The 67651-nt window shown below is 48.4% G+C and overlaps 1 protein-coding gene across 2 annotated transcripts; it reads left to right on the top strand.

The window, feature by feature from the left end:
- The first annotated feature begins 15770 nt into the window (after nucleotides 1-15770).
- On the top strand, nucleotides 15771-45881 carry dut (deoxyuridine triphosphatase). 2 transcript variants are annotated; one of them, XM_085972118.1, is made up of 7 exons: nucleotides 15771-15937; nucleotides 25056-25191; nucleotides 27487-27578; nucleotides 35662-35706; nucleotides 43840-43914; nucleotides 45323-45393; nucleotides 45503-45881. In XM_085972118.1, the coding sequence occupies exons 1-7, from the start codon at nucleotides 15787-15789 to the stop codon at nucleotides 45557-45559; spliced, it is 627 nt and encodes a 208-aa protein (XP_085828244.1). In that variant the 5' UTR covers nucleotides 15771-15786; the 3' UTR covers nucleotides 45560-45881. The 2 variants fall into 2 exon arrangements, with proteins under 2 accessions (XP_085828244.1, XP_085828243.1); XM_085972117.1 differs by lacking the exon at nucleotides 15771-15937 and having other exon boundaries at nucleotides 24929-25191.
- The last annotated feature ends 21770 nt before the right edge of the window (nucleotides 45882-67651 follow it).

Here is a 67651-nt window from a genome sequence, read left to right as displayed (position 1 = left end):
ACTAGATTTGGCTAATTTATATGCCCTTGTTTTCAGTCGAATACTATCCTTTATTACTTTACTAAGTCACGGATGGCTGTCTTTTCTTTTACTCCCCTTTTTCCTCAGTGGAATATATTTATCTTGAAAGATGTGCAATATCTCCTTGAATGTAGACCACTGCTCTTGTACCGTCTTACACTTTAATCTGTTTTCCCAGTCCACTTTAGGCAATTCTACTCTCATACCTTCGTAGTCTCCTTTATTTAAGCTTAGTATGCTGGTTTGAGATCCAACTCTCTCACCCTCAAACTGAATTTGGAATTCCACCATATTATGGTCACTCATTCCAAGGGGATCCTTTACCAGGACATTTTTTATTAATCCTGTCTCATTACACAGGACCAGATCTAAGATTGCCTGCCCCCTGGTTGGTTCAGTTACATACTGCTCAAGGAACCCGTCCCTAATGCACTCTATGAACTCTTCCTCAATGCTGCCATGCCCAATTTGATTAGTCCAGTCAATATGAAAGTTAAAATCCCCCATGATTATAGCTGTTCCCTTATTACAAGCCCCAACTATTTCCTGATTTATACTCCGACCAACAGAGTTGCAACTATTAGGAGGCCTATAGACTACGCCCACTAGTGACTTTTTCCCCTTATTATTCCTTATCTCCACCCAAACTGTTTCACTGTCCTGATCCTTTGACCCAATATCATTTCTGACTATTGCAGTGATTCCATCCTTGATTAACATAGCAACCCCACCTCCCTTTCCTTCCTGTCTGTCCTTCCTAATTGTCAAATACCCTTGTATGTTTAGTTCCCATTCATGATTATCTTGCAGCCATGTTTCCGTAATGGCCACCAGATCATACCCATGTGTAGTTATTTGCACCGTCAACTCATCAATTTTGTTACGAATGCTGCGTGAATTCAGATAAAGAACTTTCAAATATGTTTTCTGACAATTTATTCCTGCTTTTACCCCTTTTACTACTTTACCTTTATCATTATACATTCTGTCCCTTCCTGACATGCTCTGGTTTTTAATTCCCCCACTGCTACCTTGCTCGATTGCCTTCTCCGCTGTCATTTTTATTTTTCGCTCTCTTAAAACCTCCCCCCCACTAATTAGTTTAAAGCCCTCTCTACAGCCCTAGTTATTCGATTCACCAGGATTCTAGTCCCAGCACTGGCCAAGTGAAGTCCGTCCCAACGGAACAGCTCTCTCCCGTCCCAGTACTGATGCCAGTGTCCCAGGAAGCAAAACCCATTTCTCCCACACCAGTCTTTGAGCCACGCATTTAACTCTCTAATTTTATTTACCCTAGCCAAATTTGCATGTGGCTCAGGTAGTAATCCAGAGATTATTACCCTTGTAGTTCTGCTTTTTAATTTGGCCCCTAGCTGCTCAAACTCCTTCAGCAGAACCTCCTTCCTTGTCCTATCTATGTCGTTGGTACCAACATGGACCACGACAACTGGATCCTCCCCCTCCCACTCCAAACCTGGTAACCAATACAGACAGAACAGACTCCACACCAGACCTTCACCTGAACTGGTTAAGCAGCAGACAACATCAGCAACATTGATAACACCAGCTACCACAAGCAGTACAATGCCAGAAACAAGCGCCACAAATCAAACAACCACGAGCATGCACACTCCAACTCCAAGTGCGACAGCAACAACAACAAGAGCGGAACACACCAAAACACCGCAGAGAGGAGTGGTCACTGTTGTGTATGTACCTTTAGGAGAAGAACTGATTCTGTACTGCAGTACCGGCAGTGACCACCCCTGTATATAAAGCCATAGCAGGCTTCTGTATTTCAGTCTTAAGTTACCCTCTGTTCAGTAAATACCTGTTATTATTGTTCTCCTGCAGTCCGTGTATTATTTATATACTCGGACACTACATTGGCGACGAACAGGTTCGAACTCACCTGCAGTACTGCATCACCTCACGGGGATCTTTCCCTGAGAAGAAGCTTTTGGAGGTCGAAGTCAGAACAACAGGCGTCGACCGCGGGCAACCGCCCAAGGATCCATCGGAGTTCGGAGAGTTGCAGGAGAGGCTGTGGAGAGCTGGGCTTGGCTCCCCAGTCAAGGTGTTCCAGCAAATCGTGCTGGTAGCAGGTAGTGCGCTGACCCTTCTGGACTGCGGCGGGCTCGAGCTCGATTGAGCGGCTCTGCAAAGGAGCCGTGCAGCGTCGTCGGGAGGAAAAGAGAGAGAGAGAGGGTGGAGCGCACAGGGCGCGGTCGGTGCTCAAGAACCGGGCAGCGTAGAGAAAATAAAACAAGGGGAAGGAAAAGTGAGACACGCCGAAGCCGCGGGTTGCCGCCATTACCCTGCAGAACGCTAGGAGCAGCGTGGCAGCAAGGGGAAGAAGGAAAAGCGCGAGAGGCGCCATTTTATTCCATTGGGGAAGAAGGAAAAGCGCGGGAGGCGCCATTTTAATCCATTGGTGAAGAAGAAAAAGCATGGGAGGTGCCATTTTAAATCACCCAAGATACCGAAAAGTGGCAGTATCACTGCTTTCGACAACGAGGTAGAAGACTGGACCACGTATGTGGAAAGAATTGAAGTGTACTGCAAGGCAAATGAGGTGGCCGATGGAAAGAAGGCGTCGGTATTATTAAATTTGATGGGCGCGAGAACGTACGACCTATTGCAGAATTTAATTACCCCAGCTAAACCAATGGAGAAAAGTTTTGAAGAGATTGTTAAAACCTTACAGGAACACCTAAACCCTATGCCGCTGCTGATAGCAGAAAGATTCAAGTTCCATAAAAGAAACCAGCACAAAGATGAGAGCAATGCTGACTATCTTACGGAACTACGCAAGTTATCGAAGCACTGCCAGTTTGGAGCAGGACTGGCAGACACCTTACGGGATAAGTTTGTCTGCGGGCTCCAGAGTGAAGGAACCCAGAAATGACTACTTTCGGAAAAGGACCTGACGCTAGAACAGGCTTTCAGCGTGGCAGTATCCTATGAAGCAGCAGCACGGGGAGCTGCGGAAATACAACAGAAACCACAAGAATACAGCACTAACGAAATGGCGTATGGGGCAGAAAAGTGCTATCGCTGCGGCAGAACAACCTATGATCAGAAGGACTGCTGGTTTAAGGACAAAGTATGCAGGCAATGTGGGAAAATGGGACACATAGCAAGAGTCTGCAGGTCGGGAAAGAAAACCAACACTACAAGAACTACTAAGGAAAAGTACAAGAAAGTAAAGAAATTGACAGACAGTAGTTCGGAAGATCAGGAGAGTGATAAGGACTCCGGGAGCAGGAGACTAAGTTGTCTAAAGTTACACAACGTGATCGCAAAGGAGGATCACCGAACCATTTGGGTCACCCTCATGATAGCAGGGTCCCCAGTAAAGATGGAATTGGACACAGGATCAGCCCTAACTGTCATGAATCGACAAGACTATGAGCGGCTATTCCCACACATACCCTTGAAGGACACGTCCATTGTATTGAAGACATACACGGGGCAAAAGGTCTACCCCAGAGGAAAAATAAGGGTGCCAGTTGAATACAACAGCAAGGAAACACAGAAACTGTATCTATATATACTACAAGATGGAGGACCACCATTATTGGGACGTGAATGGATCCAAAAAGTACAATTGGATTGGCATTCCATTCAGGCGCTAACTGTGACTGATAAAAAGGATGATGACGTCACACCTGGACGACTGTCAAAGATTCTAACTGACGCGAAAGAGGTATTCCAACAAGGACTTGGGACTCTAAAAGGAGTAACGGCAACGATAAAAATCGAAGATAACGCAAACCCAACATTTTTTAAGGCCAGACCGGTACCTTACGCGATCCGCCCAGCTGTTGAAGCAGAGCTGGAGAGTCTGGAGCGTTCAGGTGTGCTGTCCAAGGTGGACTGGAGCGAGTGGGCCACACCCATCGTTCCTGTAATGAAGAAATCATTGAGCAGCATGCCTGGGGAACCGAAGAAGGTTCGCATCTGTGGGGACTTCAAGGTAACTGTGAACCCAGTCCTGCACACTGCACACAGTACAATATCCACTTCCATGGATAGAAGATATCTGTGACGTGCCTGAACGACTATCGACCTGTCGCACTCACACCCATCATAATGAAGTGTTTCGAGAGACTGGTCCTGGCTCACATCAAAGCCAGTGTTCCCGCCTCTCTTGACCAACACCAGTTTGCCTATCGTGCAAACAGATCAACGGAGGATGCAATCACAACTGCTCTACACTCTGCACTGAATCACTTAGATGGTAAAGAGACCTACATCAGAATGCTGTTCATAGACTACAGCTCAGCATTCAACACTATCATCCCCAACAAGCTGGCCACCAAACTCCACACTCTTGGCCTGAACACTTCCCTCTGCAACTGGACCCTGGACTTCCTAACAAACAGACCCCAGTCTGTCAAATTAGGTAACCACACCTCCCCCCCCGACCCTGAACACGGGGGCCCCACAAGGATGTGTGCTGAGCCCCCTCCTCTACTCCCTCTTCACCCACGACTGTGTGGCTGTTCATGGTTCCAACACCATCATCAAGTTTGCGGATGATACCACGGTAGTAGGCCAGATCACCAACAACGATGAGTCAGCCTACAGGGAGGAGGTCCAGCATCTCGTGAAGTGGTGCGCCAATAACAACCTGGCCCTTAACCTCAAGAAAACCAAAGAAATCATTGTGGACTTCAGGAAGTCTAAAGGCAGAAGTCACACCCCCATCCACATCAATGGGGCTGTGGTGGAAAGGGTGGACAGCTTTAAGTTCCTCGGAGTCCACATCACGGAAGACCTCTCCTGGTCCCTCAATACCTCCTCTCTGGTGAAGAAGGCCCAGCAGCGCCTATATTTCCTAAGGAGGCTGAAGGGATGTAACCTGTCACCCCTGATCCTCTCTAACTTTTGCCGCTGCACAATAGAGAGCTGTGGTAAACCACTTTTATCGTTCACTATCGTTACACTATAGTTATCACTGTTATATCGTTACTCTATGGTTATCACTGTTCACACTGTTGTATCACTATACGAGGTCGCCTCTTGTCACGCTGCTATACCTGGGCTGACCACTGCTGACTCCGCCCATGACTCCACCTACCTGCCCAGGTATAAAGGTAGTCGACTGGCTGGCATTCCTCCTTGTTGTATCCGATCACCCACGAGGGTGGGCTCTGTTATTTAGCCAATAAAAACCTATAGTTACTTTCTTAACTCGTCGCTTTTCATTGGATGAATTGATAGGTATATCAAGAGCATCCTGACGAACTGTATCACAGTATGGTATGGCAGCTGTAGCTACTATGACCGGAAAGCCCTGCAGCGGGTAGTCAAAACTGCCCAACGCATTACCGGCACCCGGCTACTGACCATAGAGCATATATACCAGAAACGCTGTTTACGGAGGTCACGGTCCATCATCAAAGACCCTACCCACCCCAGCCACAGTCTGTTCGCCCTCCTGCCATCTGGGAGACGCTACAGATGCATTCGCACCCGTATGACCAGATTTAGGAACAGCTTCTTTCCCAGGGCTGTCATCCTACTGAACTCCACAAATAAACTCTAAAGCCTGCACATCTGCCAATGCACTTTATTATGGTTATGTTTATGTTAATGTATTACAAGCCAAATGTATGTTGAATGTTTAAATGTCTTAATCTAAATGTACACTCTCGGGAGCCGCAAGCCTACATTTCGTTGTACTGCACTTGTGCACAAACAATGACAATAAAGTTGATTATGATTATGATATTTTCGCCTCACCATCTGGAGGGAAACGCTTTACAAAGATTGATCTGGCCCAAGCGTATCTACAAATGGAGGTGGAAGAAGCATCGAGGAAATACCTCACGATAAACACTCACAAAGGCCTTTACCAGTACAATCGACTGGTATTCGGGGTAGCATCAGCCCTGGCTATTTGGCAGAGGGCGATGGAACAAGTCCTGCAAGGGATCCCGGGGACCCAGTGTTATTTGGACGACATCCTGTTTACGGGCGAAAATGACAGTGAACACCTTGCCAACCTAGAGCAGGTGCTCATGACATTACAGGAATATGGGCTACGAGCCAACCGCCCCAAATGCGAGTTCTGCAGGAGACAAATCTCGTATTGTGGCCACATGATTGATGAGGAAGGGTTGCATAAGTCGCCGGACAAGATTGAGGCTGTAGTCAAGGCTCCAGCACCGGAAAATGTGTCGCAACTGAGGTCGTTCCTCGGGTTGGTGAACTACTACCTTAAGTTCTTGCCGAATTTATCTACAATTCTGCACCCACTGAATGCCCTGCTGCAAACTGGAGTAACATGGAAATGGAGTGATGAGTGTAAGCGTGCCTTTCAGAAATGTAAATGCCTAATCACTTCAAAAGAGGTATTGGCCCACTACAATCCAACACTACCGATTCGGATGCGTCTCCCTATGGCATCGGAGCGGTGCTGTCACACAAATTCCTTGACGGTTCAGAGAGGCCAATAGCCTTTGCGTCGCGCTCGTTAACCTCAGCCGAGCGTAACTACGCCCAGATTGACAGGGAGGCCCTCAGCCTGGTGTGGGGGGTGAAGAAGTTCAATCACTATCTGCACGGGCAGAAATTCACCCTACTGACTGATCATCAGCCCCTGGTCTCCATTTTTAACCCAAAGAAGGGCGTTCCGGTGATGACGGCGCAACGGCTGCAAAGATGGTCACTTTTTCTAGGGGCACATCAGTACGACATAGAGTACAAGGGTACGAAACAGCATGGAAACGCTGATGGGCTGTCGCACCTACCGTTGCCTATGGTAGAGGAAGCACCTGCAGTGGACCCTGTTGAGATATTCCATGCGACCACAGTCGAATGTCTACCTGTTACAAACTCAAGTATAGAGAAGGAAACCCGAAATGACCCGACACTCTCTCGGGTCTATGATTTGACGGTGAAGGGATGGCCAGCACATGGCGACTCACCGTTGCCAGCATTCTCGCCAAGGAGATAACAGCTGTCAGTGTGCCGGGGGACCTTGATGTGTGGATCCCGAGTGGTAATTCCACCCAAGTTGAGAAATAGAGTGCTCAATGAGCTTCATGAGGGTCATCTGGGAGGGGTAAAAATGAAGAGCCTAGCCAGGGCGTTTGTGTGGTGGCCGGGAATCGATAAAGAAATCGAGGATATGACCAAGAGATGCACAGGATGCCAGAAGGTCCAAAACGCTCCACCACAGGCCCTGCTACATCCATGGGAGTGGCCCTCATCTCCATGGCAACGGGTACACATTGATTTTGCTGGTCCATTTATGGACTCAATGTTCCTAATCGCTGTGGATGCCCATTCGAAATGGCCAGAGGTCATCAAAATGTCCTCCACCACCACGGAGAAAACTATTGCAGTCCTACGGACCATCTTCGCAAGGAATGGCTTGCCAGAACAGATTTGCTCCGACAATGGGCCACAGTTTGTGTCAGAGGATTTCCGGAGGTTTCTGAGGAATAATGGGGTGAAGCATTACACATCTGCCCCATATCACCCAGCCACAAATGGATTGGCTGAGAGGTTTGTTCAGACCTTTAAAAAGGCAATAAAGGCAATGCATAATGACGACATACCACTACAACACAAGGTGGATAATTTCTTGTTTGCTTACCGGAATGCGACACGTGCAGTCACCAACCAAGTTCCAGCCATAATGTTCTTCAACCGAAGGCTAAGATGTCGCCTGGATTTGCTCAAACCAAACATAAGACGAGATGTTGAGGATAAGCAATTCCAGCACATCAATGAGAAGCCAACCAGGAGCTTCAAGATAGGGCAATCAGTCTTGGCCCGCGACTACCGAACAGAAAAATGGCAGCCAGGAACGATATGCACACAGCAGGGACCACTAATGTACACAGTGGACGTTGGAGAGAGCATCGTGAGACGCCATGCTGACCAGATTCTAGAGTCACAGGAACAAGCCAAACCCATACCACGAGCATGTGCACCTGGTAATCAACCCGAAGTACAGATTGCGTCTACCTCAGAAGCAGTGGTATTGGAAGCTGACGAACCAACCAATGACAATGAGCCAGAATCAACTCCGCCGCAAGAACAGGATACTCGAGAAAGGCGCTATCCAGTCAGGATCAGGAAGCCTCCTCAAAGACTGAACTTATAAATGATTATTTCAGTTGATGTATATAGTACAGAGAAAATTGTAATTGTAATTAGTTATTATTTAGTTGTTAAATGAATGTTATGTACTGTTTATCTAAAAGGGGAGGAATTGTTGTGTATGTACCTTTAAGAGAAGAACTGATTCTATACTGCAGTACTGGCAGTGACCACCCCTGTATATAAAGCCATAGCAGGCTTCTGTATTTCAGTCTTAAGTTCCCCTCTGTTCAGTACCTCATTCACAGCATTGCTGGCTGTGCAGCAGCAAGCAGAAGGAGAAGGAGCAGCCAGACTAGGAGAGTGGACTAAAGTGGTGGTCCCCTGACCAGGAAGAGGAGGAGAATGCTGGACCACCACCACCACCAACATCATAACATCAACTGAGGTGCCTGGAGAGAGAGGACAGAGGAGGAGAAGGAGAAAGGAGGCCAGCAACAACACCAACCAGGGGAGAGGCCTTTCCCATTACTGCCTCCCCAAATTGGCCTCCATTCCAGGAGAGAAACAATCAACAACCACCAACTGTTTGGAAGGAGGGAAGAACAACATCATCTTTCAGGTGGGTGTTATTTGGTGCACTCTCCCAAAGACTTTGTATTTTAGGTGGGGGGAGAAAAGAAGAAAAAAGGGCCGGATCATCAAGGGGTGTGTGTGTGTGTCTCTTGTAAAACACTAGGCCACACACACCACTAATTAAGCACCCCTTCCTATTGCCTGACCTGGGATAGCTGGAGCTGCCTAGGTGAACAGCCCAATTAATACATCGTTAAGACCTGGCGTGGGACTGAACCTGGGGAATCTCCAGCTTTCCCAGGTGAAGACATCTTCTCCCCCTGCTAGAAGACCACCTTCAAAGACTTTAATTTTTCATCGGAGAGTGCACCCCTGCCGACACCCACCCACCCACCATCCTGAGTGGTGACCCTGCCTTTGCGGCCTCCCTCCTTCCCACCCACCCTCTCTCCTTCCCACCCCCCCTCTCTCTCTCTCTTTGTCTTTCTCTGCCTCTCTCTCTGAGGCACCTCATTTCATCTTTATTTATTAATTGCCTATTGAGCAGAGGGGAGAAGGCCCCTCTCCCAATTTCAATCAATAAGGGGAGAGGTGTGCCTTCAATTTAAACAGCTCCCGCTGCTCAATTGAGGACCAAAAAATATCTGAGGCCACAATTAACACCTTCAGGCCTGTGACTTGGGGTGAGTGTAGCCCTTTTTAGAAAACACCCCAGAATGGCGACTGCATCTTCGCCGGTGGCGGGGCCAGCCAGGACTTATGTGGGAGTGGCAGCCACAGCCACAGCTGCTCCCGCTGCTTCTGCTGCCCCGTCACCTTTTAAACTCATGACAAAAAAGCTTGGGGTGAAGAGCTACACTCACCCCACTATGACCATTGAAGCCTGCGTTAAAGCCATGGCTGGGATTGTCGGCCCCTCAGCCATTGTCGCGGCCTCAAAAATGTATGGGAAGGCTGTGTTCTTCCTGGGGTCGGAGCGGGCGGTGTCCCTGGCCGTCGCCAAGGGGCTCACCGTGGACGGGACCTTCCTGCCGGTGGATCCTCTCGAGGCCACCGCGCAGAGAATTGTCATCTCTAACGTCCCGCCCTATGTTCCTGGTGAGCTCCTCCTCCCACATTTGCGCTAACTTGGGGAGGTGAGGTCGGGGATCACGCCCATCCCGCTCGGCTTCCGGGAGGCCAGCCTTCGCCACGTCTTCTCCTTCCGGCGCCAGCTGTTTATCCAGCTGGCGTGGGAGGAGGACACCGACGGGGCGTTCGTCGTCCTCCACGAGGGGACCGCCTATCGCGTCTTTTGGACGTCGGACGGTGTGCGGTGCCACACCTGCAAGGAGGTGGGGCACATCAGGAAAAACTGCCCCGCCTCCAAGGCCGCCGGATCATCTCGTGCGGCCAAGGCTGGCGCCGCCGCCGCTCCTCCCCCCGGATCTGCCCGCGCGTCGGAAACATCTGATGCATGGTTGACGTCGGGGGCCGATGCCACCAAGGCCTCCGGCGGGGGGGAGGGAGCGCGTCCGGCTGGAAAGAAGGCGCGGAAAAAATCAAAAAACCTTAGGGCGGGTCCCTCCGTGGAGGGCCAGCCCTTGCCCCTTGAGCCCCTTACACCCGCGCTCCTCGCGGAGTTAATCAGGGCAGACGTGAGTGGGAGGGGCCTCGTGCCCGAGCCTGTGGTCGCAACCGCCGTTGCGGAAACGCCAATACCTGCGGCCGGGCTCGGGCCTGAGGAACCCGACAAACCTGCTCCGCCGGAGGGAGCTGAGGAGGAGGCCTCTGCAGACATGGAGGTCTCCCTCGCTCCCTTGGTGCTAAAAAGAAGGCGCGACCCCCTGGAAGAGGAGGAGGACCGGGAGGAGGAAGGTCCCTCCGAGCAGGGGGAGTCGTCACCCGCCGCGGGTACTGCGCCCCCCCGCCCCCGCTGTCGTCATCACCAGCGATCGGCAGGGGTCGCCTGTCCCTCGGGAGGCTGAGGCAGATGTGTCTGTCCGGCGCGTGCCCCCCGGGGATGGGGACGAGACCCTGCCCATGGGGGGGGGTCGCGGAACAACCCGCGGCAGAAATTGACATTTTATCGGTGCCGTTACCCCTCGCCAGGTCGGGCGGCCTAGGGTCGGGCGAGTTCGAGGAAAATGAGCTCGCCCAATGCGACCCGGACATCTCCCAGGGGCTGCTCGACCTGGTAGAGGTTTTAATTCAAAACACCCCATCCGCTGGGTCGGAGGTTGGTGGCGGGGAGGAGGATGGCCCCCTGGCTGCGTCCCTGGCGCCGGACGTACTGGAGGAGCTGGGAATTGTTCTCTCCCCGGTTTCTCCGGTCGTTCCGGCGTCTGGGGCGGAGGGGAGCTCTGAACCACCGCTGTCTTCTGGCCCAGCGCCCCTAGAGGAGCCCAGGGAGGAATCCTCTGCCGCCGATCCTGGGGGTGGGATCCGGGCGGCGGCGGGGTCGGCTGGTGCAGCCGAGCCGTTCGCTGCGCACTGCGCGACGGACGGGTCGGCCGCTGGTGGCGACCCCCCGGAGGAGGACGGGGACTCGGTGATGGGCGCGGAGGACGAGTTGGACTCCATCGCCGACGAGGCGATGGATGACCTCGTGCCCTTCGCCGAGTCTCCCCTCATTCCCGTAAGGGAACTCCGGGACTTTATGGCCACGTGCCTGGGTCGGCACAATAAGGTCCGGCTGGCCCTCGACAGGTGGTCGGAGCTGGCACTGCTCATCGTGTCCGTCCGCGCCGCCGTTAAAATCATGGGCGCGGACGAGGGCGTGAACCCGCTCGAGCTGCGTCGGCTCAGAACGTTCCTCACTGGGCTGCTGAGGAAGTGCCGGCTGACCAGCGGCTGCGCTCCCTCCCCCCGTTAGGGGTAGGTAGAGGTTGCACTATGCTTCTGACATGAAGATAACCATAGCCAGCCTCAACATCAACGGCAGCAGGGAGGCGCGCCGCAGATTCAACAACTTCTCGGTCCTTCGGGACGGGAAGTATGTGGTGTGCTTCCTGCAAGAAACCCACACCGTTCCGGGAGACGAAGCCACGTGGCTCCTGGAGTGGCAAGGAGGGGTCAGCATGAGTCACCTCTCCAACAATTCCAGCGGGGTGGCTATCTTGCTGGCCCCGCATTTTCAGCCGGAGATCTTGGGGGTCAAGGAGCACGTGCCGGGCCGCTTGCTCCAGGTCACTGTTCGCCTGGGGGGCGTGCCGCTCCATCTAGTGAACGTGTACGCCCCTCAGGCCGGTGCGCAGCAGGTGCGCTTCTTCGAAGAAGTGTCCGCTCTTTTGGGCTCCGTCGACGTGGGCGAGTGCGTCATCCTCGGGGGGGATTTTAACTGCACCCTTGAGGCGAGGAACCATTCGGGTCCCCTGCGAGGCCCGGCGGCGATGGAGAAGTTGAGGGACCTGGTCGGGTCCTTCGACTTGGTGGACGTCTGGCGAAATCTCCACCCCGACTCCAGCGCCTTCACTAGCGTAAGGTCTGGGGGAGGAAGGTCCAGAATCGACCGCCTTTACATTTCCCGGGCGTACGTCTCCTGCGTTCCGGTGGCTTCCATGCGGCCGGTGCCGTGCATGGACCACCACCTGGTGTGGGCGGAGCTCGCTCCGCTGCGCGCGCGGGGGGGGGTCTGCGTACTGGCATTTTAACAACCTGCTGCTGGAGGACGCGCGGTTCCGGGATTCGTTTCGTCGGTTCTGGGCCGACTGGAGAAGGAAGCGGGGGGGCTTCCCCTCCTTGAGGCTATGGTGGGACGTGGGCAAGGCTCACGTCCGTCTCTTCTGTCAGGAGTACGCGAAGGGGTCGACCAAGAGGCGGGAGGCCCGGGTCGGGCGGTTGGAGAAGGAGGTGCTCGACCTGGAGTCCCGTCTCGGTCAGGTCATCGAGGACCCGGCCCTGCGGAAGGTGTACGAAGAGAAGAAGGGCGCGCTGAAGGACCTGCAGCTCGTCGGGTCCCGAGGCGCGTACGTGAGGTCGCGGATCCAGCTCCTGCGGGACCTGGACCGTGGCTCCCCCTTCTTCTACGCGCTGGAAAAAAGACGGGGGGCCCGTAAGCAGCTCTTGGGGCTGCTGGCCAACGACGGATCTCTGGTCTCGGATCCGGAGGGAATCAGCGCGGAGACCCGCGCCTATTACGGGGCTCTGTTCTCTCCGGATCCGTCCAGCGAGGATGCACGCAGAGTTTTGTGGGAGGACCTGCTGAAGGTCAGCCCGGAGGGCGCCGAAAAATTGGACGCTCCGCTAAGCCTGGCGGAGCTGACCGGCGCCCTCCGCCAGCTCTCGAGGGGAAAGTCCCCGGGGCTGGATGGGCTGACCGTGGAGTTCCACAGGGCATTCTGGGACGTCTTGGGGGGCGACTACGCGCGGGTCCTGGGGGAAAGTTTGGCGACCGGGGAGATGCCCCTCTCTTGGCGCAGGGCGGTCATTGTCCTGCTGCCTAAGAAGGGCGATCTCTGCCTCCTTAAGAACTGGCGCCCGGTCTCCCTCCTCAGCACGGACTATAAAATCTTTGCCAGGGCCATGTCTGCTTGCCTTGGCACCGTGCTGGCCCACATGATCCACCCCGACCAGTCCTACACGGTCCCGGGCCGGACCATCCACGATAACATCCATCTGGTCCAGGACCTGGTCCACCACTCCCAGAGGGCTGGTCTGTCGGTCGCCTTCCTTTCCCTGGATCAGGAGAAGGCGTTCGACAGGGTGGATCACGAGTATCTCTTCGGGACTCTGCGCGCATTCGGGTTCGGGACGCATTTCGTCGCCCGGATCCGACTTCTGTACGCCGCTGCGGAGTGTCTGATTAAAGTTAACGGGTCCTTGACGGCGCCCCTTCGCTTCGGGAGGGGGGTGTGTCAGGGATGCCCCATGTCCGGTCAGTTATACACCGTTTGCGTGGAGCCATTCCTGCGCCTCTTGCGGAAGAGGTTGACGGGACTGGCTCTGCAAGGGCCGGGCGTGGAGGTGGTCCTCTCGGCTTATGCCGATGACGTGCTCCTCACGGTCACGGATCCCGCTGACTTGCGGAGGATGCGGGAATGCCAGCAGATTTACTCGGACACATCCTCCGCCAAGATCAACTGGGAGAAATGTTCCGGACTCCTGGTGGGTCAGTGGCGGGTGGATTCCCTGCCGGAGGAGTTCAGGCCTTTCGCCTGGAGCACCACGCACCTCCTCTATTTGGGAGTCTACCTTAGCCCTGCCGAGGACGCCTGGCCGGCGAACTGGCAAGAGCTGGAGGCCAAAGTCACCGCTTGCCTAGGACGCTGGACAGGACTGCTCCGAGTGTTGTCCTACAGGGGTCGAGCGCTGGTCATAAACCAGCTGGTGGCCGCCATGTTGTGGTACCGGTTGGTCACTTTGATCCCTCCCCCTGCGTTTGTCGCCAAGATGCAGAAGAAGCTCATCGACTTCTCCTGGGACAAAAGGAAGCACTGGGTCTCTGCCGCGGTTCTGTGTCTCCCGCTTAGGGAGGGCGGTCAGGCGCTGGTGTGCCTTCGCACCCAGGCTGCGACTTTCCGTCTTCAGACGCTGCAGAGATACCTGTACGTCGAGAATCCTCCGGAATGGTGTGCGCTGGCGACGTTTTTCTTCCGCCAGCTGCACGGCCTCAATTACGACATGCAGCTCCTGCTTGTGAAAGTGGGCGGCAGGCGTGCCGGCCTGCGGGAGCTGCCTGTCTTCTACCAGGAACTACTATGGGTTTGGAACTACGTCGCTTCCAGGCGGAGCTCTCCCCCGTCAGGAGCGGCGGCTCTCCTTCGGGAGCCGCTGCTCAGGAATCCGCACCTCCACGACCGCGGGTTCGGGCGGCTGGCGGAGGGCAGGGCTGTGCCTGGCAAGGTGACCAGAGTCGGGGACCTGCTCGATGGCGGAGGAGCGGGCGTGGCGCCTGTCCTGGGCCAACGTCCGGCTCGCGGTCGAAGCCATCGAATCGGTGAAAGCGGCACTGGGCCCCGACTCCACTAGGTGTATCGAGGCGGCTCAAGCACGTGGGGTGATCCCGTCCGAGCTTACCCCCGTTCGGACGGAATTCCTCATCAGCGCCCGGCCCCGAAACTCCCCTCGGGAACTGGCGCCTCACAACTTGAGCCGTCTCAAGGAAATACCCTCCGTGCCTTTTCATTCCGCGCGGAGGGGTTTCCTGTACGGGCTGCTCCTGCACACTCTCCACTTTGCCATCTTTGTCTACCGTCCGGACACGCCTTGGCGTGGCGTCTTGCCGACTGGCGGTGGCGGAGGTCCCCAATGGAGGGCTCTCTATGCGGGAGTCCTCCCTTGTTCCATCGGGGACTTGGCCTGGAGGGTGTTGCACGGAGCGGTCCCGTGCAATAAGGTTTTAAGACACAACATGGTTACCCGAAAAAGGGTTGTTTAAAGGCAAGTAATGTCACGCTGACAGCATACGGGGGGAGTGAGATTAAACAACTCGGAATAACCTTTGTCAAAGGGACACATAAAAGAAAGAACACCATGTTGTGTCTCCTTGTGTTCTTATTACTATGTAATACAGACACTTTTAACTCATTTAGTTTACGACTTTCACTCAGTTGTATTCTTGCTTTTATGATGTTGCTGCCGCATGGTGCGGAGTGATACAAGATGTCCGACCTTACACTGCGCACTGCCTTTCACAGTGTGCCACATAGCAATATAAATACACTAACCAAAGTAGTTCCATATAACGATGTAATAATATAACGATGTAACACTACTGCATTTTGCATATTAATTAATTTTACATATTTATGAACTTTATATACTACTGCATTTTGCATATTAATAATCTTTGCATATTAATGAACTAAGAATATTACTGAACTTCACATATTAATGAACTATGTATACTACTGCATTTTGCATGTTAATGATCTTTGCATATTAATTAACTATATTACTGAACTTCACATATTAATGAACTTTGTATACTACTGCAGTTTGCATATTAATGAACTTTGCATATTCATGAACTTTGTATATGACTGAACTTCGCATATTAATGAACTGTATACTAATGGACAGCGCGAGAAACAGGAGGAAAAGAGTCAGAGGTGTGTTTAACATCTCAGTTATTGTAGCCAGTGGGCTTCTAGAGAGGCCGGCTCCACATTGAAAGGCGTTTCTGATCATCTGGTAGGGAGTCCCACCATGCACCAGGCTTGGTGCTGCACCATGGCTCTGTTTAAAGGGCCGCTCCGTTGCTGGGTTGGTGTCTCCGGTGACTTTGCGGGAGCCGCCGTGTTTGGAAAGGCGCTGTGCAGTTCCGTGATGAAGCGGGCTGGAAATTGCTCCGGGAAAGGTACATCTCCGGCCGGGTAAACACCAACACGGAACCGGTGCAGGGAGACTGGCAAACTAGGCCAGGAGAGGAGGTCGCTGCTGCTCTTCCCCCCCGATTCCCATTCGCTTCTTTAGCGGCGGGGGCGGGATTGTAGCAAAGCGGCGAGTGTTTGTGTTACATTGTGTCGGGGCTTGCAGCCGCTCGTGTCGTTCAGCAAAAGACTCTGAACTAGCTTGTTTCAATATAGATCCCCATAGCTCCTAATTTGGACATTTGTAGAATTGTAATAACGATATATTCTAATTCTGGTGCATTTTATTTTTCTTTAAATCCTCATTATCAATCACTAGGCTCTTGTGGATTCTGACTTCCATTGCACAGTAACAATATTTCATTTATTTTGGTTCTGAATAGTTTATTTTTTACAAACTGCAAAATATTTACATTTCTTTAGCGTGACGGTAGGTCTCTGTACTGAAAGAAAGACAAGTGAATAGCTTCGATTTTCCAATTGACTCTAGCTCCATTATTAAACATTCACGCACTCTCAGTCTGCCTGAAATGTTTGCGGCCAGGATGTTTCACGTATAGACGGAGTGTGCCATGTTTCAGCCCCTCTTCCACTATCTGAAGAGACTACTACTCAATTTCTGGCTGCACTTCAGTCCATTGTTGCTGGACTAGTAATCCAGAGAGGCCTGGAGACATGAGGTTAAAATCCCACCAGGGCATCTAATTAAATAAATCTGGAATAGAAAGCTAGTATGGTGACCAAGAAACTGTTGTAAATTGCCCTTAAAAACCCATCTGGTTCACTAATGTCCTTTAGGGAAGGAAATCTGCTGTTCTTACCCGGTCTGGCCTATGTGACTCCAGACCCACAGCAAAGTGGTTAATTCTTATGAAATGGCCTAGCAAGCCACTACTAAGTTGTATCATAATCGCTGTGTGACTGCAGCAGTTTGCCACCACCTCAAGGAAATAAATGCTGGCCTTGCCAGCGATGCCCACCTCCCGTGAATGAATTTAAAAAAAAGTCAGAAGACCTCCATGTGGGCCTGGCCAAGGTGCCCATCCACGGGTCCAGGCTGTGTGTGGACGAGGGGGTTGTTCAGCCTGATTGCCTGCCTCTCTTCTGTGGCTCTGTCTGCGCCTGGGTGTCCCTGGAGAGAGGGAGCAGGCGGTGTCCGCTTGAGGGACCGGAGAGCATTGCGGACATTTTACTTTTAATTTGATTAAATTGTTTTAAATTAATGATTTGCAGTTTATTGTCTGTGCTCCTTTTTAAAAAGTTTTGCTAACTTTTGTAGTTTTCTTTTGACTGCGCCTGTCTTTCCAATTGTCATTTTATAAAAATAAAATTATTTAAGTAGTGTCCGGGAATGAGAAATGTTAGCCCTGTGCATTCTCGTAACTCGATGGTGTTAGCGCTGTGCGTTGTCTGAAATCAGTAGTGTTAGCCATTATTTTAAGGATGGATCGATGGGCAACGTGTCCTTTAGTGTACAGACAACGCAGGAAATTGGGAGGTGTAATTGGACACCAGTCACTCAGCATTCTGCCTGAATTGTGTAATTTGATCAGTTAGTGGCAGGTAGGCTGGAGGCAGTCGGGTGGGTGATATGGCAGATGCAGTATAATGTGGATAAATGTGAGGTTATCCACTTTGGTGGCAAAAACAGGAAGACAGATTATTATCTGAACGGCAATAGATTGGGAAAAGGGGAAGTGCAACGAGACCTGGGTGTCCTTGTGCACCAGTCGCTGAAGGTAAGCATGCAGGTGCAGCAGGCGGTTAAGAAGGCAAATGGTATGTTGGTCTTCGTAGCAAGAGGATTCGAGTACAGGAACAAGGATGTCTTGCTGCAGTTGTACAGGGCCTTGGTGAGACCACACCTTGAGTATTGTGTGCAGTTTTGGTCGCCTTATCTGAGGAAGGATGTTCTTGCCATGGAGGGAGTGCAGCAAAGATTCACCAGACTGATACCTGGGATGGCAGGAATGACGTATAAGAGATTGGGTCGATTGGGCTTATACTCGCTGGAGTTTAGAAGAATGAGAGGGGATCTCATTGAAACTTATAAAATTCTAACAGGACTGGACAGACTAGATGCAGGAAGGATGTTCCCGATGGCGGGGGAGTCCAGAACCAGGGGTCACAGTCTAAGGATAAGGGGTAAGCCATTTAGGACTGAGATGAGGAGGAATTTCTTCACCCAGAGAGTGGTGAACCTGTGGAATTCTCTACCACAGAAGGCAGTTGAGGCCAATTCATTAAATATATTCAAGAAGGAGTTGGATATATTTCTTAAGGCTAAAGGGATCAAGGGATATGGGGAGAAGGCAGGGACAAGGTACTGAGTTTGGATGATCAGCCATGATCTCATTGAATGGCGGAGCAGGCTCGAGGGGCCGAGTGGCCTACTCCTCCTATCTTCTATGATTCTATGGCCTTTAAGATCTGATTGACTGACTAAGCTGAGATACCAGTGTCAAGTGGCACTGCTGGTATAACCTTTCTACCTATAGTTCAGACAATGCACAGTGCTAACACCCAACAACAACTTGCATTTATATAGCGCTGTTAATGTAGTAAAATGTCTCAAGGCACTTCACAGGAGAGTTATCAAACAAAATTTGACACCGAGCCCCATAAGGAGATACTAAGTCTGGTGACCCAAAGCTTGGTGAAAGAGGTAGGTTTTAAGGAGCAGAGAGAGGCGGAAAGATTTAGGGAGGGATTTCCAGATCTTGGGGCCTATGAAGCTGAAGACGGGGCTGTCAGTGGTGGAGCTATTAAAAGCGGGGATGCGCAACAGGCCAGAAATGGAAGAGTGCAGAGATCTTGTGGGGCTGGAGGAGGTTGCAGAGCTAGGGAGGGGGGATGCCATGGAGGGATTTGAAAACAAGGATGAGAATTTTAAAATTGACGCGTTGCAGGACCGTTTGGACAACGCACAGTGCTAACACTCCCCGCATTCCCACAACCCACAGCACTAACAAAATCTATAATAGATTTTAAAAGGAGAGTAGATAAAGATTTGAAAAAGGAAAAAATAGGAATTCCGGCTTTCAAGCGGGCTAATTTTGTAAAGTTGGCAGAGGACTAGAATCTGGTCGATCGGGACAGCCCTACTAGACTGGTATATTACTAGCACACAAGACAAATGGAATACCTTTAAAAACCATCCTAATGCAAAATATTCATGCCATTGGAGTCAAAAGAAGGACACCTGGTAAAATAAAGCCAAAGTGGCTAACTGGACTTGTGCAAGGACAAATCAAACATGAGTAAAAATACTTTTACAGACTTGGAGTTAGTCATCAGAGAACTGAGATAGGTATTACGCCCAGCTAAAGGCAACAAAAGCTACTATTAGAGTAGCTAAAAGGACACTGAAGAAGATGGCAGTGACTAACTACGGTAGCATTAATAAAATCTTTTTAAGCTAGGCTAGGAGTCGGAGAACAATTAATAATTAGGGACGTGGTAACAAGGCACTTAGCAAATCGTTATATGATTAGGCAGAGTCAACATGGTTTTATGAAAGGGAAATCGTGTTTGACAAATCTGTTGAGTTTTTTTGAAGATGTAACTAGTAGGATGGATAAGGTGGAACCAGTGGATGTGTATTTGGATTTTCAAAAAGCATTCGATAAGCTGCCACACGAGGTTATTACACAAAATTAGAACTCGTGGGATTGGGGGTAATATATTAGCATGGATTGAGGATTGGTTAATGGACAGAAAACAGAGAGTAGGAATAAATGGGACTTTTTCGGGTTGGCAGGCTGTAACTAGCAGGGTACCACAAGAATCAGTGCTTGGGCCTCAGCTATTTACAATCTATATTAATGACTTGGATGAAGGGACTGAGTGTACCGTATCCAAGTTTGCTGATGATACAAAGTTAGGTGGGAAAGTAAGCTGTGAGGAGGCTGCAGAGAGATATAGACAGGTTGACTGAGTGGGCAAGAACATGGCAAATGGAATACAATGTGGGGAAGTGTGAAGTTATCCACTTTGGTAGGAAAAACAAAAAAGCAGAGTATTCTTGAATGGTGAGAGACTGGGAAATGTTTGCATTCAGAGGGACCTGGGTGTCCTTGTACATGAATCACAGGAAGTTAACATGCAGGTACAGCAAGCAATTAGGAAAGCAAATGGTGTGTTAGCTTTTGTTATAAAGGGATTAGAGTATAAGAGTAAAGAAGTCTTACTACAATTATACAGGGCATTGGTGAGGTCACACCTGGAGTACTGTGTACAGTTCTGGTCTCCTTACCTTCGGAAAGACATACTTACCTTAAAGGGAGTGTAATGAAGATTCACTGGTTCCTGGGATGAGGGGATTGCCCTATAAGGAGAGATTGAATAGACTAGGCCTATATTCTCTGGAGTTTAGAAGAATGAGAGGTGATCTAATTGAAACATATAAAATTCTTAAGGGGTTTGACGGGGAAAATGTTTCCCCTGACTGGGGAGTCTAGAGCCAGGGGTCACAGTCTCAGAATAAGGGGTCGGCCATTTAGGACTGAGATGAGGAGAAATTTCTTCACTCAGAGGGCGGTGAATTTTTGGAATTCTCTACCCCAGAGAGCTGTGGAGGCTCAGTCGTTGAGCATATTCAAGACAGAGGTCGATTAATTTTTGGGGGAATCGAGGGATATGGGGATAGTGCTGGAAGGTGGAGTTGAGGTAGAAGATCAGCCATGATCTTGTTGAATGGCGGAGCAGGCTCGAGTGGTCTACTCCTGCTCCTATTTCTTATGATCTTGTAACTGCATAGAGCCAATGAAGGATTACTCTGGGCAGATACATGAGGGACTTGCAGGATATGACAGAGGTTTTAAATGGCTACTTTGTATCAATCTTCACTCCAGAAGACGATACTCGATTACCAACAATGCCGTGAACAGTTGATCCGAAAGTTGCAGGTGTCAAAGTGGATGCTGGTATAGTCCTGGATAGAATAAGCAGTCTTGAAACAGGTCGGACTGCTGGTCCTGGTGGCATGTACACCAGGGCGCTCCAAGAAATGGGAGCTTTCGTACAGACGGGTGAAAATCATGGACAGGACAAGAGCTACATTAGCGTAGAGCTAGGTTAGATGGCAGGAGGCTTTTCTCTTCAGTCATTGACCTTTGGAACAAGTTGCTGGCTCCTGCAGCGAGTGCGGACTCACTGCAGGTGTTTAAAAGGGAGCTGGGCAAGTTTATAACTGTAGCAGATGTCACAAAAGGTGGGTGGAGCAATGGGTGACTGGTCTCCTGGAACTTACATGATCGGCGTTGGAGAGTAATTACACCAATTTTGTTTCCCCCCTCCCCTGGGATGGGTGGCACCGTGTTATGTTGCACCGTGACTATATGGGACAGGCTTGACGGACCAGCTGGTCTTTTCCTTTCCATCATTTACGTACGTTCATGTGAGAGGGCAAGGAGAAGGGGCCCAAGTATATTGCTCCTTCACCGAGTCAGCACAGGTACAATAGGCAAATGGCTAAACGGGACTAGACAGACTAGATGCAGGAAGGCTGTTCCCAATGGCGGGGGAGTCCAGAACCAGGGGTCACAGTCTAAGGATAAGGGGTAAGCCATTTAGGACAGAGATGAGGAGGAATTTCTTCACCCAGAGAGTGGTGAACCTGTGGAATTCTCTACCACAGGAGACAGTTGAGGCCAATTCATTAAATATATTCAATAATTAGATATATTTCTTAAGGCTAAGGGGATCAAGGGATATGGGGAGAAAGCAGGGACAGGGTACTGAATTTGGATGATCAGCCATGATCTCATTAAATGGCGGAACAGGCTCGAGGGGCTGAATGGCCTACTCCTGCTCCTATCTTCTATGTTTCTATGTAAAAATCTGTGTCCTAAGCATGTGAAAATGCACTGTATAAATAAGTTCTTAAATAAGCACTGTAGTTTTATAACTGGGGACCAAGTAGAAGAGTTGGTGCTGCTGGTGATGGCAGCATTGCCAGGGACCATGTTGTGTCCCACGGCATAGAGAACCAATGCAAGAGGTGGCCTTTCCTTGCACTGCCTGTGGCAGCCGAGCTGGAACAGTGATGAATATTTGCTGTATAGTGGGCAACCACTGATCACCATATTTTCTGATGGCATGTGTAGACTTTCCCTCAACCGTCGGGGAGGTCTGCCATTGGAAAATGAAAGCTGTGACCCAAGATTTATTAAACAACTGTACACTCACGTGTGTGTAGGTAAGGGTGGAACCAAGCGAGGGCAGTCCCACTGAGCTGGACAACGGAGTGGTAATGGTAATAACAACAGAAAATGCTGGAAAAACTCAGCAGGTCAGGCAACATCCATGGAGAGAAATTAGAGTTGACGTTTCGGGTCGAAACCCTTTTTCAAAACTGGAAAGGAAATAAAATAGATCAATGGTGTGGTAATGGTTATGGTCGGCAGTGTTAAAGGCTGTCGACAGGTTGAGGAGGGATAGTGGCAGTCAGAGGATGTAATTTATGACCTTGAATAAGGCCATTTCAGTACCGTGATGGGGGCGGAAATCTGATTTGGAGAGATTGAAATATGGAGTTACAGGAAGACGCCACCTCATTCAAGCACTTGGAAAAAAAAAAGGGAGATTGGAGATTACTACTTTTCAGGGACTGAGGGTTTTACATTGTGGGGTCACGATGACGGCAGTTTTGAAAGAGAGGGGGACAGCACTCGAGTAGAGGGAACCATTTAGAATCTCAGTCAACAAGTGGATGAGAATGGGAAATTGGGTGTTCAGGGGCAGGAAGTAGGTCTCGTGGACAAGATGAGCTCTGAGAGGGCATGAGGGGATATAGGAAAGAAATTGGAGAAAGATGCAGGATCAGTGGTGAGCCTTGGGGGAAGGTTTGACCTAATGGGCAAGGGGCTCGGGATGGGAAGCTGAAGAGGCAGCTGAATGGATGGTTACAGTGACAAAGTAGTCAGAGTTCCTCGAACTTGATGGAAGTGAGAGTTGAGGAGGTAGGGGAGAGGTATTGAAGGAGACATTTGATACTGGAGTGAAGACGTTAGATGATCCTGGAGAAGAGGGTGGTTTTGGCGAAGTTGGGGGCCATTACAAGGGGGAACAACCAGGATGGGAGAGAGTAAAGGTTTTTTTGACGAACAAGGCCATCAAAGGTAGAGGAGAGGGAGTGGTTGAGCAGATTGATGGGTGTGATTGGAGGGCCAAAGTTGGGAGTTTGAAGTGCAGTTGCAAGTGACTTGGGGGAGAGTTTATTCCAGGGGAAGAGGCAGAAGGAAGTGCAGTTGAAGGAGGATAGTGTGATCGGAGTGATGAGGGACACAAGGAAACGGTGAGAGGTGGCCATCGAGGCGATGGGAGTAGAGCGACCATGTGCGATGGCGAGGTTGAGGAGGTGTCCGTGAATATGGGTAGGAGAGTTTAAATGGAGGGATCAGTGAAATTATAGTTGAGATGACGATTGAAATTATTGAGGATGAGGAATTGTTTGGTGCAGAGGTTGAGGGAGGAGATCTTGGTGTGAAACTAGGAGTGGGGCTTGTCCCACCGAGGAACGCTCATATTAATTAATCTGGTTTCAAAATGCATCAATGTCATTTTAAGTAATGAAGCTCGATGGGATTGGCGGTTTTCGGTGCTTGGTGATTGGTTGAGTTTTGGGCGTGCTGTTTGAGGCAGTTTTGTGATTGGCGTGCTGTTGGTGGCGGGTTTGAGATTGGCTGGATTTTGGGTGGGCTGTTGGCAGCAGCTTTGTGATTGGTTGAGTTTTTGGCGGGGTTTCAGTGATTGGCTGAGTTTGGGCGGACTGTTTGAAGCAGGTTGCAGTGATTGGCTGGGTCTTTGGCGGGCTGCGATGATTGGCTGGGTCTTTGGCGGGCTGGTTGAAGTGGATTGCGATGATTGGCTGCGTTTGGGTGGGTTGTGGTGATTGGCTGGGTTTGGGCGGGCTGGTTGAAGCGGGCTGTGGTGATTGGCTGGGTTTGGGCAGGCTGGTTGAAGTGGATTGCGGTGATTGGCTGCGTTTGGGTGGGCTGTTTGAAGCGGGTTGCGGTGATGGGCTGGGTGTTTGGCGAGCTGGTTGAAGCGGGCTGTGGTGATTGGGTGTTAAGCGGGCTGTGGTGATTGGCTGGGTTTTGGTGGGCTGCGGTGATTGGCTGGGTGGCAGGCAGTTTGAAGCGGGCTGCGGTGATTGGCTGGGTTTGGGCAGCCGGTTTGAAGCGGGTTGCGGTGATTGTCTGGGTTTTGACGGGCTGCGGTGATTGGCTGGGTTTTGGCGGGCGGTTTAAAGTGGGTTGCGTTGATTGGCTGAGTTTTGGCAGGCTGTGATTGGCTGGGTGTTTGGCAGGCTGTGATTGGCTGGGTTTGGGCGGGCTATTTGAAGCGGGCTGCGGAGATTGGCTGGGTTTTGGCGGGCTGCGGTGATTGGTTGGGTTTGGGCGGGCTGGTTGTCGGGCTGCGGATATTGGCTGGGTTTGGGCGGGCGGTTTGAAGCGGGCTGCAGTGATTGGCTGGGTTTTGGGGGGCTTTGGTGATTGGCTGGGTTTGGGCGGGCGGTTTGAAGCGGGCTGCGGTGATTGGCTGGGTTTGGGCGGGTGGTTTGAAGCGGGCTGTGGTGATTGGCTGGGTTTGGGCGGGCTAGTTGTCGGGCTGCGGTGATTGGCTGGGTTTGGGCACGCGGTTTGAAGCGGGTTGCGGTGATTGGCTGGGTTTGGGTTGGTTGAAGCGGGTTGCGGTGATTGGCTGGGTTTGAGAGAGCTGGTTGAAGTGGGCTGCGGTGATTGGCTGGGTTTGGGCGGGCTGGTTGAAGCGGGCTGTGGTGATTGGCTGGGTTTGGGTGGGCTGTGGTGATTGGCTGGGTTTGGGCGGGCGGTTTGAAGCGGGCTGCGGTGATTGGCTGGGTTTGGGCGGGCTGCGGTGATTGGCTGGGATTGGGCGGGCTGCGGTGATTGGCTGGGTTTGGGCGGGTGGTTTGAAGCGGGCTGTGGTGATTGGCTGGGTTTGGGTGGGCGGTTTGAAGCGGGCTGCGGTGATTGGCTGGGTTTGGGCGGGCGGTTTGAAACTGGCTGGTTATCGGGCTGCAGTCCGCCAGTAACCCGGTGTCTCTCCTCTCTTCTCTCGGTGCCATGCCCTGCTCTGAAGCCGCCGCCGCCGCCCTCCTGTCCCCGGCGAAGCGGGCCCGGGAGGAGAAAGCCGTGCTCCAGTTCGCCAGGCTGAGCGACAACGCACACCAGCCGACCCGGGGCTCGGAGCGGGCGGCCGGCTACGACCTTTACAGGTGAGGGCGGCTGGGGCAGCGCGGCCCCCGAGCGGCTAATGTCACCGCGCCATTCAATCCCCTTTAACTATAATTCACTGTTTCACCCTCACTCTTTACCTTTTTTCCCCTTCACGTTTTTCTCACTATTTTATCCAATTCTCTATTTTTTACCTTCATTATTTTTCCATCACTTTTTTTTACTTCACTTTGCTTATTTTCACTCCCAACTTTTTCCTCACTATTTCTTACAACTCACTATTTTATTTACCCTGCTTTTTTTTCTCTCTCTTCCTTCCCTGACTCTTTCCCGGGTGATGTGGCGGGAGAGGAGGCAGGGAGAGGAGCTCGGTTTGGTGGGGGGGGAGCTCAGGGAGAGGAGCTCGGTTTGGTGGGGGGGGGGGGGGAGAGGAGCTCGGGTTGGTGGGGGGGGGGGAGAGAGGAGCTCGGGTCGGTGGGGGGGGAGAGGAGCTCGGGTCGGCGGGGGGGGAGAGGAGCTCGGGGGTGGGGGGGAGAGGAGCTCGGTTTGGTGGGGGGGGGAGCTCAGGGAGAGGAGCTCGGTTTGGTGGGGGGGGGAGAGGAGCTCGGGGTGGGGGGGGGGGAGAGAGAGGAGCTCGGGTTGGTGGGGGGGGGGAGAGAGAGGAGCTCGGGTCGGTGGGGGGGGGAGAGGAGCTCGGGTCGGCGGGGTGGGAGAGGAGCTCGGGTCGGCGGGGTGGGAGAGGAGCTCGGGGGGGGGGGAGAGGAGCTCGGTTTGGTGGGGGGGAGAGGAGCTCGGTTTGGTTGGGGGGGGGAGCTCGGGGAGAGGAGCTCGGGTTGGTGGGGGGGGGGGGGAGAGGAGCTCGGGTTGTTGGGGGGGGGAGAGGAGCTCGGGGGGGGGGGAGAGGAGCTCGGGGGGGGGGGGGGGGAGAGGAGCTCGGGGGGGGGGGGAGAGGAGCTCGGGTTGGTGGTGGGGGGGGGGGGGGAGAGAGGAGCTCGGGTTGGTTGGGGGGGGGGAGAGAGGATCTCGGGTTGGTGGGGGGGGGGAGAGAGGAGCTCGGGTTGGTGGGGGGGGGGAGAGAGGAGCTCGGGTTGGTGGGGGGGGGAGAGGAGCTCGGGTTGGTGGGGGGGAGAGAGGAGCTCGGGTTGGTTGGGGGGGAGAGAGGATCTCGGGTTGGTGGGGGGGGGGGAGAGAGGAGCTCGGGTTGGTGGGGGGGGGGAGAGAGGAGCTCGGGTTGGTGGGGGGGGGGAGAGGAGCTCGAGTTGTTGGGGGGGGGAGAGGAGCTCGGGGTGGGGGGGAGAGGAGCTCGGGGTGGGGGGGAGAGGAGCTCGGGTCGGTGGGGGGAGAGAGGAGCTCGGGTCGGTGGGGGGGGGGAGAGGAGCTCGGGTTGGTGGGGGGGGGGGAGAGAGGAGCTCGGGTTGGTGGGGGGGGGAGAGGAGCTCGGGTTGGTGGGGGGGGGAGAGGAGCTCGAGTTGTTGGGGGGGGGAGAGGAGCTCGGGGTGGGGGGGAGAGGAGCTCGGGTCGGTGGGGGGGGGGAGAGAGGAGCTCGGGTCGGTTGGGGGGGGGAGAGGAGCTCGGGTCGGCGGGGTGGGGGGGAGAGGAGCTCGGGTCGGTGGGGGGGAGAGGAGCTCGGGTCGGTGGGGGGGAGAGGAGCTCGGGTGGGTGGGGGGGAGAGTAGCTCGGTTTGGTGGGGTTGGGGGGAGAGGAGCCCCGGTTTGGTTGGGTGGCGGGGGGGAGAGTAGCTCGGTTTGGTGGTGGGGAGGGGGGGAGCTCGGTTTGGTGGCGGGGGGGGGGAGGAGCTCGGTTTGGTGGCGGGGGGGGGGGAAAGAGTAGCTCGGTTTGGTGGGGGGGTGGTGGAGAGGAACTCGGGTTGGTGGGGGGGAGAGGAGCCCCGGTTTGGTGGGGTGGGGGGGGGAGAGGAGCCCCGGTTTGGTGGGGTGGGGGGGGGGGGGAGAGGAGCCCCGGTTTGGTTGGGATGGGGCGGGAGGCGGGGGAGAGAGGCGCTCGGGATGTTTTGTGGGGGGGGGGTGGGCACAGAGCCGGGGTTGTTGGCCTTTCTCTCTCTCTGACGGTCAGTGGGTTGTTCAACCACAGGCATCATTGTTATTTGCCCCTTCCCCACTCGAATGAGCAATAATTCTTTATCAGACTTGCACGTTTATATTGCTGTAGAATTTTAATTTGAAGAAACCCAAGAGCTGCTGTGTGTTCATGTGTACAAGTAGTTTATAACGATGCGTTTATAATTTTGTGTGTGTGGATTTGTGTTTCCCCCCTCCGTGTGATGGGAGAGTGATAATAACTCAGCTGCCCTGCTCACACACTCTGCTTGTTTGCAGTGCCTATGATTATGTGGTCCTTGCTCAAGATAAAGTTATTGTGAAGACTGATATTCAGATTGCAGTTCCTTCTGGATTCTATGGCAGAGTGGGTAAGTGACTGATGTAATCAATTGCCTATTTTTTTGTTCACTTAAAAGTGTTTCTGATTTTAATGCAGAATCTCACAATTTCAGGTTTATTTACTGGCTCCGGGAGGGAGGGGAAGGGGTGAGAGCAGAAATGCGGGAAATAGAACGGACGTGGTCAAGGGCCGTGCCAACCACAGTAGAGGGGAATCCTCGTTTGTGGAAACGTGAAGACATGTCGGAAGCACCAGTATGGAAGGTGGCATAGTCAGAACAGATGTAGCGGAGACGGAGAAACTGAGAGAATGGCATAGAGTCCTTACAGGAAGCGCGGTGGGAGGAAGTGTAGTCCAGGTAGCTGGGAGTCTCCTAGTGAATGTTTATCAATAGCTTATCCCCAGAGATGGAGACAGAGAAGTCGAGGAAGGGAAGAGTCAGAGATGGACCATGTGAAGGTGAGGGAAGGGTGGAAATTGTGAATGAAATTTTCTAGTTCAAGGCGAGAGCAGGAAATGGCACAGATACAGTTATCAATGTACCGGAAAAAGAGGTGAGGGAGGGGACCCGAGTAGGACTGGAACAAAGAGTGTTCCACATATCCCACAAAAAGGCAGGCATAGCTCAGACCCATGCGGGTTCCCATAGTAACACCTTTTTAATTTGGAGGAAGTGAGTGGAGCCAAAGGAGAAGTTGTTCAATCAGGTGAAGGAGGGTGGTGGTGGTAGGGGACTGGTTGGGCCTCTGTTCAGGGAAGAAGCGGAGCACCCTCAGGCCATCCTGGTGGGGGATGGAGGCATAGAGGGATTGGATGTCCATAGTGAAAAGGAGACAGGGCCAGGAAACTGTTGGTGGCGGAAAGTCGCGGATGTAGGGAAGAGACTCGACAAGGGGAGAAAAAATAGTCGAGCTAGGTTCCGTGGGGCAAGAACAGACTGAAACGATGGGTCTACCAGGGCAATCCTGTTTGTGGATCTTGGGAAGGAGGTAGAAGCGGGGTTGGGGAACTATGAGGTTGGCGGCCGTGGAAGGAAGATCTCCAGAGGTCAGTGACAGTCTTGGAAACGGTGGCTTGATGTTCGGTAGTGGGGTCATGGTCCAGGGGGAGGTAGGAGGAGGTGTCGGAGAGTTGGCGTTTATCCTCTGCTAGGTAGAGGTCGGTTCGCCCAACAACAACAGCGCCACCCTTGTCGGCAGGTTTAATGACAATGTCGGGGTGGATCTGAGAGAATGGAGTGCTGCAAGTTCAGAGGGAGGTATGTTGGAGTGGGTAAGGGGAACAGAGAAATTGAGACGGCCGATGTAACGCCATGAAAAGATCTAGAGGTTAAGAGGCCAGAGGTAGGGGTCCAGATAGAACGAGAATTCTGAAAACGGGAGAAAGGATCAGCCGTGCGGAGGGAAGACTCTTGGCCAAAGAAGTGGGCACGAAGGCGAAGGAAAAAGCGCTCCGCGTCTTGCCGAGCTCGAAATTCATTGAGGTGGGGGCGTAAGGGGATGAAGCTCCGGCCTTTGCTGTGGACTGATCGTTCGGGGTCAGAAGGGCTGGTGAAAACACGGCAGGAGGTGAGATTGGAAGAAGTGATGGGGTCAGAGGAAAGTGAAGGGGAAGAAGATTCTGGCGGGGTGTTGGTGTCCAAGAGTTGTTGAAGCTTACAATCCTTGAAACCTGAAAGGAAGAAAAGTTTTTTGTTAAAGCGCTGAATGAGGAGAAGGATGAAATGGAACTGGACCAGGACAGCTTTGAGATAGTGAGTCGGTGCTGCTGAAGGGAGAGGTCGAGAGCGTGGATGTGGTGGTGCATGGCATTGAGCGTGGATCTCTGGATACGGCGAGAGCAGTGGTTCGAGGAACGCTGAATATCTCCGATATCTGTAATCCTGGGTGGATCCAAAACATGAAGGGTGGAATTTCAGTTGGAATCCACGTGGAATAAGTCCGAGCCGGAGACGGTTGCTGAGGAAAGATATGTGGCTGTGAAAGCGAGTTTTGGTAGATACCTGATCAAACACGAGAAGAGAAACAGAAAGCAATGAAGATGAACAAGGTAAAAGAGACACGGAAATCCCGTCTGAGAGAGGAGCATAGAACATAGAAAAATAGGAGCAGGAGTAGGCCATTCGGCCCTTCGAGCCTGCTCCGCCATTCAATGAGATCATGGCTGATCCTCTATCTCAATACCATATTCCTGCTCTCTCCCCATACCCCTTGATGCCTTTTGTGTCTAGAAATCTATCTATCTACCACCTTAAATATATTCAGTGACTTGGCCTCCACAGCCTGCTGTGGTAGAGAATTCCACAGGTTCACCACCCTCTGAGTGAAGAAATTTCCCCTCATCTCAGTCCTAAATGCCCTACCCCGTATCCTGAGACTGTGACCCCTTGTTCTAGAACCCCCCAGCCAGGGGAAACATCCTCCCTGCATCGTTTCAATGAGATCCTCTCTCATTCTTCTAAACTCTAGTGAATACAGGCCTAGTCGACCCAATCTCTCCTCATACGACAGTCCTGCCATCCCAGGAATCAGTCTGGTGAACCTTCGCTGCACTCCCGCTATGGCAAGTACATCCTTTCTTAGGTAAGGAGACCAAACTGAACACAGTACTCCAGGTGTGGCCTCACCAAGGCCCTGTATAACTGCAGTAAGACATCCTTGCTCCTGTACTTAAATCCTCTTGCAATGAAGGCCAACATACCATTTGCCTTCCTAACTGCTTGCTGCACCTGCATGTTTGCTTTCAGTGACTGGTGTACAAGTACACCCAGGTCCCTTTGTACATCAACATTTCCCAATCTATCACCATTTCAATAATACTCTGCCTTTCTGTTTTTTCTACCGAAGTGGATAACTTCATATTTATCCACATTATACTGCATCTGCCATGTATTTGCCCACTCAGTCAACTTGTCTAAATCGCCTTGAACCCTTTTTGCATCCTCCTCACAACTCACAATCCCACCTAGTTTTGTGTCGTCAGCAAACTTGGAAATATTACATTTGGTTCTCTCATCCAAATCATTGATGTATATTGTGAATAGCTGGGGCCCAAGCACTGATCCCTGCGGTATCCCACTAGTCACATAAGAACATAAGAAATAGGAGCAGGAGTAGGCCAATTGACCCCTCGAGCCTGCTCCGCCATTCAATAAGATCATGGCTGATCTGATCCTAACCGCCAATCTACTATCACAGAACCATCTCCTGAATCTAACAGAATTAGACACACGAAATAGAACTTCTTCAAGGTGGGCATTCCTAGAAGAGAAGTGTTATTTCTTTTGGCTTGGTTGACACTTAAATCAGCCACATTCTAAAAAGAAAACAATCAATACGACGCAATTGCATTTTTATTTGGAGGTACAGCCACTGTCGCAGGACCCCCTCTCTATACTATAAGCCTAAAAATACTTATCACTTGATCATTTATTTAAAAAAAAAAAAAAAAAATTTCACACAAGAAATCTGAAACTTGCCCATTCCAAAGTTTCCTCTTCAGCACATTCACGCTGCTCCTGATGTGTTCTGCTGATCATCTTGACCCTTGATCTCGGATGCACTGTACCCAGCTTACAGATAGCTCCTAACGCACCCCATCTCTCTACTCTATTGCCTACACTTGCTGAGGCTGAATGTGAGCAATACATGCAGGAGAAACCAAAACCATGTTGCTGCATGAATCCAATCTAGTGCAACCGCAGCACACAGACCCCTCCTCGGGGGAAGGTACCACTCAAGACTGCCCCGGCCACAGTTTTTCTCTCACCTTTTGTATGTTGCAGCAGCTCCTGAATAGCTTCTCCCAATTGCTCCAGCTCCCATCTTGAATCCAGTACATACCGGCTGCCTTGTGGGTTTTTTTTTTAAAGTGAAAAGTACAAAATGAATAAATCGGTTTATTAGAGAGAAATACAGAGACATATAAAATAGAGTGGCGACCAAGGGAAGAACAGACTTGCAAAAAGAGGGGGGAAATCAAATGATGTCAAAAGAAAATCTGTAAACCATATAGAAAGATAGAGATAGGAAGCTGAGCAGACCAAAGGTAGGAGATAGAAATAATTAAGAGTGGGAGACGAACAAGAGAGTTACGGGAAGTGATTGTGTGTCTGAGCATTCCATGGGGTTGTCACCTTTTTTTAATCAACTTTTGTTTCCTTGTTTATGCTGAGACTTGGGGGAGAGTTGTAACATTTATCTCCACCTGGTTCATGAAGTTGCCCTGTTTTATACCAGGGGAGGGATGTCCCAGACCAGGAGAGGGAAGAGTACACATCTGTCCTTGCCCTTGGTGGGGGGTGAAGTTGTCTGCTTTGTTACTTACACTGATTTGATTTTGGTTTAAACTAAGGAAAATGATTTATGAATAGATACCTGAGCATGTGCTTACATATGCAGACTGAGTGCAAGTTAACATAGAAGATAGGAGCAGGAGTAGGCCATTTGGCCCCTCGAGCCTGCTCCACCATTCAATGAGATCATGGCTGATCATCCACATTCAGTACCCTGTTCCTGCCTTCTCCCCATATCTCTTGATCCCTTTAGCCTTAAGAAATATATCCAACTCCTTCTTGAAAATATTTAATGAATTGGCCTCCACTGCCTTCTGTGGTAGAGAATTCCACAGGTTCACCACTCCTCTGGGTGAAGAAATTCCTCCTCATCTCTGTCCTAAATGGCTTACCACTTATCCTTAGACTGTGACCCCTGGTTCTGGACTCCCCGGCCATCGGGAACATCCTTCCTGCATCCAGTCTGTCTAGTCCTGTTAGAATTTTATAAGTTTCAATGAAATCCCCTCTCATTCTTCTAAACTCCAGCGAGTATAAGCCCAATCAACCCAATCTCTCTCCATACGTCATTCCTGCCATCCCAGGTATCAGTCTGGTGAATCTTCGCTGCACTCCCTCCATGGCAAGAGGAATCCTTCCTCAGATAAGGCAACCAAAACTGCACACAATGCTCAAGGTGTGGCCTCACCAAGGCCCTGTACAACTGCAGCAAGACATCCTTGTTCTTGTACTCAAACCCTCTCGCTACGAAGGCCAACATACCATTTGCCTTCTTAACCGCCTGCTGCACCTGCATGCTTGCCTTCAGCGACTGGTGCACAAGGACACCCAGGTCTCGTTGCACTTCCCCTTCTCCCAATCTATTGCCGTTCAGATAATAATCTGCCTTCCTGTTTTTGCCACCAAAGTGGATAACCTCGCATTTATCAACATTATACTGCATCTGCCATGCTTTTGCCCAATCACCCAACCTGTTCAAATCATCCTGGAGTTTCTCACCATCCTCCTCACAGCACACACGCCCACCCAGCTTTGTGTCGTCTGCAAACTTGGAGATATTACATCTAGTTCCCTCGTCTAGATAATATATATTGAATAGCTGGGATCCTAGGACCGATCCCTGCGGTACCCCACTAGTCACTGCCTGCCACTCGGATAAAGAGCCGTTTATTCCAACTCTTTGCTTCCTGTCTGCCAACCAGTTCTTTATCCAAGTCAGTACCTTGCCCCCGATCCCATGTGCCTTAACTTTACACGCTAATCTCTTATGCGGGATCGTATCGAAAGCCTTCTGAAAGTCCAAATACACCACATCCACTGGCTCTCCCTTATCTATTCTACCAGTTACATCCTCAAAAAGTTCCAGTAGATTAGTCAAGCACGATTTACCTTTTGTGAATCCATGTTGACTTTGTCCGATCCTGTCACTGTTTTCCAAGTGCTCTGCTATTACATCTTTTATAATGGACTCTAGCATTTTCCCCACTACCGATGTCAGGCTTACCGGTCTATAATTCCCTGTTTTCTCTCTACCACCTTTTTTTGAATAGTGGGGTAACATTAGCTACCCTCCAATCCATGGGAACTGTTCCAGAGTCTATAGAATTTTGGAAGATGACCAGCAATGCATCTACTATTTCTAGGGCCACTTCAAGTACCCTAGGATGTAGATTATCAGGCCCTGGGGATTTATTTGCCTTCAATCCCGTCAATTTCCCTAACACCATTTCCTTACAAATACTGATTTCTTTCAGTTCCTCCCTCTCATTAGATCCTATGTTCCCCGACATCTCTGGGAGGTTATTTGGTTCTGTCTTCACAAAGGAGGACACAAAGTATGTATTTAATTGGTCTGCCATTTCTTTGTTCCCCATTGTAAATTCCCCTGATTCTGACTGCAAGGGACCTACGCTTGACTTCACCAATCTTTTTCTCTTCACACATATCTATAAAAGCTTTTACAGTCAGTTTTTATGTTCCCTGCGAGCTTACTCTCATACACTATTTCCCCCCTCTTAATTAATCCCCTTGTCCTCCTTTGCTGAATCCTAAACTGCTGCAAATCCTCAGGTTTACTGCTTTTTCTGGCCAATTTATATGTCCTCTCCTTGGATCTTATGCTATCCCTAATTTCCCTTGTTAGCCACGGTTGAGTCACCTTTTTTGTTTTTATTTTTATGCCAAACAGGGATGAACAAATTCTGTAGTTCATCCATGCGACCTTTGAATGTTTGCCATTGCCTATCCACCGTCAACCCTTTGAGTAACATTTCCCAATCAATCCTACCCAACTCGCGCCTCATACCATCGTAGTTTCCTTTATTTAAATTCAGGACCCTAGTCTCTGAGTCAACTACTTCACTCTCCATCTTAATGAAGAATTCGATCATATTATGATCGCTCCGACCCAAGGGGCCTCGCACAACAAGATTGCTAATTAATCCTTTCTTATTACATAATACCCAGTCTAAGATGGCCTGATCTTGAGTTGGTTCCTCGACATATTAGTCCAGGAATTCTTCCTCCACAGTATTGTTACTAATTTGGTTGGCCCAATCTATATGTAGATTAAAGTCACCCATGATAACTGCTGTGCCCTTATTGCATGCGTCTCTAATTTCCTGTTTAATGCCATCCCCAACCTCCGCATCACTGTTTGGAGGTCTGTATACTGCTCCCACTAATGTTTTCTGCCCCTTGGTATTGCTCAGTTCTACCCATACCGATTCCACATCATCAGAGCTAATATCCTTTCAATTGTGTTAATCCCCTCTTTAACCAGCAATGCTACCCCACCTCCTTTTCCTTTTTGCCTATCTTTCCTGAATATTGAATACTCCTGGATGTTGAGTTCCGAGCCTTGCTCACACTGGAGCCATGTTTCCGTAATCCCAATCATATCCTTTACCTCTATTTGCGCAGCTAATTCATCCACCTTGTGTCTTAATGCGAGGAGCGTTTGTAATAAGGCCTTCAGGATTGTTTTTTTAACACTCTTACACCTTTTAGAATTATTATTTACTGTGGCCATGTTTGATTTTAAACCCTTGATTTCTCTGACTGCCACCTTTTTGTTTTTCTCCCTCCTGTCTTTTGCTTCTATCCTTGTTTCCCTCTCCCTGCTCAGGTTCCCAACCCCCTGCCATTTTAGTTTAAACCCTCCCCCAGAGCACTAGCAAACACTCCCCCTAGGACATCGGTCCCAGTCCCACCCAGGTGCAAACCGTCTGGTTTGTACTGGTCCCACCTCCCCCAGAACTGGTTCCAATGTCCCAGGAATTTGAATCCCTCCCCCTTGCACCATTCCTCCAGCCACGTATTCATCTGAAATATCCTTCTATTTCTACTCGGACTAGCACGTGGCACTGGTAGCAATCCTGAGATTACTACCTTTTGAGGTCCTATTTTTTAATTTACCTCCTAACTCTCTCTCTCCAGCTTTTAGGACCTCTTCCTGTTTTTTACCTATATCGTTGGTACCTATATGGACCACGACAACTGGCTGTTCACCCTCCCCTTCCAAAATGTTCTGCAGCCGTTCTGAGACATCCTTGACCCTTGCACCAGGGAGGCAACATACCATCCTGGAGTCATGTTCTTTGTCATTCCTCCCACATTTAATATTCATTTGTCCCAGCAGCAGAAAATTTGTTAGTACAGCTAATGAATATGTAGAGATGATGAAATAATTACTACAAAAAGACATTACTTGTCAAATTCTGGGTTGGCTGTGCAGAATTTGTGTGGTAGTGGGTTGTTTATCACTAGTGTTGCAGAAAATATTAATTTTCCCATCTTTATTTTTTAATCCTTCTAGCTCCAAGGTCTGGATTGGCAGCAAAACACTTCATTGATGTTGGAGGTAATGTATTTGCAATAAAGTATTGAAATAAAGTGTACCTGTTTACTTCAATTGCGCACTGCAGCATTGGAAATTATTTATGAACAGACATAAACATATATACTGTCAGCCTGAGGAAGGAATGAGGTAATGGAGAGAGGTATCATCAAGCTTGTAACCTGACTTTAGGAGCTCCAAAGTGGGTGACGCTGGTGCCACCTATTTTGGAGACACATTTTTGCAGTAAATAAGCAACACCTCCACTAACCTTTCAGGGCAACTTTGGAGGGCTCGGTCACATGGAGTTAAAATGAATAGGTAAGTTTAATTGTGACAAAGAGCAAGTGTTGCTTGGCGGGGAATAGATAGAACCTTTTAATTTACAGTGAAACCTGTACAAATGGATGCTTACTGACAGTCCCAAATAACTTGCATTATACAAGATACAAACTGCCCCTTGAAACCACCAACACTCGCAAGTTACAACTTTACAACGTGAAACACTGGACACGCGGTAAGTGCGAGACGGCAGGGGGTGCAAAAATGGCTTTTGTGTAATGGTGAACTCTTTACCCAGCATGCACAGCGGCAGAGAAACCGCTCGATCTCTGGGATTGAATGCTTGCACAACTCTTGTCACAGGGATATAGGGGTTTCTCTGCTGCTGTGGATGTTGGGTAAAGAGATCTCCATTACACCAAAGCTGAGCATTGCCAGTTGGGAATCTGTCGGGAGGGGGGGTGTGGAGAGGGAGACTGGGCAGAGATTAGAGGTGGAGAGAATGGTTTCACCTTTTTTTGCCATCCTGTTTCCCCTCTCCGCCTGCTCGGGTGGTCTTCTGGTTCTTGGAACTTCTCACAAAATAGCTACTGGTGCAAAACCGCAAAGATTCTGAACTGCAGAGGACCCAACCTTTTTTATAAGGTAAATCCAATAACATTTGTGGAAGTTGTGTGATCTGATGTCACCTGATCGGATTTCATGTGGTCAGAACATCATGTGATCAAACCTCTAGGAATGCCCCCAACCAGAGTTGGCAACCCTACTCTGTCAGTATGTCAGGTACTGATAAGCTGCTAACAGCGCCCCCCCCCCCCCAAAAAAAAACACTTCAAACTACAGCAGCGGCAGCACACGGAGGGTGGGGGTCCCAGACATGGGTCTGCAGGACAGTAATTCCCCCCCCCCCCAAATTGGGCTGGGATATCCCAGGCACTCCAGTCCTACTGCAGCCACCTTGCCCTGTGCAGGCTGCCAATGCAGCAGATCCCAGGATCAGAGCACCCTTCAATAGAAAAGGACCCCGGAATGAACTGGAAAACCCAACAAACAAAATAAACGGAACTCTCATTCCACTGGCAGGGCTCTAGAATTAGTCACGATCCCAGGTGAGGGCTAAATGAAGAAGGAAAGCTGCAGGAGATCCAGGACAGCCAGTCCTGGGATATTTGGCTCATCCGGTTTACTGTACATACATTGACCATTTTTAAAATAAGGACACCTGATGCAAGTCCCTTGGGTGTCCCTAATTTACAGGTTTCACTATTGCTAGTTGATCTACCATGAAGTCAAGAACAAGTGTAGTCTGCAGGTGAAGTGGGGTTGGAGGGCAGGGACTCTGGTCCTACTGCAGCCACCTTGCTGGAGCATACTTGGAGCAGGGTGTGCAGATGTAATCCAGTCTCCATTTAAAGTCATATTATGTCCTTGCTTTTTATGTATTTCCATTCTAAATTTTTATGTCCACATTTTTATAATGGAAAGTGGCTGTTGTAATTACTCCCTCCTGCCAATGGTGGCGCTGTTACCTCACCCTTAGCCCCCAATTCAAATGTTTTTTTTTAACGTGAAGTAACACTGCGTGAAGGTGCACTATTTTGCCCCTCACCACCTCTCTCACCTTATTTGTGTCTGTCTCTAAAGTTTATTGAACATGACAGGCTACAACAGATGTGTAATCGGAAACACTCACTTTTTTTGTCACGCATTTAAAAAAAAAAAAAAAAAATGAATTTTACCTCAAGCTTTTGGAATTTGTTCTAGCTTTTTTTCAAATAATTGAAAAAAACTTGAACTGCCAAAAGCTAAAGAAAAAATATTCCTCTGTGGGTGACTGGTACTGGTGTATCTGAGAGATTAGGTGCTCTGCATATGCTTGGACTGCGCAGTCTTACTTTTGCCCAGAGCTGAGCTAAAGTTAAGAACTCGCAAGTCCTGGCTTTTGGGAAAGGCTGGGGACTTCCGGTATAAACTTTAATGAAGTCATTAAACGATACAATAAGCAATTCAGTGGATAAATAATGTTATTGTAACATAAGAGCTTGGTATTTTCTGATCCTGGACAATATTTCTATATTGTAAGTGACTCCAAGTGTGACATTTAACATTAGACTGCGATGTTTGAAGTGTGCGTGGGTGTATTTTTTATATAATTAATATTCTATCTAACTGTGCAGGAGCTTTCTGTCTTCTCAAACTTCAGACGTCACATTGTCTAATCTGTGTCACATGTGACTTGTCCCTCATTTTCTTTCTGATGTCTCGCTTCCTGTCGCCCTTTGCACTCACACTGACTCTATTGTTGCAGCTGAAAATATTAAATTCAATAGAGGTGCTGAGGAATAACTGGTAACGCCACAGAACAGGACAACGCCTGCATAAAGCCAGATGCTGCTCACTATTTCATTAATTTCGCCATGTGGTTTACATTCATGTATTTATTGCTAACCATTATTCCCAACAAGTAAAATAAAGTTATCTATTACATCATATATTCCAATCTTGTAAAACAGTATAATTAAAAACTAATTATTAAATGATATAAGAGAGGCAAAGAGAGTATGAGAATAGCAGCTAACACAAAAGGAACCTGAAAGTCTCTCTTTATAATCATATAAATTGTAAAATGGTTGTCAAAGGGTGGGGCCAATTAGGGACCAAAGGGCATGGCTGTGCTTCTAAATGAGTACTTTCCATCTGTTCACTAGAGAAGAGGATTCTGCTAATGTAACAGTAAAGAGGAGGTAGGAGCTATATTGTATACGATAAAAATAGATTTTAAAAAAATGGTACATAAAAGGTTGGCAGTCCTCTAAAGTAGAAAAGTCACCCGGTCCAGATGGAATGCAGCCGAGGTTACCGAGTGGAAATAAGGGTGTAAATTGCGAAGGCTCCAATTGTTTGACTAACTTGATTGAGTTCTTTTGAAGTAACAGAGAGGGTTGATGATGGTAGTACAGTTAATGTTGTGTATATAGACTTTCAAAAGGCTTCTGCCATAGTATAACATAATAGACGTGGAAGCAAAATGAAAGGCTATGGGATTAAAGGGACAGTGGCAGCATGGGTACGAAATTGGCTCGGACAGAAAGCAGAGAGGAGTGGTGAACGGCTATTTTTCAGACTGGAGGAAAGTATGCAGTGGTGTTCCCCAGGGGGTGGTATTAGGACCACTGCACTTTTTGATAATGTATTAATGACCTGGACCAGGGCTTAATTTCAATGTTTGAAGATGAGACAAAACTTGGAAATGTAGTAAACAATGAGCAGGATAAACCCAGCAACTACAGGCCAGTCAGTCTAACCTCGGTAGTGGGGAATCTTTTAGAAATGATAATGGGGGACAAAATGAACAATCACTTGGACAAGTGTCGATTAATTAAGGAAAGTCAGCATGGATTTGTTAAAGGCAAATCGTGTTTAACTAACTTGATTGAGTTTTTTGATGCGATAACATGGATTTCCAAAAGGCGTTTGATAAAATGCCACATAATAGGCTTGCCAGCAAAGTTGAAGCCCATGGAATAAAAGGGACAGTGGCAGCATGGATACAAAATTGACTAAGTGACAGGATACAGTGAGTAGCGGTGAGCGGTTGTTTTTCAGACTGGATGAAGGTATACAGTGGTGTTCCCCAGTGGTCGGTACTAGGACCACTGCTTTTCTTGATGTATATTAATGACTTGGACTTTGGTGTGCAGGGCACAATTTCAAAATTTGGAAGTATAGTGATCAGTGAGGCGAGTAGTGATAGACTTCAAGGGGACATAGACAGGCTGGTGAAATGGGGTGGACACGTGGCAGATGAAATTTAATGCAGAAAAGTGCAAAGTGATATATTTTGGTCGGAAGAATGAGGAGAGGCAATATAAACTAAAGGGTACAATTCTAAAGCAGGTGCAGGAACAGAGAGACCTGGGGGTATATGTGCACAAATCATTGAAAGTGGCAGGGCAGGTTAAGAAAGCGGTTAAAAAAGCATACGGGATCCTGGGCTTCATAAATAGAGGCATAGAGTGCAAAAGCAAGGAAGTTATGATGAACCTTTATAAAACACTGGTTCAGCCTCAACTGGAGTATTGTGTCCAATTCTGGGCACCGCACTTTAGGAAGGGTGTGAAGGCCTTAGAGAGGGTGCAGAAAAGATTTATGAGTGTGGTTCCAGGGATGAGGAACTTCAGTTATGTGGATAGTCTAGAGAAGCTGGGGCTGTTCTTGGAGCAGAGAAGATGGGAAGAGATCGGATAGAGGTTCAAAATCATGATAGGTCTAGATAGAGAGAAACTGCCCATTAGCGGAAGGGTCGAGAACCAGAGGACACAGATTTAAAGTGATTGGCAAAAGAACCAAAGACGACACGAAAAACTTTTTTTTCGCAGCGAGTGGTTAGGATCTGGAATGCACGGCCTGAAAGGGTGGTGGAGGCAGACTCAATTGTGGCATTCAAAAGGGAATTGGATAAGTACCTGAAGGAAAAAAAATTTGCAGGGCTACGGGGAAAGGGCGGGGGAGTGGGACTAGCTGAAGTGCTCTTGCAGAGAGCCGGCACGGGCCGAATGGCCTCCTGTGCTGTAACCATTCTATGAACAGACTTCAGGAGGATGTAGACAGACTGGTGAAATGGGCAGATACATTTTAGTAGAAAGAATGAGGAGATGCAATATAAATTACATACCTGTAGTACAATTTTCGAGGGTGCAGGGACCTGGAGGTGTACATACACAAATCTTTGAAGGTGATAGGACAAGTTGAGAAGGCTGTTAAAAAGCATATGGGAACAAAAGCAAGGACATGATCCTAAACCTTTTATAAAACACTAGCTAGGCTGCAGCTAGATTATTGTTCAATTCTGAGTGCCACACTTTAGGAAGGATGTCAAGGCCTTAAGAGAGGATGCAGAAGAGATTTACTAGAATGGTACCAGGGATGAGGGACTTCAGTTATGTGGAGAAGCTGGGGTTGCTCTCCTTAGAGCAGAGAAGGTTAAGAGGTGTTCAAAATCATGAATGGTTTTGATGGAGTAAATCAGGAGAAACCGTTTCCAGTGGCTGAAGGGTTGCTAACCAGAGGACGCAGATTTAAGGTGATTAGCAAAAGAACCAGAGGTGAAATGAGAATTTTATTTTGCACAGCGACTTATGATCTGGAATCCATTGCCTGAAAGGGTGGTGGAAGCAATAACTTTCAAAAGGGAATTGGATAAATACATGAAGGAAATTTTTTTATGGGGCTACAGGGAAAGAGATGGGGCGTGGGTTTAATTGGATAGCTCTTTCTAAGAGCAAGTACAATGGGCCGAATTGCTGCCTCCTGTGCTGTATGATTCTAAACAACTCTACCTGTTTCTTGTCTGTTGTGTCACATTAACACCAGCTTCTCCTTTCTGGCATGAATTCATTTGGAAAATGGTTGCTGTGGAATCTAATGTTGTTCTACTTCCAGCCAGATGGTGGAGCTACAGTGCTTCAGAATTATATTTTCTCCATCAAATTTAAATGTCGAGTAGAAATTTCCAAGCAGTTGAACTTAAACATATATCGCAGTTGCTTTATTGTTGCTGGGTCAAACGCCTGGAACTCTCTACCGAACAGTATTATGCGAGCGCTTTCACCACACAGTCTGCAGCGGTTCAAGAAGGCGGCCCACCACCATCTTCTCTAGGGCAACTAGGGATGAGCAATAAATGCTGGCCTTGCCAGTGATGCGCGCACGCCCTGAAATTGAATTAAAAAAAAAAAAACCTTGAGGTGCACACCTGTTGCCTGACGATGGTGACTTTTACTTTCGGGGTGAGAGAGCAGTTTAATAAAGTTGAATTGAACATAGGAAGAGGAGTAGGCCATTCAACCCCTCGAGTCTGTTCTATTCAATTGCATCATAACCTGATCTGTGTCTTCAATCCATTTATTCACCTTGGTTCCGCATCACATCTGTTTTGAAATTTTCAGTTGACCTCCAGCCTCAACAACATTTTGGGGTGAGAGTTCCAGACTTCTGCCCTTTGTGTGAAGTGCTTTCTGTCATCACCCCTGACTGGCCTGGCTCTAATTTTAAGGTGATGCCCCCTTGCTCTGGACTCTCCCACCAGGGGAAGTAGTTTATCTACCCTATCAAATCCTTTCATCATCTTAAACACCTCAATTAGATCACCCCATAATCTATATTCAAGGGAATACAAGCCTAGTCTATGCAACCTGAGGAGATTCTCTGAAGTTTAGAAGAATGAGAGGTGACCTCATTGAAATGTATAAAATTCTTAAGCGGGCTTGACAGGGTAGATACTGTGAGGATGTTGCTCCTGGCTGGAGAGTAGAACTAGAGGTCATGGTTTCCGGATAAGGGATCAGCCATTTAGGACTGAGATGAGGAGAAATCTCTTTACTCAGAGGGCTGTGGATGCTCTGTCGTTAAGTATATTCAAGACAGATTGATAGATTTCTGGACACTAAAGGATATGGGGCGGGAAAGCGGAGTTGAGGTAGATGACCTGCGGGGCAGGCTCAAGGGGCCATGTGGCCTACTCCTGCTCCTATTTCTTTTCTTATTTAACTCGGTATTATTCTGGTGAATCTGCGCTGCACCCCCTCCAAGGCCAATATATCCTTCCTGTGGTACGGTGCCTAGAACTGAATGCAGTGCTCCAGATGGGGTCTAACCAGAGCTCTACAGCTGTAACATAACTTGCACCCTTTGTATTCCTGCCTTAAGATAAAAGCCAGTTCCATTTGCCTTTTAACATTTTTTTGTACCTGTCCAGTAGCTTTTAGTGATTTCTGCACTTGAACACTTAAATTTCTCTGCTCCTCCACACAACTAGAAGCAGTTCCTAGCTTCTCAATTTTTAAAATATACAGTAAACTCTTGTTTAAATGGCACTTTATCATCTGGAATACTTTAATAACTGGCAAAATAGATATATCTCGATACAAAATAACACCTCAATAACCGGTAATCTTGCCAATTCTACCATACATTTAACTGAACATTCTGTAGGTGAGTACCCAATTATACAGTACATTTCTTGGTTTTTTATTTTTGTTTGTGCTAGACATTGCCGTGGTAGGTATACCTCTCTGTTATCCAGAATTTTTCATCAACTGGCACCATCCTGGTCCCATAGGTGCCGGATAAGAGTTTACTGTACTCTGATCTGTCTTTCTTGGGTTCAAAGTGGATGACCTCACATTTTCCTAAATTAAACAACATCTACAGTTTGGCCCACTCACTTAATCTGTCAATTTCCTTTTGCAACTCTGCTCCCATCTACACTATTTACTGTGCCATCTAACTTGATGTTGTCAACAAACTTCAATATGCGACTTTCTATTCCTTCATCCGAGTCATTTATAAATCTAGTGAAAGGCTGTGGCCCCAGTACAGATCTCTAGGGGATATCACTAATCGCATCCTGCCAATTTGAGTGCATACCCATTATCCCTACTCTCTGTCTCCTACCCATGCCATTAAGTTACCTCCAATTTCATACGCTCTCATTTTTGTTAAGTCTTATGTGGAACCTTATCAAATGCCTTCTCAAAGTCCATATAAATAACATCCATAAGACACTCTCTTATCTGCCACGTTGGTTACCTCTTCAAAAAAATTCACCTAGGTTTATTGGACATGACTTTACCCTTTGCTGTTTTTCTGATCAGCTCATATTTGTCCAAATGCTCAGTCTGTTAATAAGTTAAAGCTGCCCCTTTCCAAAAGGAAGGATGCAAAGAATTTAAAACATTATTGTTCGTTGTGCATGTGAATGTCTTCAAGTGGTATGCGTTGTGCCTGGTACATTTTGTATGGCCATAATGAATGTTACGTTTAGCCATTGTGTTAAGTACCTGTAAAATCAATTGTCCCCTTTCTGTTTCTCAGCTGGTGTTATTGATGAAGACTACAGAGGAAATGTTGGTGTAATTCTGTTCAACTTTGGCAAGGAAAGTTTTGAAGGTAAGGGGCAGATAAGCAGTGAATCTACCTTCATTTCGCTTCGGTTGCCATATATCAAACAGCACATTTCACAAATCGCTTCACTCTAGGATTCTTTTCTATCTGTTGGTTCCATAGCAACTAATAATGAACATTGATCGGAGAGCAGTAGTGTGTGGCCACTAAGTTGGGAGTTCCATTCAGACAGGTTTTTAATAATTACACGAAGTGCTCCACTGATTTATTTGGCAAGGCCTGTATGGAAAATATTTAATATTTGCAGTACAGAATGTGTGAGAAATTCAAAAAATGTTATTAGACACATTTATTCTTGTACTTGTTTTCCTATTTTATCTTGTCACATCAAAGTGTTTATTTCACAATGAATTTTGAATTGCAGGGAAAATGACTGATCAATTTTGATAGCCTCACTGTAACGCACGCAATATAATTAGTCAACTTTTAACATGACTGTTCCGAATCCAGTGACGGTGTTCAATTGTCAGTAGTTATGTTAACATATCTTGCCATGGGGGGGGGGGTGTAAGAATCGCTCTTGGAGTCTCTCGTGATAGATGTTAGAATGTCTGTCTGTGTTTAGGCATAGGGTGAGAAGAGAATTGGGCTCCGCTCCATAGCCGAGTTGCTTGCCAGATTTGAATGTCTAGGCTGACGGATGACGAATGGCCACTTGGTACCAGAGAACTGTTGGCATCTGAAACTGATTGCAGTATGAGTCACCATATTTTAACGAGCGAGGATTCATGTTGAATGTCTTACCAAATGATGGCTGGAGCAGGTTCATCCAATTGCATTGATGATTACCAGAAACGAGTCAGACCAGGCTCCGTTATGTATTTGGTAGCCTGGCTACCACACTTGAGATATCAATACCTCCCGTTTTTTGTTACTGTGAAGTAATGAAGCATCAGCCATTGAATTTGTTTTCACTTGTGTGCCAGTATGAGTACCCCACCGTCAAGCTCTGGCGTTAAGTAATAAGTTTTAACCCAAAGGAAAAAGGGCAGTAAATATTTTTGTAGGTGGAAATCATTTTTTAACTGGGCTGCTGCTCTTTTTTCTTGAGTGTAAAAGGACTTTCGAAGAACTGGGTCACCTTTTTGGACTTTTGTGAAATACTTCCAAGTTTCAATGCATAAAGAATGTTAATGATGGTAGTTCAGTTTTCTAATGAGCTTGAATTGCTTTGAAGTTTGTTTGTGCACTCCGTATGGTATCTATTCATTTTTAATCTACAGATGGAAACATTACAAGACATCATAAAATGTTCAGTTAGACTTGAACTAATTAATTGTGTATTAAGTGGAAGGGCATACAGGAGAGCCAAATGGTCAGGTCTATTTGTATTGAAGGATTTTGAAAAAATACTAATTTCTTTTTTTTTCCTTTCAAATTTATATTCTGGTAGTTAAAAAGGGTGATCGAATAGCTCAACTGATCTGTGAACGCATCTGCTACCCAGAACTTGAGGAGTTAAAGGTGATTAATTGTATTCGGCAAACCTTTCCTATTGCAGTTTTATTTTCTGGTTAAGATGTAACCTTTTCCTTTTTGATGATTTTTTTTCTACCCTCTTGTCTTTCTGCAGACCCTGGATGAGACTGAACGAGGTGTAGGTGGCTTTGGCTCCACTGGTACAAACTGAACATGATGTTCTGCCAAACCACGTCAGGTGCTGCCTAATTCTCTTCAGAGATGTTGCAAGCTGTGGATTCTTCATGGAACAGTAACTTGCGTGACCTATGGTGCATTTGTTTTAACACGTGGGGGAGCTTCTGAAGCAAAGAATGATGGTCCATCCTAATGTGAAGCTGCTCCCTCCAGGGTGGTTATGAGAGTGGTCTCTATAGTGACCTTAAGTTTGTTACTCCAGGTTGTGAATTCTAGCACTGAGCCATTGCTAGAATAATCAGGTATATTTCATTGTTTTTGGGTCATAAAAATAAAACTTTTTTTTTTACACTGTTTAGATTTTGTTACAAATGGTGTCTTTATGGATGCACTCTGAGGAAATATTTTTATCTGTTCAATAATGTTAGTGGCAAAATCAGTATGACTAAAACCAGGAACCTCACTTTATACTAAACTACTTTTCCACTAATAGCAAATAGAGGGAAACATAGCCCATACTTTCTGGGTTTGACATCTGAAACTAGAAATTTTGCAGTAAACTAATTGTCTAGTCCATTAGGGCAAAAGCCACTGCATGTATGCCCATGGTCAAAGTTTACAAATTACCAGTCGTTTCACAAGGCTCTCCTTATTGGTGGCAAGGACTGATCAGAGGAGGGGCTGTGGTGTTTCAGCATTCGACCTGTGCTTGCATCCAGCAAGGCTCCTTCACAAAATGATCTGTATATTGTAAAACAATTCTTTTGACAAATAAGAGTTGTTTCTAAGACGTTTTTATATTCGGAGGACAGCCCTTGTAGTAACAAGATTTTAGGCAGTCAACTTGGGACCAGAGTTTGAATTCTTTACTTGGCTTGATCTTTTGAGGAATTTAGAACCCCACCTTTTTTTGTTGAAATGTGTCCACAATGCCAACTATACCTCTAAGACTGCTTCTATACACTTGATACTACATAAAGCCTTGCTGTTGTCTGTTTTAACCCATCAGGAGAATGGAGATAAAATCTAAAATTGTCAATGTATTAAATTCCAACAGTGGGATCCTGCATTGAATCCTTTGTGCATTTCCCTGCATTGATTCCTTTGTGCATCCATTCCGTTATTGCTTTCCACTATCAGAAATCTGTGCTTAAAATGTAACGACTCTCTGGCGTTGCACTGGACTGTTTTCCCCTCTAACACAAAATCAAAAGTAAGCAAGAATTTTATTTTTTTCCTTGCAATCTTGTATGTCCCTGTTGATCTCACAGTTCTTACTGACCTCATCATAATCAGATGGTCATGGTGAGAGATCTATAGGTATGCTCTTTGAACCTACGTCCGAATTGTCCAGATTCTTCCGATACCTGAAAATAACTTGCTTTACGCTACTGTTGGTGAAGTCAGCAGCTATCGTATTTTATTTAGGTGAGGCAATACAGGTAGACTACCCTTTATCCGAACTTCCGAAACCCTCTAAAAACCGAAGGTTTTTTCGTTCAGCGTAAGTTGTGCGCATGACGCCCCGACCCCCGCCGACTTACGCTGAGCGTCAACGTAAGTCGTGCGCATGGACCCCCGCCGGCCCCGACCGTAAGTCGGCGGGGGGTCGTGCGCACGACTTACGCTGCGCGTCATCGTAAGTCGTGCGCACGACCCCCCGCCGACCCACCTTCCGAAATCCGAAATTCTCTGAAAACCGAAACACGGCTGGTCCCGAGGTTTTCGGATAAAGGATAGTCTACCTGTATTGGAAAATTGTTGCAGTTTACTGTGTTCTGATAACCTTGTACTGTACTGCAGAGGGGATGGCAACTGTGAGTGAATAAGTTTATATGCATAATAACTGAAATTAACCAACAGGAACTTCAGCTTTTCCCAGGGAGTGATTTCCTGGGACTAGGGGACTCGTGATCACCTAATTTAAAAAAACACACACCACTTTATTCCATCAATTTGATAAATTCTCCTCTTTGTAGTTTAATTGTGGTAAATTTAGTTTATAATCTGTTCAGTGGCCGTTACATGGAGTAATCACAATGCAACAATTCCATGCACACAATGCTTAAATAACCTGCATACGTGAAATAATTTTGTGTTTCATCTAGTACACGGCCAAATTTGGAAGATAAATTATTTACTTATAGAATGTGTGCCTGATCGTTGTACTGCTCTGTCTTTCTCCTTGCAATCTGAACTTTGAGGAGGGAGTTTCTGGACAATGGCAACAGCAGCAGTAGTTGGTGCCTGCATCATCTTTAAGCAAGGACCTGTGTCTGTTTTATACTCTGCAGAAATAATGTTTGAGGTGGCCAATATCAAAGACTGATCACTGGCGAGACCCTCCATGCCTCGAAATTTGTTCGGTTGCAGTTTCTGATGCCGTCCGTGAATGAAAGTTGTCTTGCGCATCTCCAATGTCTGCCAGCTGCCTGCCATCCCACTTGTGCGATCTGTTAGCCTTTCCTTCTTTACTGACGCCTTGCTATTCACTGGGCCACAGTGACTTGCCCAATAGCCCAGCTATTTGAATTATTTTTTATGGTGGTCATAATGCACCTATTCTGCAGTTCAACATCTTTACAGATCAAAGAGGGGTCTTCTGGTCTTGGATTCATGGAGTGTTCAAAGTGTTCTGCTGCCTGATGAATGCCTTACTTTTGCCTTGACGTCACCAGCATCTATATTCACATTTCTCCTGTTAAAGTGCCTGTTGTCTGTAATGACTGCAACCCAGAGTTTTTGTCTAATCGCCTTCCCCACCTGCAAATGCTAATTCTTTGGACCAGTTATATGCAGGAGAGAAGTGAAGTTTGAGTTATGGTATTTGCACTAATAGACCGTACTGTGTTCAATTGTAACTTTACATGTCTTCTGGCTTTTTTGTTTTGCTGTTCCAAAAAAAATCAAAGACTCTAGCCATCAGTCTCCTAGAGGTTTGAGCTCAAGCAATGTATCATTACATTTTCTAACCACTTTCAATATTCTTTGCCAAATATTCTGATCAGTGCTAAATTTTGCCAGTTACACTGTCTAATGTAATTCCTGTCTGGTAAGGCTGAACTGTGATTGTTTGAGCTCTACTATTGGAAGTCTGAACATGTCCAACGGCAGAATTACGTATTGTAGTTGGCAGAAAGCTGTCAAAACCCATCAAAAGTCACTTCAACAGACCCCCTTAAAGTTTTACTAGCATGTATATATTTTTAATCTCTCTTGGTTCAGTTTTTTTATTATACAAGTCTTACAATGCACTGGGTTTCTATTCCGAGACAGAATTCTCGGCCTTATCAAACCGTGATCGTCAAGACCTGACACTTTAGCTTCTGTTTTAATAGCTACCTCTTGTTCTTTCCAGAGCTTCTCAACGTTGCTTGCTAGCTGGTCAAAGAGCAGTGCCACAGTGTGAATGAAAATGCCTTGCACTCAGTCAGTTTTCATTTGGGATATTCGGACAAAATCAATTCAGATAAGATTCTAAAGGTGGTACCTTATGGTTAAGAGTATATATTTATCTTCTCCCACCCGCTCCCCCATACCACCAGCTTTCTCCTCTCTTTAATATCACGGGTCTCTTTGTTGGGCAGCTGCTCCCCATGTCTTGTGCATGTATGCTATTCTTGCCCAGCCACTTCGAGGTGTACAGCAGCATCCCTGTGACTGCGCCATATCCGAGGCAACACTCTGTCTCTGCCTGGTGCCTTCTATGTACAGCATAACTGAGATTGAAAATACAGAAGAGCCGGAGCTCATACTTCATTCAGTGCCACTGAACGCTTGTGTTTCAATGCACTGTGGTGCCCTGATTGACTGATCGCTTCTAAAGCTATTTCTGTCGCAATAAATTATTTCTGTTTTTATCTAGTTATACTTAAGTATAAAACAAAAATGGATTTGGTAGAAAACCTTGTATTAAATTTAATCTACAAAACAGTTCTTGCAGTCACTAAAAATGTAGGCAGTGGGAGGCATGAGTTCAGATGTGAAAGGAAGACCTTTGTTGGTGTAAAGTAAGCATGAAAGAGCACAGTTCCATGTAGTTCGCTACTATTGATCACCTTAGTTCTCAACCCTATGTTTTAACAGTTCTCAACCCTATGTTTTAACAGTAATATGCCTACATAACAGTGGCTACACTTCAAAAATAATTAATTGGCTGGAAGGTGCTTTGGGATTTCCTGAGGATGTGGAAGGCCCTGTAATAAATGAAAAGTTCTTTCTGTATCTTTTGCTGCTAGAACACCATGTGTGAATCTTGTGGTTGATCTGCCATAATTGATTTTAAAAACCTGGTATGAGTTATCCCAATAAATTCAAATTGACACGGTGACCATCTTGTCCATAAACGAGCTCATCTTTTTAAAAAAAAAAAAAAAAAAAAAAAAACTGCTTCCTGTATCCTTACTCGCACCAAGTACCGTTCACCCATCACCCCTGTGCTCGCTGACCTACACTGGCTCCCAGTCCAGCAACGCCTCGAGTTTAAAAATTCTCCTTGTTTTTGTTTTTGTATCCTGCCCTGGCCTTGCCCCATCCTATCTCTGTAACCTCCTTCAGCTGCTCCAATTCTGGCCTCTTGCGCACCCTTGGTTTTAATCACTCTGGTATTGGCAGCTGTGCTTTCAGCTGCCTAGGCCCTAAGCTCTGGAATTCCCTCTCTGAACCTCTACCTCTTTTTCTCCATTAAGATGCTCCTTCAAACTTACCTCTCTGACCAAGCTCTTTTTGGTTGTCTGTCCTAATATTTCCTTATGTGGCTCGTGTCAAATTTTTGTTTTGATGAAGCTTCTGTGAAGTGCCTTGGGACATTTTACTACATTAAAGGTGCTATATAAATGCAAGTTTTTTGTCACGATCCACCTTATAGTTTTAAAGATTACCTGGAACACTGACAATCCTCTTAGCCCCATCTCCCCGCTGCCCCCCCCCCGGCAAAAAAACCATACGCACACCCCGGCATATGGACATGAGCAATTTCGTACATTGTTATTTTTGCAGTACAGTGGCTGTTATGTCAAGTGCATTGAGGTAATCTGGCACTAAATCAATGCAGGTGTTTTATAACAAAATACTGGAAACACTCAGCAGGTCAGGCAGCATCTGTGGAGAGAGAAACCGAGTTAACGTTTCAGGTCGATGACCTTTTATTGGGTGTTTCATAATTTTGGGAATCTGTCTGAAAAATTGAGCAGCAAATTGAGGATTGAGAAAAGACCTTAAAATGAAATGTTTGGGATTTCTACACTTTATGAAACTTGATTCCCCCCTCCCCCACCCCCAGGTCCAGACTTATAAGCACCCTGGCAAAGTGACTTTAGCGTAGGTTTCCTAATTGAGTGATGCTTTATTAGCACTTGCCTGACTTCATGTGGTTAGCTTCATTTACATAATATGGGCAAGTTCCCAGACTGTTGAGTCTGGCAAGAGCTTGCCGGGTGTGGGGATATTTACAGGGAGTGATGGATTAAATTAAAGTGCTGCAGATGCTTTCAAGTGGTCCCTTATGACAATATATTGGTAGCTTTTATTACAAAGATTTCTAATTTTTTAATGCACAGCTTCGCAAAGGCTGTTTTGGTAGTGGTTACACAATAAATATGGAGGCCGGAAATCATGTCTGACTGAGTGATGAAGTAGTGCAGCACTGAAACCCACTGTTTGGGTATAGAAGTGGCACTGCTTGAGGTGATGGTGAGGACGCTGGCCATGTCTGCTACTCGAGACCCTCCCACCATTCCCATCTGGAAGAAAGGAGGCAGAGTTCAGGGTACAACTGACTTACTGTTACTGGCCTATGGTGCATGTTGGTTTGCAGTAAGTGGCACATCTCTTTCACTGTCTCCCTATTGATTTTGGAGCTTGTGCAGGCAATGCTATCCTAACAATCTAGGTAGATGTAAATGTGTGTCTGCTAGGCCGATTGTAGCAGAGCCTGGTCTCCAATTGTCTTGGATCCCCTTGCCATTGGACCAAGACCTTGCGCTGTTAAGCCCGTGTGGTAGCTGGTGTACAACAGCCACCCCACATTAAAGGAATTCACGCACGGGCAACTCCTACTGTACCCTCCTGACAAAATGCTTAGAACATGGCCTTGTCGTAGCCAACACCTTGTTCCGTTAGAGACGAGTACAAGGCTTCATGGCAACACCCTCGCTCCAAGCACTGGCATCTACTGGACTACGTCGTCCAAGCGAGTGACCGCAAGGACATCCGTGCCACGACAGCAGCTGACGACTGCTAGACAGACCACCGCCTAATCCACTCTGTCATCTCCCATCAACGCAGCCCCAAAACAGCGGTGGCAACAAGCAATGCTGCAAGAAAATCCACGCTGGAGCACTCAAACACCCTGCTAAGAAATCCCTATTCAACCTGCGCCTCACAACCAACCTGACGACTCCCAGTGATTCAGAGACAGTGTGTCCACAGCGCCTGGTCTGCACTCAAGGCCTCCATAATCAGCACCTGTGAAGAAACACTTGGTCACTCGACCAGGAAACACCAAGACTGGTTCAACGAGAACGACCAGGAGATCCAGGAGCTAATAAGCCGCAAGCGCAAGGCATTCCTGATCTGGAAACAGCAAGAAAGCAGCCTGAAGACCGAGGCCCAACAAAAAACACGCGACCTAAAGAACAGATGGTGGGTGGAGAAAGTGCAGGAGATCCAGCAGCTAGCCAACAACCACGACGTGCTCAGTCAAGACCACCTACTGCCCAAGGTCCCCTACCCCACTGCGGGCCAAGAACGGAGAGGTACTAATAAATGACAGAGAGGCAGTCAGTGCCCGCTGGAAGGAGCACTTCGAAGATCTCCTTAACCAAGACTGTCTTCGACGCGAGTGTCCTCAACTCCATCCCGCAGCATGCTACCCGCCACCACTGCAGCACAACCCCAGCCTAGCTTGAGGTTGAAAAGGCCATCTGACAACTGAAGACCAACAAGGCCTCAAGAGCAGATGGAATCCCTGCCGAGGCGGAGAAGCACTATTGGCGCTGTTGGTGAAAAATAGATTCACTCGAGTCTGTCTTAAAGTAAAAGTACACAGTTTATTAACAGAACGTTCTGGGAGAAGAGCCTTACACCTCGTGGTCTAGTGGTCACCTTCTCACCGTTACAGTGACATCAAATTTCTTTTATACAGGCAAAACACTACACACACGTGTTCACCCAATTATGTTTCCCCAGCAACAATTCTCTTGTCCTCATCCAATCACGCTCCCTCAGCAACAACTCCCCTGTCCTCAGGAATGATATGGAACCTTCTAGAACTTTGGGCGGTTAATTACAAAATGGGCAGTTTTGCAGCTACCAATTACTGTAACTCATCAATACATCCAAAGGGCTTCCAGCAAATAGTTTGCAGAAGGCTGCACCACTGAATAATTGTGAAATATTTAGTGTTTCCCACATTCAATAACTGTTCAACAATAATGTCAAGCACTGGTTTTAATGGGAGCAGACACAAACAGTTAATTCCTGCCCCGTCTTAAGCTGAGTTTGTTTTGTCTTGTGCCATTGTTTCTTATTTACAAGTTGTCTTTAACTCTTTATGTTGCTGCTTTAAGCTATATAATTTTCACCCTAACAGCGCGAATACATGAACTCATCTCTCTTATTTGGAAGAAGGAAAGCATGCCAGGGGATTTCGGAGACTCTAATCGTGACCATCTTCAAGAAAGGTGACGAGTCCGATTGCGGTAATTACAGAGGAGTCTCCCTGCTGTCTGCCACAAGGAAAGTCATCGCAAGAATCCTCCTCAATCGCCTTCTCCCAGTGGCTGAAGAGCTCCTCCCAGAGTTGCAATGCGGATTCCGCCCACTAAGGGGCACAATGGACATGATCTTCACCGCGCGTCAACTATAAGAGAAATGCAGGGAACAGCACCAACCGCTCTACATGCCGCCTTTGACCCTTCGACACCGTCAACTGTGAGGGATTATGGAGTGTCCTCAAATTCATCTGCCCTCAAAAGTTTGTCACCATCCTCCGCCTGCTTCACGACGACATGCAAGCCATGATCCTGACCAATAGATCCACCACAGACCCAATTTATGTACGGACCGGGGTCAAGCAAGGCTGTGTCATCGCACCAACGCTCCTCTTGATCTTCCTGGCTGCAATGCTCCATCTCACCCTCAGTAAGCTCCCCGCTGGAGTCGAGCTAATCTACAGAACAAACGGGAAACTGTTCAACCTCTGTCGCCTCCAATCCAGATCCAAGGTCGTCCCATCCTCTTGTCGTCGAATTACAGTATGCAGATGACACTTGCGTCTGCGCTCACTCGGCGGCCTAACTCCAAACCATCGTCAACACCTTGACCGAAGCATACGAGCACATAGGCCTTACACTAAACATCCGTAAGACAAAGGTCCTCTACCAACCTGCCCCCGCCACACAGTACTGCTCCCTGATTATCAAAATCCATGACGAGGCCTTGGACAACGTGGACCACTTTCCATACCTCTGGAGCCTACTGTCAACAAGGGCAGACATCGATGACTATGTCCAACACTGCCTTCAGTGTGTCAGTGCAGCCTTCGGTCGCCTGAGGAAGAGAGTGAAGGCCTGGACCTCAAACCCAGCACCAAGCCCATGGTCTACAGAGCAGTAGTGATACCCGCCCTCCTGTATGCTTCAGAGACATGGACAATGTACAGCAGGTACCCCAAAGCACTGGAGAGGTACCACCAACGCTACCTCTGCAAGATCCTGCAAATCCATTGGCAGGATAGGCGCACCAACGTCTGTGTTCTCGCTCCGGCCAGCATCGAAGCTTTGACCACGCTCGATCAGCTCCGATGGACGGGCCACATCGTCCGCATGCCCGATACGAGACTCCCAAAGCAAGTGCTCTACTCTGAGCTCCGACATGGCAAGAGAGCCCCAGGTGGGCAGAGGAAACGCTTCCTCCAGGACACCCTCAAAGCCTTGAAAAAGTGCAACATCCCCACCGACACCTGGGAATCCCTGGTCCAAGACCGCACAAAGTGGAGGAGAAGCATCCGGGAAGGCGTTGAACGCCTTGAGTCTCTTCGCCGGGAGCAAACTCGAACGGATGGAACGCACGTCAACCCAAGCACACCACCACCCACCCCTTCAACCACCATCTGCCCCACTTGTGACAGACTGTAGGTCCCACATTGGACTAATCAGTCAACTGAGAACTAATTTTTAGTCTGGAAGCAAGTCATCCTCGGTTCCGAGGGACTGCTTAAGAAGATGTAAATGTGGATGTGAGGGTACTGCTGGGTGGGTGCAGTCAGCTTTCTTCCACAGCCTGATCTGGCAATCCTCTGTTACTCTTTCTACACAAAAAAATTGCCATGGTACAATCCATTGTGCCAATATGGCAGACATTCCAAAAACACTTGGCCCAAAGTGTCCTGAGCAACTACATGTTGATGAGAAGACAATTGGAAAAGCAGCCCTGAAGTCTAGCAATAAGTGTTTTGATAGTTTTGTTTTAATTAAATTCACTTATGAATACAGCATAAACCCTAGCCACTCTGGACTCCGGTATTGATTGATTTATGAATCAGTGCTAGTCCAAAACAGACTGGGAACTAGCTAAGTGAAAAAACTCCCAAGGTCCATCTATTTCACCTAAGGAGTTGTTGACTAATAGCAATCATTCTCTATCAATTAGTTTACAACAGGCCAAGACCTGTTGCAAGGAAAGCCTCCATGGTGGAGAGCTTTGGGAACCATAGATCCAAAGTCACCTTTTCCTCCCAAGCATGCTACACTGGTCACGTTAAGTCAAATTACTCTCACTGTATCCCAAAATGTTATTTTCTGACAATCTAATTTGCAATTTAATGCATCAATACTAATTACTTCCATCTCCCAAGGGAGCCTGTTCCATAGATTGACTACTTGCTCAGTGAAACATTGTTTCCGCAGATAAATTTTGAATTTACCCCCGCTTCAAACACAGGCTGAGTCGTTTGCTTCTACTGTTCTGGACAAGGTGAAATAGCTTGTCGTGCTCTACATTATCCAGTCCCTTTAGAATCCTAAAAACAGTAATCATGTTGCCTCAAAACGTCTCTTCCAGTGAGAACGAGCCCGATTTACATAATCACTACTCATAATCGAATTTCTCCATCTCTTCAATCATTTTGGTTGCTCTCTTCTGTATCCTTTCAATAGCTGCAATATCCTTTTTGTACTGTGGCAACCAGAAGTGTACACTGTATTTTAAGTGCAGTCTCACTGATGATTTATAAAGTGTGAGAAGTCACACAACACCAGGTTATAGTCCAACAGCTTTATTTGAAATCACAAGTTTTCGGAGCGCTGCTCCTTCGTCAGGCGAGCAGCGCTCCGAAAGCTTGTGATTTCAAATAAAGCTGTTGGACTATAACCTGATGTGTGACTTCTCGCATTTGTCCACCCCAGTCCAACACCGGCATCTCCACATCATGATTTATAAAGTGGCAGGATTACTTGACTCTTCCTCTGATCTTATTATTTAAATATTGCAAATAGAGAAAGTGTGGAGCTTCTAGTGGCTGGAAAATTAAAGGGTGTTGCATGGGTAGAGAACCAACGCTGCCTGTATTTTCAATCGGACGAATGTGGCATAACATTTTGCTTCTGTTTGCCAGTCCCCTCTGCTAAGAAACCGCATTGAAGAACTATTTGGAGGGGGAGAAAAAGCATAGTTGGTATCTATTTGTATAGTTTATGCTAGATATGTGATGGTGAATTTGATGCAGATTTGCCAGAAATATAAATGCAGCTGGGGATGAAAATTAGGTGTCGGCTCCAGCAGTATGTTCTCCATTGGACTGCGGATGGAAACATTTTCTCCTGAGGATTAGTTGATCATGGGTAAGTAATGCTGTCATAGCAGAGATCATATAAACAAAGTCAGTAGCAGCATACATGCATTTGGAAGCTGCTATGCTTGTTATTTTCCTTTCCTTAAAATTCTTCTTGCAGCCAAAAAAAATTGATATGTCATGGAAAAATTGGACCTTGGAATACTGAGCTAATCTCAGTGCACCACATGGATTGGGTTTGTAAAACTTCATCTGGTGTAATTTACCGGATAAGCCATATTTGGACTGCCCAAAATCACAAGCTGACCTCTTCATTCTGATGAGCAGAAACCAGGTCATTATGACTATTGCTTAAAAGCATCTTGCTTTTATTTCTATGTGAAAGTGAACTGAATTCTTGCAAATCAAAAAAAAAAATACAAAAGTAATGGTTAAGGTCCAGTCTGTACTATCTTGTTTGATAAGGCATTGACTTTCCATGAACCGGCCGTTCTCTTTCCAGCTCTGCCCCATGGCCTTCGTGTTGGAACTGATTCCTCAGGCTAGGATAGAGGACGGGTGTTGATTAGGTTCCTAAAAGGTTGGTCTGAGGGATGGCTGGCCTCTGTTGGCTAATTTGGCCCAACTGATTGTCTTTGTCTTTGAAAGACACTTTTTGTATTTATACAATGTGGTACCTTTGTTTAAAAAGGGAGAAGGGGATAGACCGAGTAATTACAGGCCAGTCAGCCTAACCTCGGTAGTGGGAAAATTATTGGAAAAAATTCTGAGGGACGGGATAAATCTTCATTTAGAAAGACACTGATTTAATCAGGGACAGGCAGCATGGATTTGTTAAAGGAAGGTCGTGTCTGACTAACTAACTTGATTTGAATTTTTGAGGAGGTAACAAGGAGGGTCGATGAGGGTAGTGCGTTTGATGTAGTCTATATGGATTTTAGCAAGGCTTTTGATAAGGTCCCACATGGCAGTCTGGTCACGAAAGTAAAAGCCCATGGGATCCAAGGCAAAGTGGCAAGTTGGATCCAAAATTGGCTCAGAGGCAGGAAACAAAGGGTAATGGTCGAAGGGTGTTTCCAGTGGGGTTCCACAAGGCTCAGTACTGGGTCCTTTGCTTTTTGTGGTATAAATGATTTGGACTTGAATGTAGGAAGTATGATTAAGAAGTTTTCAGATGATACAAAAGTTGGCCATGTGGTTGATAATGAAGAAGAAAGTTGCAGGCTGCAAGAAGATATCAATAGACTGGTCAGAACAGTGGCAAATGGAATTCAATCTGGAGAAGTGTGCGGTAATGCATTTGGGGAAGGCTAACAAGGCAAGGGAATACACTATAAATGGTAGGACACTGAGAAGTGTAGAAGATCAGAGCGACCTTGGAGTGCATGTCCACAGATCCCTGAAGGTATCAGGACAGGTAGATAAGGTGGTTAAGAAGGCGTACGGGATACTTGCCTTTATTAGCCGAGGCATAGAATATAAGAGCAGGGAGGTTATGCTTGAACTGTATAAAACACTAGTTAGGCTGCATGCAGTTCTGGTCACCACATTACAGGAAGGATGTGATTGCACTAGAGGGGGTGCAGAGGAGATTTACGAGGATGTTGCTTGGGCTGGGGAGTTTTAGCTATGAAGAAAGATTGGATAGGCTGGGGTTGTTTTCTTTGGAACGGAGGAGGCTGAGGGGGGCACTAATTGAGGTGTATAAAATTATGAGGGGCCTAGATAGAGTGGATAGGAAGGACCTATTTCCCTTGGGGTCAATAACCAGGGGGCATAGATTTAAAGTAATTGGTCACAGGTTTCGAGGGGATTTGAGGAGACATTTTTTCAAGCAGAGGGTGGTGGGGGTCTGGAACTCACTGCCTGAAAGGGTGGTAGAGGCACTCATCAAATTTAAAAAGTACTTGGATATGCACTTGAAGTGCCGTAACCTACAAGGCTACGGACCAAGTGCTGGAAAGTGGGATTAGGGTGGATAGCTCTTTGTCAGCCAGCACGGACATGATGGGCCAAATGGCCGCCTCCTGTGTTGTAAATTTCTATGATAGAGTGCCTTTCGCAACCTCAGGCTATCCCAAAGTGCTTTACAGCCAATTAAGTACTTATTTGAAGTGCAGTCACTGTTGTAATGTAGGAAACATGGCAGTCTATTTGCGCACAGCATGATCTCACAATGAGCAATGAGATAATGAATAGATAATCTGTTACATAAGAAATAGGAGCAGGAGTAGGCCATTCGACCCCCTGAGCCTGCTGCCCCATTCAATAAAATCATGGCTGATCTTCAACCACTTTCCTGACCGATCCCTTGAATCCAAAAATCTATCTATCTCAGCCTGAATAGACTCGGTGACTGAGCATCCACAGCCCTCTGGGGTAGAGAATTCCTAAGATTCGCAACACTGCGTGAAAAAATTTCTCCTTACCTCAGCCCTTACCCTGAGACTATGCCCCCTAGTTCTAGACTCTCCAGCCAGGGAAACTGCCTTTCAGCACCTACCCTGTCGAGCCCGCTCAGAATCTTATGTTTCAATGAGATCTCATTCTTCTTAACTCCAGAGAGTATAGGCCCAACCTGCTCAATCTCTCCTCATAGGACAACCCTCTCATCCCAGGAATCGACCTAGTGAACCTTTGTTGCACTCCCCTGTTTGTGATGTTGACTAGAAAGAAACCGAAAATAGGAGCAGGAGTAGGCCATTCGGCCCTTCAAGCCTGCTCCGCCATTCAATTGATCATGGCTGATCCTCTATCTCAATACTATCTTCCTGCTCTCTCCCCATACCCCTTGATGCCTTTTGTGTCTAGAAATCTATCTATCTCCTTTCTGGGGGGCATAGTCTCAGGGTAAGGGCTGAGGGATAAATATTGGCAAGGGCACCGGGGTGAACTCACCTGCTTTTCAAAATAGTGCCATGGGATCTTTTAAGTCCACCTGAGAGGGCAGACAGAGTCTTGGTTTAACGTCTCATCTGAAAGACGGCACCTCCCACAGTGCAGCACTCCCTCAGTACAGCACTGGAGTGTCAACCTGGATTATGTGCTCAATTCTCTGGAGTGAGGCTTAACCTACAACTTTTTGACTTGGGTGAGGGTGCTACCAACTGAGCCAAGGCTGATGTTTGGTTTGCCTCCCCTTGCCCTCCTGTTTGGGTTGCTGAACAGGTGGCTCTCTTCTCATCATTGAACTGTTTGCTGACCTACAACTAAGTTGTTTTTTTTTCTTCATGGAACTTCTTTCAAACTGGAGAAGCATTCATGCTTGTAGCTGGGCTGTTTCCTGCCTTGTTTTCTGGCATTGGGCCCAGCTGAAGGTGGGTCTGTGCCAGGAAATGTAGATGCTTCAGGGCCTGGACAGGCACAACACACTCCGGGTGTGCTGCTCCTGCTCGATGCCAGGGCAGGGTTGGGCTATGAAAATTGGCTCTATGCTTTTAGACTTTATTTTAACCTTCAGAAATCAGATTAATGGTTAAAAGTGTTATTTTGTGAGCCTTCCCTAGAGCCTGGCTTTAATATAAAAGGAGGAAGCCGGAGGCAACTATTAATGTTATGCAAAATCGACCTTGGTGATTAAGGAAAAGAATGTGCACTTAATGCTGTTCATATTCTCGGGACGCCCCAACGTATTTTACAGCCAATGATTAATGAGAGTACAAAGGCTCGGAGAATGTGCAAAAGACAAGCACTAATAAACTTAGTCCTCTTCAAAGTTCATTGGACAAGTGACGGTCATGTTAGCCGTAGTGATGTGTAAATTCTTGCCAGTGGTATTCTTCGATTCATGTGGAATAGGAAGATGCAGGAGCTGCAGCTTTTCCCTTCCTGCGTAGCTTGCGTGCTAGCAAGTCTTAAGGTGCTCCTCTGTGTAAACTTAATTCTTACCAATTTTTTAAATTACTTTTAGCTTGAATGATCTAGTCTAACTTATGATTGGGGTGGGGGCATACCTGGCAGTTTCTTCACGTCAATTATGGTTACATTTAAAGCACACCAATTTTTGGTCATGGCCTAACCAACCACTTTAATAGTGTACAGTTTCGACTTTTAAAGAATTTACATTTTGCCTTCCAAGAAGTACTGTTGTGTAGGCAGACGCATTAAATAACAGGCTTGTCCCTTTCGGGCCAAAAATTATAATGTTAGGTGTGCAGTGAACAACAGGAGCTTGCCAGTATTAACAATTACCCTTCGGGTTATTTTACATTGGGGGAAACAGCTTTTCCACCATGCACTTTCGTCCTCTCCAATAGGAAAAGCGGCAGCCCTACACAATTGTGATGTCTTGTGCACGCCCCACCATAAGTTAGACTATATCATACAATTTTTTAAAAATTAGTTTTAACTTGAAAGAATTAAATTTACACAGAAGGAAAAGAAAGTAGTAATTGTGGCGACACGCTACCACTGGACATAATCCGCTCATGGCGGCACGGACAGTTTAAGCAGACGCCCCCCAGCCGGGGGCCCTTTCCTCCAGCAACTTGTTTCCCGCAGGGGCAGGCTGCCGGGAGCACTTCCTGTCTGGGAAGTATTTAAATGGATGCGCGGGCTTTTCCAGTTCCTCTTTGTCATGAGGTAGAATAAAAGCAGTTGTGTTTTACTAGCTCTGGTCTCGACTCCCACGTTTGCCACGGTATCTCAACACTGGTGACCCCGACGCTCAGCACGAATCCTAAGCTAGCAGGGCGGATACAAACGCAGTCACGGTTAAATTACCGGACTTTTGAGAGAACCTGGCCGAAGCCTGGTTTGTTCAAGCTGAGTCCAGATTCCGGCTGAAACACATTACAGTCGACGCCACAAAGTACGACTACCTCGTCTGTGTTTTCACCTACGCCACAGTCCCCAAGGTTTGGGCAGCGCTGCAGAATCCACCACCGGACGGCAAGTACAAACATCTGAAGGCTGCACTCCTTAAAAAATTTCAAACGTCCTCTTACCAGCGCCACTGCCAACTCCTTGACCTCCCCGGCCTTGGTGACGCTTCACCATTAGACCTGCTTTCCCACATGCTGTTCCTCTCGGACGACAAAAACCCCGGCGCCCTCTTTCGCACGCTTTTCATTCAGCAGCTCCCCGCCAGCATCCGCCCGCTCATTGTGGAGTCTGGCTCCACGGACCTGAATGACATAGCCGAAAAGGCCGACCGGCTGCTCTCTGCACAGTCCACTCGCGACGTCGCGCCCGACCTCACGGCAACGACCACGCGGTCTTCCCGGCCCACGAGGCCCGACCGCCCTACCACTCCGGGTCACTGCTACTACCACACCCGTTTTGGCGCTAGGGCCCAACGCTGCACGCCACCGTGTACTTTCAAACCTCCCCCGGCACCGGCCCCCGCGGGGCAAAAGGGGCCTCTACTGTACGTCACCGACGACAGAACCAACCGCCGATTTCTGTGCGACACAGGGGCCCAGCACAGCATCGCCTCCGCCCTCGAAATCCAACGCGGCACACGGGGTATCACGCTGGCCGCAGCCAATGGCTCTGACATCCGCACATATGGCACCCGCATGGTCACGCTCGACCTCGCGGGCCGCCGCTACCGCTGGGAGTTCCTCACAGCCAAGGTCCTCTGCCCACTCCTCGGCGCAGACTTCCTATGCGCCCACGGCCTCCTTGTCGACATTCCGAGGCACCGCCTCATCGACATCAACACTATGGCCCCCATCCCCGGCGCATTTACCCCGGCCCGTTCGGCCAGGCTGACGACCTACTGCCTCACCAGAGCCACAGACGACTACTCGGCACTCCTAGCCGAGTTTTCCGCCCTCACTAACCCAACCTTTTTGGCAAAAGCCGCCAAACACGGTGTGGAGCACTATATCCCCACCACCGGCCCCCCAGTTTCAGCCCACGCCCGCAGACTCAACCCGGCCAAGCTGGAAATCGCGCGGGCCGAGTTCACCACCATGGAACAACTCGGTATCATCCGCCGCTCCAGCAGCCCTTGGGCCTCGCCCCTCCACATCGCCCCCAAGCCCGGCGGAGGCTGGCACCCTTGCGGGGACTACCGCCGCCCGATACCCGGTGCCACATATCCAGGACTTCTCGGCCCGACTGGCCGGACGAACCGTCTTTTCCAAAGTCGACCTGGTGCGCGGTTACCACCAAGTCCCCGTACACCCCGCGGACATCCCCAAAACAGCCGTCATCACCCCATTCGGCCTGTTGGAGTTTCTGAGGATGCCCTTCGGCCTCAAGAATGCAGCCCAGGCTTTCCAGCGCCTTATGGACTCAGTCCTCCGGGACCTGAACTTCCTATTCGTCTATCTAGACGACATTCTCGTGGCCAGCTCCTCCAAACAGGAACACCTTCGCATCTTGTTCGGGCGCCTAGCCTAACACGGGCTCATCCTCAGCCCGGCGAAGTGCCAATTCGGCCTAACCGAGATCGATTTTCTCGGTCACCACATCACCCCTGCTGGGGCCGTTCCCCCTGCCCAACAAGGTGCAGGCCGTCCAGCAATTCCCCCGCCCCACAACCATCAAGGGCCTCCAGGAGTTCCTCGGGATGGTGAACTTCTAGAACAGGTTCATCCCCAGAGCGGCAGCCCTCATGAAGCCCCTACACGACTCCCTCCGAGGTAAATCCGGCAAGATGGACGTAGCCTGGACCACTGACACGTCAGCTGCCTTCGACGCCACCAAAAACGCGCTCGTTGACGCCACCCTGCTCGCGCACCCGAGGGCCGATGCCCGGGTCGCGCTCTCCACTGACGCCTCCAACCACGCGGTCGGCGCCGTGTTCGAGCAGTGGGTCAATGGCGCGTGGCAGCCACTTGCCTTCTACAGCCGCCAACTGCGCCCCCCGGAGGTCAAATACTCCATTTTCGACCGCGAGCTTCTCGCGCTCCACCTGTTGGTCCGCCATTTCAGGTTCCTCCTGGAAGGCCGCCCCTTCACCGCGTACGTGGACCACAAGCCGCTCACATATGCGATGGCCAAGCACACCGAACCCTGGTCCGCTAGGCAGCAACGCCAGCTCGCGGCCGTGTCCGAGTTTACTACGGACATCCAGCACGTCTCCGGTAGAGACAACGTTGTCGTCGACTGCCTTTCCCGTCCCGCCATCTGCGCGAATCACCTCACGGTCGACTACGCGCAACTAGCAGCGGCCCAGCTCACGGACCCAGACCTCCTCTCGGCGGCTACCAGCCTGCCAGGGCTACGCCTAGTCAAGGTCGCGCACGGGCCCGAAGCCACGGCAGTCACTTGCGACGTCTCACTCGGCCAACCCAGGCCGGTCGTCCCTGCAACCTGGCGCTGCCGCATCTTCGACGCACTCCACGGGCTCTCCCACCCGGGTTCCCGCGCATCCGTCAAACTCCTCTCCCAGCGTTTCGTCTGGCGCGGCCTCAGCAGAGATGTTCGGACTTGGGCCACCTACTGCCTCGCCTGCCAACGGGCTAAGGTACAGCTGCACACAAAAGCACCCCTGGGAGACTTCGAGGTACCCAGCCGCCGCTTCGACCACGTACACGTCGACATCGTCGGTCCCCTGCCGCCATCGCAAGGCCAAACTTATCTCCTCACGATGGTCGACCGCTACACACGCTGGCCTGAGGCAGTGCCGCTGACCTCCATCACCACAGCCGACATCGCCAGGGCGTTCATTAACACCTGGGTTGCGAGGTTCGGCGTACCGGCCGACATAACCTCCGACAGAGGCGCCCAGTTCACCTCCGAACTCTGGACGGCCACAGCACGCAACCTCGGGGTGACGCTCCACCGAACCACGGCGTACCACCTGCAGGCCAACGGGCTTTGTGAACGCTTCCACAGGTCACTCAAGGCCTCACTCCGCGCCGGCCTGCAGGACAGTACCTGGACTGACCGCCTACTGTGGGTGCTACTAGGCCTACGCACCGCGGTCAAGGAAGACCTCCAGTCCTCGGCAGCGGAGTTAGTCTACGGACAACCGCTGCGCGTCCCAGGCGAATTCCTTCCGGAGGCTAGCACGCCTTGGTCGGCCGAACAGCAGCGGCTCAACTCTTTCTCTTCCGCTCAGCAGTTCGCCCCACTTCCGGTCAACCAACACGGCGAACTCGCACCTCACGTCCCGCCAAATTTACAGCAGGCGCGCTTCGTCTTTGTGCGACACGACGCGCACCGCGGGCCCCTGCGACCCCCGTACGATGGACCGTACGAGGTGCTACAAACCGGGGACAAGGTCTTCAAGCTGCGACTCGGCGACAGGGTCGACACAGTCTCCATCGACCGGCTCAAACCAGCACACACAGAACCAGGGGAACAGGTCCCCGTGGCACGGCCTCCAACTAGAGGCCGTCCCGCCAGCACAGCCGGCGGTGAACCGCCCGGCCCCACCAACTAGACCGGCGAGCACTCAGAGCCGCTGCGGCAGAACCATCAGACCACCGTCACGGCTCGTCCACTCCTCCTAAGCGGATTCTGGGGGGAGCTCTATGGCGACACGCCACCACTGGACATAATCCGCTCACGGCGGCACGGACAGTTTAAGCAGACGCCCCCAGGCGGGGGCCCTTTCCTCCAGCAACTTGTTTCCCGCAGGGACAGGCTGCCGGGAGCACTTCCTGTCTGGGAAGTATTTAAGTGGATGCGCGGGCTTTTCCAGTTCCTCTTTGTCATGAGGTAGAATAAAAGCAGTTGTGTTTTACTAGCTCTGGTCTCGACTCCCACGTTTGCCGCGGTATCTCAACATAATACACTAGTGATTAAAAAATATCAGTAAAAATAAAGATCTGGCCTTGTTGGCCAATGGGAGTGGTATATGAGGCTGTTCATGCAGGTGTGCTTTAAATGTAACCATAATTGACGTGAAGAAACTGCCAGCAGACTATATGAACGGAGAGGCCTCTGCTCCGAGCTGTCAATCAAGTGAGATCAAAGACACAGAGGAGCATCTTGAACAGAGAACCATGCGGTGAGCAGCAATTTGCACTTTATTCTGGCCTAATTTGCCCAGAATGTCTTGGTGACGGATAGTCATAATCAGCCCTGGGACGAGCTCTCTATATCATGACTGATTTGTAAATTAAAGTATCTGGCTTGGGTCCTGCAGCCATTAGACGGAACTGCAACTCAAATCTACCAAAAAAATGCATAAACGAAGCATTGCCCTGGCAATAGATCTATAATTTGGGAAGCTAGAGTTCAAAGGCTACCCATGGTTCAGCCCAGACAACTCAACTGCACAACCCAACCGACTGAACCAATAGGCTTCTCTTGGAAATACTGATGTCTGCAGTCTATTAAAAAATCACGTCCTAAGCAAAAAAGTGAAAAAGATACAACATAGGAATTTTATAGCTTGAAGTGAGACAGTGCTCTGACTTCCAATATAGCAATCAATGTCACGACTCTTGTAATGAAATATATTAGAGTAAGATTGGTGTTCCTTCACTCCCTCCCCCACATAAATTGTAAGAAGTCTCAAACTGTGACATTGTTAAGTATTACACCCTGATTTTATGCTAAGAGCTGTCATCCTGTGGAGTAAAGAGCAAGCTCTAATGTCAGGATTTCGTTCTTTATTTCCCTGAAGAATAAGGGAGGATTTAAAATAGCCATTGCCACTTTTAGACATGCCTTAATAGGAAGCGTGGAGAGAACAGTTACAGCAATGCAAAGTGTAGCTAGGCAGCAATGCCAGGATGCTGGAAACAAATACAAAGGGCTGTCTGTACTTTGTGACACTTCTTGCGAGCAAACTGTTCAAAAGATTTAAGAGCCTAGGTATAGAATCGGCCTGTAAGCCTTACACCAGCTCTCTGGGGAAAAAAGCTATCCACTTTAATGCATTCCATTGCCCTTTCCCTGTTCATCCCTTTAATTTTTTTTCCCAATATTTATCCACTTCCCTATTAAAAGCTGTTATGATTCTGCTTTCACCACTTTCTGCTAGGACTTGCCATGTAATCGCAACCAGGTAACTAGTCCTCAGTTTTTTTTCTAAATTAGCCTTACTTCATGAATCATATGGAGTGAAATTGTAAACACTTTGAATATGTTTACAATGTTGTATTACGTAGTGGCCAAAAGAATTCATCGTCCCTAATTCAGTCGCTAGAACTATAAGTATTCCACAAGGTGGCAGTAGATGCTTGCAGCAGTCCAAGCTCAGTGTGTCAGAGAGGACATTTTGTGAACAAGTTTTAGATTAAGTTACATCTAAAATGGTATTAGTTATAGCATATTTACACTAAGCTATAGGATGATGCTTTCACAATATCTTGTGAAATACATAATTTGTAATAATGTATAATCTTCACATTTTCAGATTCGCTAACTTTCAGGAGATTTATTTTGGGGACATTTAATGTAGCCAACTCGAGATATTCCTGGAGGTGACATCACATGACCTTTCTCCAACCACCCCGCCCCGCCGCCCCCCCCCCCCCCACAACACTCCTGCCATTGAGCGGCACTGCTCTCCCACGATAATTGGAAAGCGAACAGATTCTTCGTTACACGATTGGGTGATTCTTGACTGTCAGTCAAACAGCCCGTTTACCCATCTCGATAGGAACAGGAGTAGGCCATTCAGCCCCTCAAGCCTGTTCCGCCATTCAATGAGATCATGGCTGATTTGCGATCTAACTCCACATACCTGCCTTTGGCCCGTATCTCTTGATACCTTTGGTTAACAAAAAGCTACCAATCTCCAATTTAAAATGAACAATTGATCTAGCATCAATTGCCATTTGCGGAACAGAGTTCCACCCTTTGTGGAAATGTTTCCTAATTTCGCTCCTGAAAGGTCTGGCTCTACTTTTTAGACTATACCCCCAAGTCCTAGAATCCCCAACCGGCAGAAATAGTTTCTCTCTCTATCTACCCTATCTGTTCCCCTTAATATCCTGAAAACTTTAATCAGATCACCCCTTAACCTTCTAAATTCTAGGGAATACAACCCTAATTTGTGTAATCTCTCCTCGTAACTTAACCCTTGAAGTCTGGCTATCCTTCTGGAAAACCTACACTGCACTCCCTCCAAGGCCAGTATATCCTTCCTACGGTGTGGTGCCCAGAACTGCTCACAGTGCTCCAGGTGTGGTCTAACCAGAGTTTTGTACAACTGCAGCATAACTTCTGCCCTCTTGTACTCTAGTCCTCTAAATATGAAGGCCAGCATTCCATTAGACTTATTAAGGGGGAAAATAGATTGAGAGTAAGCTTGCAGGGAACATAAAAACTGACTGTACAAGCTTCTATAGATATGTGAAGAGAAAAAGATTGGTGAAGTCAAGAGTAGGTCCCTTGCAGTCAGAATCAGGGGAATTTATAATGGGGAACACAGAAATGACAAACCAATTAAATACATACTTTGGTTCTGTCTTCACAAAG

Source organism: Somniosus microcephalus, chromosome 32, assembly GCF_052327205.1.
Source record: "Somniosus microcephalus isolate GS21.2 chromosome 32, FLI_Smic_1.0, whole genome shotgun sequence".
Classification (NCBI taxonomy): Eukaryota; Metazoa; Chordata; class Chondrichthyes; order Squaliformes; family Somniosidae; genus Somniosus; species Somniosus microcephalus.
The sequence above is the reverse complement of the archived record's forward strand: the minus strand, read 5'-3'. Positions and strand labels throughout refer to the sequence as shown.

Coding starts and splice junctions, on each gene's coding strand:
- dut (XM_085972118.1), top strand. CDS start 15,787: ATGCACCAGGCTTGGTGCTGCACCATGGCTCTGTTTAAAGGGCCGCTC. Junction 15,938..25,055: donor TGGAAATTGCTCCGGGAAAG/GTACATCTCCGG, acceptor CCTGCTCTGAAG/CCGCCGCCGCCGCCCTCCTG. Junction 27,579..35,661: donor TGGATTCTATGGCAGAGTGG/GTAAGTGACTGA, acceptor TAATCCTTCTAG/CTCCAAGGTCTGGATTGGCA.